General features: G+C 41.8%; 3 protein-coding genes and 1 pseudogene across 4 annotated transcripts; 2 read left to right on the top strand and 2 right to left on the bottom strand.

The window, feature by feature from the left end:
* Nucleotides 1-8800: 8800 nt before the first annotated feature.
* LOC146685755 (interferon-inducible GTPase 5-like) lies at nt 8801-14674 on the bottom strand (annotated as a pseudogene). Its single transcript, XR_014916940.1, has 5 exons — nt 14524-14674; nt 13829-13839; nt 11077-11162; nt 9984-10511; nt 8801-9879 (listed from the first exon to the last, which is right to left on the bottom strand). The product of XR_014916940.1 is annotated as an interferon-inducible GTPase 5-like (transcript).
* On the top strand, nt 14545-18405 carry LOC146685754 (interferon-gamma-inducible GTPase 10-like). The gene is made up of 3 exons (XM_085442228.1): nt 14545-14861; nt 16258-16811; nt 17354-18405. Exons 2-3 carry the CDS (start codon nt 16265-16267, stop codon nt 17965-17967), a joined length of 1161 nt encoding a protein of 386 aa, XP_085298354.1. The 5' UTR covers nt 14545-14861; nt 16258-16264; the 3' UTR covers nt 17968-18405.
* A 19850-nt stretch (nt 18406-38255) lies between these two features.
* On the bottom strand, nt 38256-41150 carry LOC146685753 (ladderlectin-like). The gene is made up of 8 exons (XM_085442235.1): nt 41088-41150; nt 40945-41002; nt 40793-40822; nt 40157-40189; nt 39650-39741; nt 39271-39396; nt 39016-39115; nt 38256-38546 (listed from the first exon to the last, which is right to left on the bottom strand). Exons 2-8 carry the CDS (start codon nt 40991-40993, stop codon nt 38476-38478), a joined length of 501 nt encoding a protein of 166 aa, XP_085298361.1. The 5' UTR covers nt 40994-41002; nt 41088-41150; the 3' UTR covers nt 38256-38475.
* Nucleotides 41151-52498: 11348 nt separating this feature from the next.
* Nucleotides 52499-55411, top strand: LOC146685752 (interferon-gamma-inducible GTPase 10-like). Its single transcript, XM_085442234.1, has 2 exons — nt 52499-53412; nt 53864-55411. Exons 1-2 carry the CDS (start codon nt 52878-52880, stop codon nt 53929-53931), a joined length of 603 nt encoding a protein of 200 aa, XP_085298360.1. The 5' UTR covers nt 52499-52877; the 3' UTR covers nt 53932-55411.
* Nucleotides 55412-59198: the final 3787 nt, after the last annotated feature.

The raw sequence follows: 59198 nt of genomic DNA, 5'->3' as shown, positions 1-59198 counted from the left end.
GATAGGAAAGGGAGAAAGAAAGAGGAAGGAAAGGAAAAACAGAAGGGGAGAGGGACAGTGAGAAAGGGGGGGAGAAAAAAAATAAAAATCTCCTGGATCACCTGTTGAGAGAAGAATAGAAGACAAGCAAACAACAACAACAACAAAGCATCATACTAAACACAACACCATCGCATTAATCTAGCTAAGTGTAAACAGCAGTAAATACTAAATATTCAATGTTGTTGTGCAGCACGCAGGACAGATGTGCTTCGAAGTAGCAGCCAAGAAAGGTGTAATTTAAGTCTACGAGCAGTGAACACCCGTGTGCATACCTGTGTGGATCAGCGTGCTTGTATTCCAAAGGTTTCTCCATGTAACGATCTGCTAGGGAGTGTGGGGGGGGGCCACAGCCCCGTCCTCCAGGGTATGAAGCAGGTATGGAGGAGATCAAAACTCCAGACATCCAGAGGCCCCCAGAACGCAAGAGACCATGGAAAACCAACAGAGGGGCAGCCGCGCCACTGTCCCAGCAAGAGCTGAGGAGGTTACTGATTTTGTTTGAAGGACACTGTTTTTATTGGCTGTGTGTTGGTTATGGTATCACACTGTATTTTTGAGAAATGTTAGATGTTACACGGAGGAAAATGTGTATTCAATGTGAAAATATACTGTGTTGAAACGAGTGTCACTCCTTTCACAGCAGCAGGTTGCTGACGACATGATTTATAGCAGCACCTCTGGAATCTGTTTGATCCAGGCCCGACCTGCGAGGATACTCGACTGGCTAATGTTTGTTTTCATCTAATGGTCTCTGTGGAGGATTTAGCATCACACAGATAGACATGAGTGAAAATAAAGTAGGATGTGCAGTGATCGCAGGAAACTTTAGTGTGGAGCTCATAGAGTGAAAACAAGGGAGTGACTTATTTAAAGAACTAACTCAAACCCAGCAAACTCAAAGATCAGGAAAGGAGTAAGGGAATAAAGGTCAGACACAAATACTTTTAATCACCTTTCTTCACTGTGAGTACTGAAAACTGTTCCAGTCATTCTGTGAGATGTACTGTAATACTATACTGTAGGTACTTGTTCTTTTGTGTTTAACAAAGCCATCGGTTGACAACTGATATTTTAAAGAGGATGTTAGTTCATGCAACATGATCTGTTCTGCTTTTTCAGGCAGCAACGCCCACTGTTTTATGAAAACACCTGTGCTTCAGTACATCTTCTTTGCAAACAATGTAGGAACTGTGTGCTCTCCCACACAACACAGAGACCAAAGACCAGGAAACACAACACGCAAATAAGATGAGTGAGAAAAAACTGGTTCCACATCTCTGAGGCTGTTTGTTTAGCTGGGTTTGGTTTTCTATCTGTCTGGGTTCAGATTCAGACCTGCATGGTCAGAGGACTGGAATGGACAGATTTTAACTGGGAAATATGAAAAGAGTTGTGGGTATTTGTATGCCTGGGTAGCCTTAGGTCGACAGTCACATAGCTGATTATTGTTTCGATTTCAAATGGACCAGTAGAGTTGGGAGACGTGTTGACACATGCTCAATCATAATGCTTAGCAATTGGCAGAAAGCAGATGCTGTTTATCTGCACATTGAGTGTTTCTTCCTCAGTCACTATGTGTCATAGACCTCTCTGAACTAAATATTTGTTATAAATCTCTGGCTCTCATCCACAGCATGTCTTTTATCCCCTCTTCTTTCCCTCATCAACCGGTCGTAGCACATTCAATTCAATTCAATCCAAATTTATTTACACAGCGCCAAATCACAACAACAGTCACCTCAAGATGCTTCATATTGTAAGGTCGACCCTACAATAATACATACAGAGAAAAACCCAAAGACTGTGACCAAAGACTATATTACCCATGGCTCTATGAAGGTCCTTCCACAGGAATTATGTCCATTTATTCTTTAATTCTTCTCACAGATTTATTACTTTTATCAGCTTACTGGATCTGAAATGATCGTAGTCAGTAGATCAGATGAAAAATGAAATTATTCGACTGAAACAGCAGTTTAATTACCTTTAACATTAGAGTTGTAAGTCTGAGTGTTAAGAGAGCTTCAGGCTCACATTTCCATGACTTATATCACTGATATAATGAATAATAGTTGAGTATGAGAGTGTTTTGCCATGTCAGGGACATCTTCTCAGACACTATATTACAGTATTACTGGATACTAACAGATACCAAAAGAAAACTTCTCACACAATTATTCACTTACTTGAACAGGTTTTCTAATTACAGAATCCTCATAGAACTTCCTGATTTCCCAGCAGTATTTACTACTAGGATATATTGAGTTTCAGCCTTTTTAAGCTTCGTTCCTGCTTTGATTTCATCACTGTTCCTGCTTGTGTTTCTAGGATTGTGACCCACTACCATACGTTAGCATTTGGCTTTTGTCTGGTTGGTTCTGCAGCACCTGCTTGTCTGTATGGAACAAGAAGTCCCATAGCTGCTCAACTCTGTTGTCCTCATCAACCTTTGGTAGAGTCTCCCATCAGGATGTAACGTTGGGTTGTGTTCAGTGGTTGAGAGGAGGCGGTAGAAACCTTAGCAGGATAGTAGGAAGAATACACGATCACACTGGTACTGGGAATTCCACAACATGTCCTTTAATGCACATTCTCTTCATCAACCATACGAGGCCCGGTTGAACGGCTGCTGCTTATCAAACATGACATACAGTGTTCATAACGTTACAAAGGTTTCTGGAGAGGTAAATCATATAAAGTCTGTCTCTCTCCATGTATTCGCGTGCAAGTACATTGCTCCCATAACTCACAGAGAGGGCAGTGGCCAGTGTTGGTCAACTTACTTGAAAAAAGTAATCAGTAACTAATTACTGATTACTTATTTTCAAAAGTAATTAATTACTCAGTTACTTAGTTACTTTTTAAAAACATGATTTACAACCTGAATATGTGATAAAGCGATAGATCTTTCAGCCCAATTCTACTTTTTCTGCATAATCCATCATAAAAATGCAATCAAATGGAAACGTTTAACATTTAAACCTATTTTCTGCATATTCCAGCACATAAAATAAAATTGTTTTTTGTGTTTACACTCACTCTTTTAAATAGATGCAAGTAAAACACAGCAGAAAATAAATAAAATCAAAGACTCAGCGGTCCTGTTGCTCTATTTTCACCTGTAAAGCAGGAGTGGGGCAGGCGGAGGTTTGCCCTGGTGCAGGTGTGCTGCAGTGGTGGAAGAATCCGCAAGTTTCTCTGTGAATTTCCCATTACGTGGTAGCAGACTCGGAGGTTTAGGGGTTTTGTCGCTGTAAAAAGAAGTTTTCGTCCCACGCAGTGAACAACGGACACAAATGTTTTTGTCACTTTTTAACGGAATCAAACTCAAAGTAAGGTCAGTACTTCCACGCTTTAAAAGCTGCACGGGCATACTCTCTCCGCACTCGATATACTGTATTATCCAGTGTTGAAGTAACGTGTTACTGCCCATCTCTGGCAGTGGCACACACTAATGACATCATAAACCCTCGACTTATGTTACATTAAAGAGACACCATTGTGAGTGTTACAAGGACTTGTATGGAAGCCCGTTTCCACCACTTAGAAAAAAGAAAAAGGATCCATAACTAGAAATTTCAAGTTATTTTCTCAAAATTTTGAGAAAAGCAACGAGTTAGTGCTGCCAATCAATAATGTATGTGAATGACGTCATTTCCTTGTTACCCGGAAGCTGAAGCCCTCAGCTACAAACGCTACAGCTAAGCTACCGGTATTATATCCAGTCATGAATGCACAGATTGCTGAGTATTTTCAGCGTGGCTTCAAAACTGATGAAATCCTTGTCTTATTAGCTGAATCACATGGTGTTACTATCAGAAACGTACTCACGAAAGCGCCAATTTGTTGCGATACGGTTTTGAGTGCACGTTACTCTGCGCCATATGCTTCCAGGTAACAAGAAAGTGACCTAATTCACGTAGATTACTGATTGGCAGAGCTAACTCGAAATTTGGTGAAAAGTAACTCGAAATTTCGAGTTATGTTTCTCCAAATTTCGAGTTATTAACTTGGAATTTGGAGAAACATAAGTCGAAATTTCAAGAAAATAACTCGAAATTTCGAGTCATGGAAACAGGCTTCCATAGACGTGGGTGCTTCCAGTCCATATGTGACACAGATGTTCCTCTACACTATCCCAGCCACTTGGTGGTGCCTCTCACTGTACGCTGTCCTAGCTTGCATCTGACATCCTGTGTATTTGTCCTGGATAGTCTCCAGAGCACCTTTGCATCTTCGGTCCTGTTGGCCTCTTGGCGTCTTGGCTCTGTGGATCAGAACATCTGTGCGGTCTTTTTTCATGAGGTTAGTCACATCTTCCATCCTCCATCCTTTTTGGAGCCTGGTCTTCCATGATAGTTCCTCCTCCAGAAGTCAAACCTGTCAAACTCAACATATTCCAGGTACTTATGAGCCAGAAACTTTAGGGTGCTACCTCCAGGAAAATTCCATACAGTGACATTGGAATACTCTGGATGGGTGGATGGTATAGGTATCTCTGAGGATTCTACAGCATCAGTAGGAGCAACTCCCTCATCTCCATCACCTGTTCCTCTGAAGGCATTAAGAAATTTCGATTTCCCAGAACCAGATTCTCCTGTGATGGCAATATTTAGTGGAATATCATGTGGTTTTTCTAAAACTCTTAAATATCTTCAAATCCTTGCTACTGCTGCAGTAGTGTCATTGTTCTTCAGATTATTTTTAACTGAAGCAGATAAAGCCTCCATGAGGACTCTTAAATAGAAGAAAAAGCTGTTCACTGTGTGAGATGAGGGAGAATCTCCCGTGCAGTATGTTCTGTTCTCTTTGTAATCAGAAAAGCAAGGCCATGATTCTCTGCAAACACTATTTCTGTATAAATCAGCAGAATAATGCATCACAAAACACTGTAATATTCCATTCCTGTTTTTTCTCAAAATAAACAATCAATTAATTTTATTACATGTACATGGGGATTTTAACAGCTTAGCATCCAACATCAAAATCCGCTGGGGCAGTCCCAGAAGCACATATTGATACATAGAAATCAACAACCTTTGTCTCTCAAAACTAGATGCCTGCTAATTCAATTCAATTCAATTCAATTTTATTTATATAGCGCCAAATCACAACAAAAGTCGCCTCAAGGCGCTTCATAGATACAGAGAAAAACCCAACAATCATATGACCCCCTATGAGCAAGCACTTTGGCGACAGTGGGAAGGAAAAACTCCCTTTTAACAGGAAGAAACCTCCGGCAGAACCAGGCTCAGGGAGGGGCGGCCATCTGCTGCGACCGGTTGGGGTGAGAGAAGGAAGACAGGATAAAGACATGCTGTGGAAGAGAGACAGAGATTAATAACAGATATGATTCAATGCAGAGAGGTCTATTAATACATAGTGAGTGAGAAAGGTGACTGGAAAGGAAAAACTCAATGCATCATGGGAATCCCCCGGCAGCCTACGTCTATTGCAGCATAACAAAGGGAGGATTCAGGGTCACCTGGTCCAGCCCTAACTATATGCTTTAGAAAAAAGGAAAGTTTTAAGCCTAATCTTAAAAGTAGAGATAGTGTCTGTCTCCCGAATCCAAACTGGAAGCTGGTTCCACAGAAGATGCCCTCTCTATCTCCTGCCTCCCTATCTCGTGTCCTTTCTGCCCACTTCTTCGCACACTATGTTCTCCTTGCTTTGGCTTACCAACTCCTTATCCCACTAACGGCAGCTCTGTCGTCTCTGCTTCTCACATGCACCTCTGACCTATTCTCCCAGTTCTATGTGCTCTATGTGTGAATGTTTAGCAACTTGACCTATGACCTACTTAACTGAATAATGAATATAATGCCTTAAAATCATTAATACAACTAAATAGCTAATACTACGATAATGTAGTCATACATGACTTATTTTATTTATTTGTTTTTCTATATTTTACTCCATCTTTGTTGTGCATTTTATTTATTTTAGTGGCATTTTACATTGTTAAGCACTTTGTGCGGCATGGACAGTTTGGAAATATATATGAATAAGCTTGACCTTGAACTAGTTTTTCAGCGTCACTCTGAGACAGGATATTTCTAACTTTAGAGATGTTGCACAAATGGAAGAAAGCAGTCTTACATATTTGTTTAATATGTGCATTGAAGGACATGTCCTGGTCAAAAATGACTCCAAGGTTCCTCACAGCGTTACTGGAGGCCAAGGTAATGCCATCCAGAGGAAGAATCTGCTTAGATACCATATTTTTAAGATTTTCAGGGCCGAGTACAATAACCTCAGTTTGATCTGAATTAAGAAGCAGAAAGTTAGCGACCATCCAGGTCTTTATGTCTTTAAGACATTCCTGCAGTTTAACTCATTGGTGTCTGTTATCTGGCTTCATGGACAGATAGAGCTGGGTGTCATCTGCATAATACTACAAATGCCCTGTGAGCCTTCCAATAATACTGCCTAAAGGAAGCATGTAAAACTAACTGTTTGTGATGTCAGTGAAGAGCATCAGTTGTAGCCGCAAACAGCAGCAGAATAAGAGAAATGATGAGAAAGAAAAGAGGAGAAGATGGATGTTAGGTCTGCACTTGTAGGCCCTGCTGATTCAGAGACTTATCCCCATGAGCGATACAAGACAGAGCTCGATCGGTTTCAAACTTGGAGGGAAGCCGGTTGGATCAGCATCTTGGCGCTGAAAGCTCTTCACCTGATCCCAGCCAACTTCAAAAAAACAGTGTCCCCTTGCAGCTTGTGTGTGTGTGTGTGTGTGTGTGTGTGTGTGTGTGTGTTTATGTGACTTCCTGCTGATCACAAAGGGGTCATCTCCCCTCACCCACGTATATGGCTCAACTTCTTTAACGGTCCACCTTATACAAGCGCAGGTGAGCCCATAAATGGCAGGAATTACATTCTTTACCAAATAAGGAAACCAGAACCTTACATAGAATGTGCCTGCACTTAAACACTATAACTAATTGCATGCCCCACCATCCTAGATGTGGGGGATGGACAGAAAAATATCTGAATATGCAGTTCAGGACAAGGTTTACAGTTTTAAGTACAACAATGACAACAATTTTTATCACAATCAATCTACCAATGGACTGCAAGGTGGATTTACGCAGTGAACAGGAGAAAATACTGAAGGACAACTGAAACACGAACATAAAGTCATAGGGTCATGTATTGTGCCTTGTAATATTTATGTATATACAACACGTGCTCACTCAGGCACATGAAGTGGAAATATTGTTTGTGTAATGTGGGTAGTGAGGGGTATGACATCTCTGTGCTTCCTGTAACTGGTACTCTGAGAATAAACACTTTGTTTCTACCACAAACTGGACTGCAGTGAGCCAAATAAACTTATGATATTTTAAATACACAAACCTGAATATTTTCAGATACTACCAACTGAGTTTGGAACACCTGTAGGAATTCGTAGCACCTGCTGGTATAGGTGCCTTTCCCTTTACCCATACCAGTGCCTCAGGTTCAATTCAATTCAATTCAATTCACTTTTATTTATATAGTGCCAAATTACATCAACAGTCGCCTCAAGGTGCTTTATATTGCACAGTAGATTGTTAATACAAACAGAGAAAAACCCAACAATCATATGACCCCTATGAGCAGCACTTTGGCGACAGTGGGAAGGAAAAACTCCCTTTTAACAGGAAGAAACCTCCGGCAGAACCAGGCTCAGGGAGGGGCGGGGCCATCTGCTGTGATTGGTTGGGGTGAGAGAAGGAAGACAGGATGAACAAACCGGAGCCATCAGATCTGTTTTGATTTCTTTGAGGCCAGCCACAACAGCTGTGATGAAGATAGGAAGGATCATTTTCATGTGTTATTCTTTCTCAAATATTTGGTTTACATCACATCAAAAATCAGCAGCACAATCTTTTATATTTTTCATCCATTTAACATTTTTCCCTAATAATTTCAAGCTGCAGACCTGACAATGTGTCACCAAAGTGTCTCTCTTTGCATCTGGCTAAATCTCCATAGTAATAATGTTGCATACCTGGTTGGGAGCCAGCTAACACAAAGGACGTGCGGCTGTGTTGAACTTCATAGTCACACCCTTCAGGACTCCTTGTGTCCAACAATCTCAGACCAAACTGAAAACATGATATTTAATGCAAACCTGCTCTGTGAGCGAGTTCAATAAAGCCAGGATCTCTTTAAATAATCTGGATTCACTCAACATCGACTATCAGGATAAGCTGTCACCAAAACGGCTCATCAACTGGCCAAGGTCAGATTTCATACCTGTTGAGCTCTAATCTGGAACCTAATCTGCTCCACCTTTCCCTCCAGGTGTGCTGCTCTCCATGTTGGAACCATTCCAGAGAGTGCCACACCTGGCCTGTAACTACTGATCATGTGACAGTGAAACGAGGAAGTTGGTCATGTCTGTTGTCCAGATATTGGCAGTTAATCATGTCACATCCTGCTAACAAGCCTTTTAATTCAGCCATTGTGCATTTGCAGAACTAATATTAAGCCATAAGAAATGATGGGGAACATTTTTTCACAGAATACTTATTTGTACTTTTGACACTTTATGTCCAGTTTTCCAGTAATACAGTTTTGTGTGTATGGAGGTGTTTTCATGGTTTTACTGCTTCTGTTCCTGAATGGTTTGTAAATTCACTCCACCACCATTGGTTGTTTAATTATTCTCACACATTTATTACCTTTATCAGTTTACTGGATTTGAAATGATCATAGTCAGTAGATGACATTAAAAATTAAATGATTAAACAGAACAGCAGTTAAATAACCTTTAACATTAGAGTTTTATTAGAGTCTAAATTACAGTATTTTGGACACTAACAGAAACCACAAGAAAACTTCTCACACAAGTAGCTTCACTCACTGTAGCAGGTTTTCTAATTACAGCATCGTCATTTTAAGGAGAAAGAAAGAGAAAGTAAAGGAAGGATCCACAGGGTGGAACGTGTCTACAATTCCTTTAGTTTGGATTTCCATTTTGATTTCTTTACAATTCTGATATAGTGGGTTGGAACTAGAGGTCTTATATATAACCCTGTTGTCCTCAACCACCCATCTGTGTCTCCCTTTGGGTACTTGGGGGTTTCCAGTCCCTCTGTGGCACAGATGAGGAGGAAAGTTTGAGAGCATGAAGCTGTGAAGAATTACTCTGTTCTTGTTGCTTTGACCAGAGAAAATGAGATCTGCTGTAGACTGAACACAGGATCACATTATCATTTACTTACTAGTTCAGACCCAGAGCCTTTTCAAAAACCCTCTGAGCATCATCGGCAAGTGTGTTGAGGAAAGAATTCAGAGCTTTGTAGGTTACAACAAAAGACAGACCAGCTGATGCTACAAGTCCGACTACTGGAATCCATCTAACACTTTCTTCTGCTGTCATACATGCAGCTAGTTGGGTCGACACCCTCGTGAGGAGCTCTGGAGTTGTTTCTACTCCAGCCAGTGGTGACCTGACAACAGCGCAAAGATCAGCATGCTGCACATTTGTTCTCTCAGCAAGTTTTTCCAGTGATGACTTATCAATACTGAAATCAGTTACATAACCTTTGACAACTCTAACCATCAACCCAATATCAACAGCAACAGAAAGGCCAGGAACTGGAACAGCTGCTACAGTTCCAGACAAACCAGCCCAGTATTTTATTCTGGACTGAAAAGCTTTTTTCTTCTTGATGATGATCTCTGGGTTGATGTTGGGCATGATGAACAGCAGAGTGTCCCTCTTGTTTTTAGGAAGGTCTCTGTCTAAGGTCTGCTGTAAGAGAGAGAAGTCGTAAAGGTTTGGCTCAAAGCTGGACACCAGGAAGACCTGTGGACACACGATGCCTTGGTCTCGAAGACCTGTGTGATAAAGAAATATAAAGAAACCATATCTTTCACAGTTAAAGTAAATAAGTCCCAACTTTGAGATAATAAAGTGTTTACTTAACAAAACAGAAACTCACCTTGAACACAGTTTTCCCTCATTTCTCTAAGACTCCTCTCTGCACTGAAGTCTTCATTTCTTCTCTCATCACGCATAAAGTGGTCAATCTTTAAGCGAACAAAGTAGCACTTTTTGTTTATCTTCTGAATCTCCTGAGCGAGTTTCACATCATTTTCTCTGCAACCAGTGTCTGAGACGATGATGAAGAAGTCAAACCTGTCAAATTTAACAAGTTCCAAGTACTTATGAGCCGGATACTTCATGGTGCCAACACCAGGAAGATCCCATAAAGTGACATTGGGATAGCCTGGATGGAAGTATGGCATAGGTTCCTTTGAGTGTTCTACAGCACCAGTAGGAGCGGCCCCTTCATCTCCATTACGTAGTCCTCTGACAGCGTTAACAAATGTCGATTTACCAGAACCAGATTCTCCTGTGATGGCAATATGTAGTGAAATATCACATGTTTCTTCTCGCTGCTGCTGCAGAAGTATCATTGTTCATCAGATCCTTTCTAACTGAAGCAGATAAAGGCTCTATGTGGACTCTTAAATAAAAGGAAAAGTTGTTATAATCACTGCACTCTCATCTCTGAATACAGACTATAAAAATCCAGCATCATCAAATAATCTTGAAAGTTTTTTCACATTGTCAGACTCAAGACAAAGAAATTATCAAACCGATCAAACATAAAACTCAGAATTTAAGCAGCTAATCTTTGATTTCTTTGGCATTAAGGAGAATCAGTAAGTGTTTAAATTAGCTATGAATAAGGATTCAATAATGACTGTGCTTAGAAAATGATCTAAAAAGAACAAACAATTTTTGAGTCTTTGGCTCTGTGCTCTGATTCACCTGCTGCTTGCAAAAACTAAAGTCTTGAAAACACATACATTTCCACTTGGCTCACTCACAGAACATAAACAAGTCTTTACAGAGAGAAGTATGACTGGAGAGCTGCTGCTCGAAAGACAGAAAGGGCAAAACTAAGAAACACCAACAACGTAACACCAGCATGCAAAAGGTAAAGAACAGGTGACTGAAGAGGTTCACTGGTTGGAATTTGAGTGAATTGAACTTTATAGACAGAACTCATTTAATCAAAGGTTTACCTGCGTGCTGAGCTGTTGGAGTGATGAAAAGTTCTGCATGAAGCAGTTAGTCTGATGATAGATGAGCTGGTGGAGGGTAAATATCTCTAACCACGCCCTCTGAAAACAGCGGTGAAACTGGTTTGACCACAGAGCTGTGGTCATTTGTTTGAGCAGGGATCAGCTGATCATTGCTCAAACAAATGACCTTCTCATTTGTTTGTGTTTCTCTACACGCTGCTGAGTAAAGAAATGTTTATGTTTTTCATATTCTAGATTATGACCTGAACCAGGCAATGTGTCTTTGTGTGGGTCACAGCACTGACTGTAAACCAGCTGATTTAAGTATAGATCACACTTGTATTCACAGCAGAGCACAAAGTCTTTACACACTGCTCCTTCTGCAGGAGAGAACTGTAAAGGAACTTTTAAATAAGTGCACGTATCGTATAATGTTTGTATCCCATGACAATAATATTTCATTAAGGCAAAAAATATTTGGACGGATCTTTTACTGCATATGTGCTCTGATCCGTCACTCTTTCATATCTGCTCACATATATTAATGCCTCTCAGGACAATAATGCGTGTAAATCTATGAGAGCTACACTCTCTGATGACATCAGTATTTAATAGAATATTATTCTATAACCATGAACGTCTTTTTCCATATGGCTTCTGTCCATTGATTCTTTAATTCTTCTCACAGATTTATTACTTTTATCAGCTGGATTTGAAATGATCGTAGTCATTAGATGATATGACAAATGAAATGATTCGACTGAAACAGCAGTTAAATAACCTTTAACATTAGAGTTGTAAGTCTGAGTGTTGAGAGAGCTTCAGGCTCACATTTCCATGGCTTATCTCACTGATATAATGAATGAATACGTGAGTGTTTGCTGTATCAGGCACATCTTCTCAGACACTATATTGCAGTATTATTGGACACTAACAGATACCCGAAGAAAACACAATTAGAAAATCTGTTTCAGCAGGTGAAAATAATTACAGCATCCTCATTTTAAGGACTTTGTTATTTCTGATAGAACTTCCTGATTTCCCAGCAGGCCTCTACAGTTCTGTTTGTATTTACTATTAGGATATAATGAGTTTTAGCCTTTTTGAGCTTCATTCCTGCTTTGATTTCCCTGCTTGTGTTTCTAGGACTCACAGCCACTGCCGTTTGTTAGCATTTGCCTTTTGTCTGGTTGGTTCTGCAGCACCTGCTTGTTTGTGTGGAACTAGAAGCCCCATAGGTGCTCAGCCCTGTTGTCCTCATCCACCTTTGTTGAGTCTCCCATCAGCACTTGGGTGCTCCCAGTCCATATGTGACACAGATGTTCTTCTACACTATCCCAGCCACTTGGTGGTGCCTCTCAGTGTATGCTGTCCTAGCTTGCATTTTACATCCTGTTTATTTGTCCTGGATAGTCTCCAGGGCACCTTTGCATCTTTGGTCCTGGTGCCTTGGTAGACTCCTGCCTCTGTGGATCAGAAAATCTGTGCTGTCTTTTTACTTGACGTTAGCCACTTCTTCTATTTTCCATCCATTTTGGAGCCTGGTCTTCCATGATAGTTCCTCCTGCAGTTCCTTATCACCATCTGTCTGCAGTGGACTGAGGCATTTTAGGAGCAGTAGATCTAAGTTAAGGTTAATGAGGGAGTCAGTTAATTAGGTTAACTCATAAAATTTTATGAGTTAAAAAGGGGGAGCTGTTAAAGAATAAATATATATTCTTAGTGCTTATTTTCTGATTATATTGTTTTATGTACTTTAATAATAAAGGCCTGTATAAAGAAAGGCCAGCTTTGACTCATAAACCAAGTGCTCAGCCAGACTAATATACAGGAAGTGCAGAGCTGCAGAGGCAATATATTAAGAACAGGAAACCAGACAGAAAAAGCAGAACTACGTCACACACACACACACACACACACACACACACACACACACACACACACACACACACCAAGTCAGGTCAGGAGGAGTTGTGTAAAGGACCAAAATAACACCTATATGATACACATTTTGGCTTCTAATGCTAGAGATCTACAACTGGCATTTGAGCTGTGCAGGGGTCTCTCTCTTCCGGAAGATGATTGAATAAAAAGAAATATAAATGTTTTAACACACTATGAGTCGGTTTTCTCTGTTCTATCATGGGGACAAAAGAATCGGGGTTAATATTTGGTGTTTCCGCCCGGTTCTTCGTGTGACAGAAAGAACAAATGTGGCTGAAGGTTGGATCTGATATGAGGCGAACAGAAGACCGGTCTAAAGAGATTTAAAGGTAGGCACAAACCTGTTCAAAAAGCAAATTTGTGCAGATTGGCTGAATTTTAAATTATCTGTTTGCTGAGTGGATGATCTTAACTATCAAATTGGATTAAGATTAAGGAACTGACCTCACAGCCCATTGTTCCTTCAGTGGGCTGGTTTCAGTCATTATGCAAATGTACTGTTTATAAGATTGAAACCTGCAGTCAGCTGAGACTGAAGACGTCACCTGGATGATGATGAAACGTTTCTCCCACAAAACGCTACGTCCAGAATCAACTTTTGGAGATAAGTGCTTAAAGTTTTAAAAACATGTTGCGTGTTATCCTGTCCCTGTCAGTGGGGCAGACCGAGTGGAGGTGGACGCAGGAGCAGACAGAGGCGAGGAGACGGAACTTGAGTCGCAAACCAAAAGCGAGCCTTTATTGTGGCTGAAACATAAATACAACTCAAACGAAGGCAAACATGGGAGAGAGCTAACTGAAAACCTACACTGGGAAAAACTGAGAAAAGTGAGCCAACAGAGACAATACAGAGGAACTATGATAACTATGAATGCATGAAAGGAGGAAACACAGATGACACAACGCTGAACACAGGAAGACTGAGGACTTAAATACACACGAGGTGATCAGGAGAAGTGGCGACACATGAGGACACAGCTGACTCAAATGAAACATAATGACAACACAGGGGAGAGTAACACTGGACACAATAATATGAGACACGGACCTTCAAAGTAAAACAGGAAGTATAACCACCACAGACTAGACACTGAACTAAACCTAAGAACAAACTATTAACCAGGAAAACACAGGATTTTTGCTTCAGCACCCCCAAAATGATTCAAAGCACCCCCAAAATGGGCTAAAATCGCCCCTTGTGAAGACAAGAAAATATGGTTGAAATATGCTGTCTCTTTATAGTCCCTGTCATGACTCTCTCAGCAGCATTTTTGATCCATTAATATTAAACAATTATTGATGCAGCGGATTGAGATGAAACTTGGCACAGAGGTACAGTAGGTGTCCAGGAGGAGGATTGTGTTGAAAGTTGGACATCAACTACCAAGACTGATTTTTAATGAATTTTTGAATATGCAACCAGACTTTCCCGATGGCTGTATTGGGCTGTCCCAAAGCGTTGTACGCGAGGGCGTGCATGTGTGAGTGCGCGCGCGCGTGTACTTGTGCGCGGGTCTATGCTTTTGATCGGGAAATAAGGAGAAAAGGCGCTGCCGTAAAGGGCGGTGTGGAAGCGCAAAAAACTTAATGCGGCTGAAAAGAGGCGGCTGGCTTGACTGCGGTCCTGCTTGAGAGGAGGCGTTTCCACAGGCATGCTTCCGGGAGCAAAGAAGTGAGTTTACAGGAGATAAACAGTCCTATCGTGTTACTATCGATCCGATACCAATACGAGCGTTGGCACTGGTACGATCGACGTTTGGATGACTCCGCCCACCACGAATACAAGGCTGCACTACTGCTGCATTCTGCACTCATCATCGCTCCAACATCGTCACACGCAGGTAAACCTCCACCACTGTATCAAACTTTCTGTCTGCAAAATTAAATTCACTCAAATTTCAGCCTGTGGTGTTTTTTTCCACCTTTCCTTAATCTGAACACATCGGTGCTACAGTTTTTGTTGGGTTTCTTTGTTTTGGTTTTTGAGTTTGTGAGCTGTGAATCTCTGCAGTCATACTCGACTCTACATGGACGACTTCCGCGATCGGTCAAAGAAAACACCTGCACACCTGTTACGGATCTAGATGCACCTGAAGGATGAATATGAAGCTTTTCACACAACAATGAGAGTGACGCTAACCATGGGGCTCTTATTACTGTAGCAAAATCTTGCGCGTTTGTAGTAATGTTTATAAATGTGTAGAGAAACACAAGTAATAAGCACTAACTGATTGTCCTTGGACTGACCCTGCACACATAGGATTTCCAACTGTTAAATTATTAAATAAGGGACACACTGGCATACCAGAAGCACAATGCACAACCAGCTCAGCATAGTGTAAATATGCACTGTGACATTGCAGGTAACGGTCAATATGTGACAATTGGTCACATATATGACGAACCAGTTTTGCTCATTTTACAGGATGTCCCGGTTAAAACGACGGGACAGTTGGAAACCCTAGTGTCATATCAAACATTGTTTCTTTTGAAATAACTTGAAACTATTTATTAATCAAGTGAAAATCTTCAGATTTCTGGTCAGCTCCCGGGGGGGGGGTCACAGTACGCATAAAGTACCTTTCCATCACATCAGGAGGCTCACCTGTATGGAGGGCCAGGAGTGGTGTATTAAATTAAATAGTTAATTAAATGTGTCAGTAATTAATTAAAATGTGAAAAAATAAATAATTAAATGTTTCAATAATTAATCATTATAAAATTAAATGTATATAATTAAATTCATTAAATAACATTGGAAATAAATAATTTAAATGTTTTAAATGACATGAATGAGCATTTAATTCATTAAATAAATTTAAATAATGAATTAATTCCAAATTTAATATGTTAATGAAACATAAAGGCGTATTTAATTAATTTTGTCACTCCTTGCAATCCATACACACTGGGGTAACCACATGTATCAGGTCAAACGCACAGATTCATGGTCCCATGCTCTCTGGTCTCCATTTAAATATAAAGTCTGAGTTAGGACTGAGTTTCTGCTCCACTGATCAGTTTCTGGAAGAAATCAAAGATCAGCTGTTTAAATTCAGAGTGTCATGTTTGATTTGTTTCATACTTTCTTTGCCTGTGAGTCTGAAAATGTGACAGAGCAGCTGGAAACAAAGACGAAGAAATTTTCAAGATTATATGGTGATGAAGGATTTATGATATCATCTGTATTCAGAGATGAGAGTGCAGTGATTCTAACTGCTTTTTCTTTTATTTAAGGGTCCACATGGAGGCTGTACTTGCTTCAGTTAAAAATGATCTGATGAACAATGACACTGCTGCAGCAGTAGAAACGATTCAAAGATATTCAAAAGAACCAAATAATATTCCACTAAAAATCGCCAACACAGGAGAATCTAAATCTGGTAAATCCACCTTTGTTAGTGCCTTAAGAGGCATAAAGAGCATTGGTGATGAAGATGAGGGCGCTGCACCCACTGGTGTTGTGGAAACCACCTCAGAGGTCACAGAGTACCTCCATCCAAACTATCCCAATGTTACTTTATGGGATCTTCCTGGAATCGGCACCACCAAGTTTCCAGCTAAGAAGTACCTGGAGCTTGTTGGATTTGAGAACTTTGACGTCTTCATCATCGTCTCAGCTGATCGCTTCAGAGAAAATGACGTGAAACTTGCAAAGGAGATTCAGAAGATGAAGAAAAAGTTCTACTTTGTTCGCTCAAAGATCGACAACAACGTACGTGATGAGGAAAGAAAGAGAGACTTCAGTAAAGAGGGGACTCTTAGAAAAATCAGAGACGACTCTGTTCAAGGTGAGTTTCTTATCTAATCATTTTTACCAAAGTAATATCACTTTGTGAATTTACTATTTAAAAATATTCAGAACTTAGTTTGATTTTTTTCCCCCTCATGTTAGCATGTATTTTCTGTAAAACAGGACTCAGATGTAGACATCAAGTCTTCACATGTTTTCCTGGTGTGCAGCTTTGAGCCTCACTATTATGAATTCTCTAAATTAGTGGGTCAGCGACCCTCTTAGGGACATTCCCAATAAGGCATAACAATCTGGGACTCTCCATCAATTTGCCCTGAAAAGGCTTCTCAGATGAAACATCTTCAAGAAACCTAAAGAAGTCCATACCCTTTTCTTACCAAGCTCCTTAGAGTACCATGACCTGGATGACTGAGAGCCTTCACAGAACTCTGTCTTACCTTGTATTTGTTTAAATAATTTTTTTTTTCATTCTCTCTTCTTTATACCTCAGTGCAAACAAGTGTGAACATCATTCTTTGTTTATTAAGTTAGTAAAGTTAAACTCTGAGCCTTTTTTGTTTTTTATCTTTTATAACACAGGTCTTCAGAAAGAAGGTTTTGAGTCTCCACAGGTCTTCCTGGTGTCCAGCTTTGAGCCTCACATTTATGAATTCTCTGAATTACAACAGACCTTAGAGAGAGAACTTCCTGCACACCAGAGTGATGCTCTGCTGCGTGCCATGTCCAACATCAACCAGGAGATTATCAACAAGAAGAAAGATTTTCAGTCCAGAATAAAATACTACTCTACTCTGTCTGCAGCTGGAGCAGCTGTTCCAGTTCCTGAGCTGTCTGTTAATGTTGATGACAGCATGATGCTTTCAGTTGTCACAGATTATGTAACTGGGTTTGGTCTTGATAAGCAGTCTCTGAAGAAACTTGCTGCCAGCTCAGGTGTGTCATATGATGATTTGTGTGCTGTCATCAAGTCAGAACTGGCTAAAATACCTGCAGAGTTCTTCATGAAAACGTTTATCTCAGTTCAAGGTAAAGCTGGGAAAGTATCCAGAAATTCTTTCCTATTTGTAACTGCAGCATCAATGGGCATCTCTTTTACAACAACCTACTTCACTCTGAGTTATTTCCTTAACCAGCTTGCTGATGATGCTCAGAGGGTGTTTAACAGAGCTCTGGGTGTGAACATATCAGTGTGATTACTATAAAATAAAGTAGCTACTAGTTACATTTTAAGCTGCAGTGTGCAAACAAGCTTTGATATTTTTTTTTAAACAATTACAGAATCATTCACTGATTTCAATTTGACTGATTTCAGTGAACAGCATCCTGGTACAGCTGATCTGTGTACCAGATGCCTCAGCAAGACTCATTTCCTCTCATCAGAGCAGAAACAACATAGTAACTGTTTTCCCCTCATCACATTAATACAGAAACAAGTGTGATCTTATTTTTCATAAACTGTGTACTGTGGAGAAGAGCTACTGGATTGATGCTATGATGCTTTTTAATTATTTGGTTAATTTTTAATGTCAACATTTTGTGCAAATCAGATCAAATAATGAAATTGGTTTTGCTATATTATATCACCATGCCGTATCTTCCACCATAATAAATACTGAGTTATGCAGAATGTATGATGTCATGTGATAAGCAGAGAAACTGCTCTGTGGTGTTTGTGTTGACTGTATATTGTGTTCACTGCCCTCCAGTGGTCGAAGTGAGGAGCTACAACAATAATAATACAGTTATGAACTCTGTTTATCACCATCATTCTGTTATTATTAATAAAATGCAGCATTAGCATTATTTATGACCCTTAAAAAACAGATTCCAATGTACTAAACAACACATTATAACACCGGGTGAGTTATTCTAGTCTCTGTATATGTGTAGTAGACAAAATATTAGAAACACTGGTGAGCACCTAAACACTGAGCTTCATCATGATTGGGTTAAAAGTAAAACACAAAAGTCCCCACACCAATTTCTTAATTTGTCAGAATGCATGTGGCTAATACAAATCTATAACAACTGAAAACTAAACTGAATGACTTTAAGAGCTTGTTCAGAAAATGATTTAAGTCATTTTTCACTGTTAAAAATTTGTCACCCTGCAGAGCCAGCACCCCTATACAGGAACCAATGTGGGTGAGAGGACTCGCCCAGCTCAAACTGCTGCAAGGCCATCCAGGTGTCTTTCCTGCCTCTGATATGGAAATGGTGGTCCTGAGAGCAGGTGCAGTTTATGTCTGCCACACCTGTTCCCTTCTAGATAATTTACCAGTTTAGCTGTTAATTACAGGGTTCATTTTAGTGGCCTGGACAGTCGGCCCCAAGAGGCTTATATTTTAAAATGCTGGAGTAACATCTAAGAGCTATTTACACTACAACTAATACTATTAAGTTAAAAACTGAATGTTCACAATTTAGACCTTAATAGCAGGATATTTTATTAAAGCAGTTTAGCAAACCAGAATAAAAAATGATAATAAAGCAAAATGATTATAATAAACTTGAATTATACTTAACTAACCTACTCTGAGCTAATGCTGATTTTATTCACATCGTTGGAGAGAAAAGGCACACTAGATCTGAAACTGTCAACAGTGAAACTCTTAGAGCCATTCTTCAGTGTTTTTTTATTTAACCAGGAAGATCCCATTGATCCCCTTTTTCAAGGGATATCTGGTCAAGATAGGCAGCAGCACGGTTACAAAAATTATACAATTAAACACAGGCAGCAACAGAACACATGCAAAATAAAAAAATAAAAATAAAATTCAATTAAAATGACAATCTATTTGAAACTGTCACGGTTTGCGATGCAAGCCGTGTGGGAATTATTGAAGGACCCAAGATGCAGACACTTCTGGTGTGAGTGAGCTTTATTGAGGAGAATGACATACAACAAAAGGCGAGGGTGGCAAGAACAGAACTGACAAAACCTAAACAGGGAAATCTAAGCATAAAACATATCTGAAACCTTAAGATACGAACGGAGATGCAGGGGAACCACACAGACGAAACAACAACGAACAGTAGAAAATAGAGGGCTTAAATACACACAGGGCAATCAGGGACTGGGAGACAGGAGGGAGACACAGCTGGGGGAAATCAGAGCTGACGATACTGAGGGAAGTAAAACAGAATACAATAACCTGAGACACTGACCTTCAAAATAAAACAGGGACTGACACATGCAAAGACACAGACTGAGAAACTCAGACTTTACACAGAGGAACACATATGCAGGAATGACTAAACACCAAACTGAGGAAGAACAGAACCAAAGAGCTTGAAAACCACAACCAACATCACAATAATAGAAAACACAAAACACTGGGTCAAAAGACAGTTGCATGTTATGGACTTGGCCTAGTTTTGAATTAAAATCACTTAATGAAATGAATTCAGTCATTTTCCAGTTGTTCTGCAGTTCTCTCCAAGCCAAGGGTACAGTGGGGCAAAAAAGTATTTAGTCAGCCACCGATTGTGCAAGTTCCCCCACTTAAAATGATGACAGAGGTCAGTAATTTGCACCAGAGGTACACGTCAACTGTGAGAGACAGAATGTGAAAAAAAAATCCATGAATTCACATGGTAGGATTTGTAAAGAATTTATCCGTAAATCAGGGTGGCAAATAAGTATTTGGTCACCTCAAACATGGAAAATCTCTGGCTCTCACAGACCTGTAACGTCTTCTGTAAGACGCTTTTCTGTCCCCCACTCGTTACCTGTATGAATGGCACCTGTTTGAACTCATCATCTGTATAAAAGACACCTGTCCACAGCCTCAAACAGTCAGACTCCAAACTCCGCCATGGCCAAGACCAAAGAGCTCTCGAAGGACACCAGGAAAAGTATTGTAGACCTGCACCAGACTGGGAAGAGTGAATCTACAATAGGCAAGCAGCTTGGTGTGAAGAAATCAACTGTGGGAGCAATCATCAGAAAATGGAAGACATACAAGACCACTGATAATCTCCCTCGATCTGGGGCTCCACGCAAGATCTCATCCCGTGGGGTCAAAATGATCATGAGAACGGTGAGCAAAGATCCCAGAACCACACGGGGGGACCTGGTGAATGACCTGCAGAGAGCTGGGACCAAAGTAACAAAGGTCACCATCAGTAACACACTACAACGGCAGGGAATCAAATCCCGCAGTGCCAGACGTGTTCCGCTGCTAAAGCCAGTGCATGTCCAGGCCCGTCTGAAGTTTGCCAGAGAGCACATGGATGATACAGCAGAGGATTGGGAGAATGTCATGTGGTCAGATGAAACCAAAGTAGAACTTTTTGGTATAAACTCAACTCGTCGTGTTTGGAGGACGAAGAATACTGAGTTGCATCCCAAGAACACCATACCTACTGTGAAGCATGGGGGTGGAAACATCATGCTATGGGGCTGTTTTTCTGCCAAGGGGACAGGACGACTGATCCGTGTTAAGGACAGAATGAATGGGGCCATGTATCGTGAGATTTTGAGCCAAAACCTCCTTCCATCAGTGAGAACTTTGAAGATGAAACGCGGCTGGGTCTTCCAACATGACAATGATCCAAAACACACCGCCCGGGCAACAAAGGAGTGGCTCCGTAAGAAGCATTTGAAAGTCCTGGAGTGGCCTAGCCAGTCTCCAGACCTCAACCCCATAGAAAATCTGTGGCGGGAGTTGAAAGTCTGTGTTGCTCGGCAACAGCCCCAAAACATCACTGCTCTCGAGAAGATCTGCATGGAGGAATGGGCCAAAATACCAGCTACTGTGTGTGCAAACCTGGTAAAGACCTATAGTAAACGTTTGACCTCTGTTATTGCCAACAAAGGTTATGTTACAAAGTATTGAGTTGTATTTTTGTTATTGACCAAATACTTATTTTCCACCCTGATTTACGAATAAATTCTTTACAAATCCTACCATGTGGATTCATGGATTTTTTTTTTTCACATTCTGTCTCTCACAGTTGACGTGTACCTCTGGTGCAAATTACTGACCTCTGTCATCATTTTAGGTGGGGGAACTTGCACAATCGGTGGCTGACTAAATACTTTTTTGCCCCACTGTACTAAACCTGTAATGCTGCACATGTTTCATGCTGTACATGCTCATACCTTTTTTTTTACCATCACATGTAAAAATGTTGTAGCAACAACTTCTTTGTATTAAAAGAAAAACAGAACTTATTTTGAAAATAAAATCTCAGTTTTAACTTCAGTTTCTTCATGAGTTTCTTTACATGTGGTTTGAAGGTGAGCGAGTCATCAATCAAGATACTCAGATATTTATATGTGTAAACCAATGATTCTACGATTATTACCCTCAAGAGGGGTTACTGAAGGAATGTGTGTTCATCTCGCAGGAGACAACAGAGAAGAAACCTGAAACTCTTTGTCATGGTCCTGAGGCTGAGGACTCAGTGTTTTGTGTTTCTTTATGCTTTTGTTCATTCCGAGTGTGTATTTTGTTGTGATTTTGCCATTTGTTAGGTTTCTGTTCTTTGCCTGCCTGCTCCCACTTCTCTGTGTTCCCTCTGTCTGTCCATGGTGTTATTGAGTCTGCCTGTCAAGTTCAGTGTCCTGTCTGGTTCTCTGTGTCTGTTAGTTTCCTGTTTTATTCTGAAAGTTAATGTCTTATGTCAGTGTGTTCAGTTTTACCTCTCCCCTGTTTCGTTAGCCTAATTGCTCCCAGCTGTGTCTCCCCTCTGTGCTCTGTTCAGGTCCCTGCGTTTTTGTTGCAAAACAGTCTGTGTGTTTCTGGTTTTACTTTGTAGGTCTGCTTCTCATCATGTCCATTAGTGTCAGCTGTGTCCACCCCTGCATGTCATCTCCTCATTACCTAGCGTGTATTTATAGTGTGTGTTGGCTTCTGTTCATCGTTGGATCGTCTGTGTTTCTCGGTGTATCGACGTCTCTCTGCATTCTCAGCTCTTGGTTCATGCTTAGGTTTGTCATTTAGTTTTTCCAGTCTAGGTTTTTTTCAGTCATTTGTCTTTTCTCACTGCCTGTTCGGTCGCTCCTCTTCTGTAAATAAATCATCGCTCTCATCACAAGTCCACTGCCTGCATTTTGGGTCCCTTTTCTCCTACACCACACGGCTCACCCCGCCAGCCGTGACAGTACGATCCGACCACTATGGACCCAGCAGCAGTCAACCCGCTCCTCGGGCGGGTTGACTCCTCGGGCGAGGACATTATTTACTCGGTAGACAAATTAATTAACTTATGGCTGGAGCATGAGGGGAGAGAATTCCGCCAAGGCATAGCTGTTCGGCTACAGCGCTTAGTTTCTGGTCTCCCCTGGTTGCTCAGCTCACTTCACCCGCTCACACAGAATTTTGTTCTGAACGAGCTTCATCTTCTCCCCCTTGCTACCACCCACCCTGCAACTCATGCTTCACTTCCTGACCCGACGGAGAGTGTTCTGCCCGGCCCGTCGGTCCAGCCTTCGAATAGGAAACGGCACTCACGCCGTCGACGCCCCTCGCCACAGTCGGACCCCGGGACATCAGAGCGGCCGACTGTGGTGAGTAAAAAGGATAACAGCTCCGATTTGAACTTTGAGACTTTTTCTTCTGGGGTTGTTCGGGGTGTGTCAGTGGGAGCTAATTCGCAAAGCTTACCTACCTTTGTGGTAACCGATCTCTCCCAGGTTGGCATTTTTAAGACTTCAGCGAAAGCAAAGGGCTGTTGTTCTTCTGTTTCTTCTGAACCTGTTAAACCCATGTCAGCTAACCCAGGGTCTGCTAAAACTGTGGCATATATCCCAGAGACAATTAACACCAGCTCTGATAATACCAGGACTGTTTATTCTTTTGAACTGCAGCCTCAAGCTCAGTTAGCCGCCCGGCCTCAAGCTCAGTTAGCCGCCCGGCCTCAAGCTCAGTCTCCAATTCCACCACCGTCGTCATCCCAACCATTGTTTCAGTCACCCTCAGTTCAGCCTCCTGTTCAGCAGCCACTAGCCCTGCATCCCGTGTCACTTGCTACTCCGGTACAACAAGCTCAGTCAAATCGATCTGTAAGGAACTGTGTTTCATCCATTTGTTCTAAGCAGAGAGACAAACCTAATGATAAATTAAATGATAAACTCTTTTCTTGCTGCGTCACGACTGACTTTTTAGCTAACGTAAGCTAAAGTGGCAGTTTCTGTTTTTGTTTTTGACGCTGTCGCCAGTACGAGATTCCGGAATGGCACCACTTACCTCAACATCCAGCTGTGAAAGCTGCATCAACCTGAGCCAAAAAGTGATCGAGCTGGAACAAAGGATATCCACGCTATACCAAATCCAGGGGGCTGAATGCGAACTTGACACGATCCTCCTTGGCAAAGCTCAAACCACCGCTACTAGCGCTGAGCTAGCCGACACAGTGCACCATCCAGCTGCTGTGTCCCAAGATCCCGCCAACAGTCAACACAGGCTCTCAACTTGCGTCGCTGGTGCTTCTGCCAAGGACGAGAACTCCTGGTTTCAGCTAGGGGCCAGACCCAAGGCTCTGGTCAGCTCCACTCCACCATGGACCACGGTTGAGACGCATGGTGGCTGCAGAGGGGGCAGGAGGATCCGTCTCTCGCACCCTCACCCCTCCGGTGCGGTAGTATTGGAGAATAAATTCAATGTCCTGGATCCTGTGGACTTTCCTCCTCTGACTGCTAGCCCTCGCCATCCCGCTGTGTCGCTGAGGTCTGCGCCATCTCCACCACTACGCCCCCGGAGCCGCGGCGGGCAACCCGACGCTGTGGTGCAAACTCACCGCGGAGAGCTGTGCTTTACCCCGGCTCCTCGGAGAAGAGGACCCACGGCGCGGCCACCTGGGAGTCACTCACGCAGTCCGCCTGGCGCATCTCCATCTGAACACCCCCGGTGTCGCGGCGCGGGCGTCTCAGATGGCCAACAGCCCCCGGTGGCACCTCCTCTCTCCACGCTGGTCCTCGGGGATTCCATCGTCAGGAACGTGCGGATGAGGGGGGCGCTCACGCTGTCGTTCCCGGGAGCCACTGTTGTTGACATAGTGGACAGAATTCCCAACATTCTGGCATCCCATCCACAGGTTAACCGGCTCATCATCCACATCGGCACCAATGACATCCCCAAACAGCAATCTGAGCTGCTGAAGCTGGACTTCCTCCAACTCTTCAGCCTCCTTGGTCAGTTGCAGGTGAGTGCTTTTATCTCTGGGCCCACCCCCACCTGTGGCAGAGGGATAGGCCGTTTCAGCCGGCTGCTCAGTCTTAACACCTGGCTTTCCTCCGCCTGTGTCTCCCACGGCTTGGGTTTTATTAACAACTTTGATGCCTTCTGGGAGAGGAGGCATCTTTTTGGGGCAGACGGGCTCCACCTCAACGCCTGGGGACGCCGTTTGCTGTCCGCCAATTTGGCATTTGGCGTACAGCACTCCCACACATCGCCCTGTCACTACCCCAAACCGACATTACCTGCTGATCTGTCTGCCACTGACTGATGTTCCCCTGGTCCCAGCTCCTATATTTGTTCCACTTTTAACAGTAATACACAAAACTCTGGACTAGGACCTCTCTCCCACAGTCAACACAATACCCGTCATAATCACAAACAGAGAGCAACAGAATTATCATAAATCCAGTAACTCCAAAAACATTAATAACCTCCGGCCTCTTCAAAAATATCAACATCCATTCAACTCTATTGTCAAAAATCCACCAGTCTCAATCAGTATGGCACTTTTAAATGTACGCTCTCTGTCGAACAAGTCTTTTATTATTAATGATTTAATTTTAGATAATAAACTTGACTGTTTATTTTTAACTGAAACATGGCTGGGTTCGGATGCACCAGTTGTTCTCACTGAGGCCTCCCCCACCAAATTTTAATTTCTCTTTTTCTATTAGAAGTGGTAAGAGAGGTGGTGGGACTGCATCTTTAGCCAACAACACACTCACCACCAAACACATTTTATTTGATCATTTTACCACTTTTGAATTCCATGCTATTGTTTTCAGCAGCCCTCCAGTTTTATCTGTCACAGTTTACAGACCACCTAAAGACAGCGCTGCTTTTATCAAGGAATTCACAGAATTTTTAACAAACATACATTCAAACTATAATATGATAATTTTAACCGGTGATTTTAACCTGCACATAGATAATCCTTCTGACCCTGCAGCAAAAGAATTCTTAAACATTCTTCACTGTTTGGATTTTACCCAGCACGTCACACAGCCGACTCACAACAGAGGACACACTCTGGACCTGGTCATCACCCATGGGCTGTCCACCAGCGTGTCCTCTGTTGTTGACTTGGCTGTCTCTGACCACCACTACTGTGTGTTTTTTAACATCACCGGTTTTATTCAGCGGGAGACCTCGGTGCGAACTGTGAGGAGGCGCTATCTAACCTCTGAAGTGGCTGCAAATTTTACCAGGGTTTTAGACGAATGCCCCCCTGTGATTTTACCTGCACCCTGCGATTTGATTTTTAATTATTTCAACAGCAAACTGAAGAAAAGCCTTGACTCCATTGCTCCACTCACCACCAAAAAGATTAACGTAAAACATGCATCACCCTGGAGAAACGAAGAAGTCAAAAAACTCAAAAGAAATTGCAGGGCAGCAGAAAGGAGATGGAGGAAAAATAAAAATACTATCAACCATCAAATATTTTGCGAGCAACTTAAAATGTACAATAATACATTAAGGAAGTCAAGAAATTCATACTTCGCCAAAATAATCAGTATTAACAAAAATAATCCCAAGGTCCTCTTTTCCACCATAGATCAATTATTTAACCCTGATTTTAAAAGCTCCAAAAGAACCCCCACAGACTCGCTCTGTGAGCAGTTTGCAGACCACTTCAGGGGAAAAGTCAGCACCATCAGATCTGATATTTTATCTTCTCACGATATGATTGTAAACACATCTGAGGGCTCGATTGTACCTGAGGAGACACTGGACAGCTTTGTCCTGGTTAATGCTGAGAACCTTCAGAAAGTTTTCTCCACAGTGAGACCCACCACATGTCTTTTAGATCCAATCCCTTCTTCACTCTTTAAAACACTTTATGGATTCTTTGAGGCTGAGCTTTTATACATGATGAATTGCTCTCTTCAGTTGGGTGTCTTCCCTGCTGCCTTTAAAACGGCGGTGGTGAGGCCCCTTCTGAAGAAGAGCAATTTGGATTGTAATGATTTTAATAACTACAGACCTGTATCCAACTTACCATTTTTAAGTAAAGTCTTAGAAAAACTTGTTTTTACTCAGATTACTGATTTTCTCAATGATAGACAGATCCTGGAGATATTCCAGTCTGGATTTAGGGTGAACCACAGCACAGAGACGGCTCTCCTAAAGGTTTTAAATGATCTTAGATGTAACTGGGACTCCCAAAAGCTCTCAGTCCTGGTGCTGCTGGATCTAAGCGCAGCCTTTGATACAGTAGACCACGCTATTCTTTTAAACAGATTGAAACACATGGTGGGCCTCTCTGGTGCTGTACACAACTGGTTCACTTCCTATCTCTCTGACAGATCTTTTATGGTGAGTATGGATACATGCTCCTCTAAGATCCATAAAATGACATGTGGTGTGCCTCAAGGGTCGGTTCTAGGCCCTGTACTTTTTAATTTGTATATGCTCCCTCTCGGCAGTGTCATCAGGAGGCATGGAGTGAACTTCCACAGTTACGCTGATGACACGCAGCTGTACATCTCCGTGTCTCCTGATGACACCAGACCAATGGATGCCCTTTTTAACTGTATCTTAGATATACGATCTTGGATGGCAGAAAACTTTTTACAGCTTAACCAGGACAAGACTGAAGTTTTAATCGTCGGTCCTGAGGCTCAGAGAGAGAAACTCTTGTTTAAATTAGAGGCATTTTCACTATGTCCTTCGCTACAAGTGAAAAACCTGGGTGTTATTTTCGACTCTGAGCTTGGTTTTATCCCACATATTAAACATGTAACCAAAATTGGATTTTTTCATCTAAAGAATATAGCCAGAGTCCGCCCTATTCTCTCTCGGGCCAACACGGAGATGCTGATGCATGCTTTTATTACCAGTCGCATTGATTACTGTAATGCCCTGCTCTCTGGTCTTCCTAAGAAGAATATTTCAACTTTACAACTTTTGCAAAACTCGGCAGCTCGTGTGCTGACGAAGACCAGAGGGCGGGCCCACATTACACCGGTTTTAGAATCGCTGCACTGGCTCCCCGTGTGTTTCAGGATCGATTTTAAAGTTCTTTTATTGGTTTTTAAATGTCTTAATGGTCTTGGGCCTTCTTATCTCTCAGATCTGCTTTTACCATATGAACCCTCGCGGACCCTGAGGTCCTCTGGTACTGGCCTTTTGATTGTCCCTAAAGTCAGGACACATACTCACGGAGAGGCAGCTTTTCAGTGGTATGGTCCTCGTCTGTGGAACAGCCTGCCGGAGGAGCTCAGGGCCGCAGAGAACGTACATGTTTTTAAGAACAGGCTCAAGACCCACCTTTTTAATTTAGCTTTTACTTAGCGTTTATTTATTTTATGCTTATTTATTCTATCCTGTTATTCTATTATTAATTTAGGATTTACCTAATATTTTTGATTTTATTCTTATTCATTTTTTATCTTCTTACTCTATTTATATTTATATTGTATCCTGTTCTTATTTATTTTATCATTTTACCCTGTATATATCGTATTGTGTCATATCTCCAGTGTTTCCTCAGAGGGCGCTCTCTGCACCGGGGCTGTGATTGACCGTGGCTGCTGGGTCTCTGGGGGTTCTCTCAGCCTGGCTGGGGGGCTCCTTTGCCTCCCTCCTGCTGTGTGCCCAGCCTGGAGGCTGCGGTCTGTGACCGGCTCTCGGTGCAGACGGCTCCCTGTTATAGTGTTTCCTCACTTGGCTCATGCAAGCCCAGCCCAATTTTTACTCTTTAAGTGTGCGCGTGTGTGTATGTGTGTGTGTGTGTGTGGGGGGGGGGGGATATATGTGTATTGAGAGTGTGGGGAGTGAGTTCGAGGGTGGGGTGGGCTGCTTTTAACTATGTAAAGCACTTTGTGCTACATTTTTTTTGTATGAAAAGTGCTTTATAAATAAAGATTGATTGATTGATTGATTGATTGATTGATAATGTAATCAGTCCTAAAAAACTGGCTAGTTCAGAGACTGGGACAGGGCCTCCCCAGAGGCTGAGTTTCAGCCCTCAGCACACTCTGGACCCCTGGAGGCTGGGAACCCAGCTGAGGACTGCACCCGGCTGTCACTGCCTGAGCAGAGTCAATGCTCTGGGCAGCTGCAGCCTGCTATGTGTTTGCCAGGGGCCACTGTGCCTGCTGGTTCTGCTCTGTCCCTGCCAGAGGTGCCCGCGCCTGCTGGTTCTGCTCTGTCCCTGCCAGAGATCCCCGCACCTGCTGGTTCTGCTCTGTGTGTGCCAGGGGCTCCAGTGCCCACTGGTTCTGAGACTGTTTTCGCTGGGGGGCCCGAGGGGTCCGTCCAGCCTCCTGCCTCGTCAGCTGGAGGGCCCGAGGAGCCCGTCCAGCCCCAAGACTCATCAGCTGGAGGTTCAGGAGAACCTAGCCAGCTTCCTGCCTCATCAGCTGGAGAGCCCGAGGAGCCCGTCCAGCTTCCTGCCTCGTCAGCTGGAGGGCCCGAGGAGCCCGTCCAGCCCCAAGACTCGTCAGCTGGAGGTTCAGGAGAACCAAGCCAGCTTCCTGCTTTGGCAGCTGGAGGGCCCGAGGAGCCCGTCCAGTCGCGAGCTGCAGCCTCGTTATCCTCGCCTGCAGCAGCCTCCTCATCAGCTTCAGCTTCACCCACGCCGTCGCCTGGTCCAGCTTCACCTTCACCCACGCCGTCGCCTGGTCCAGCTTCAGCGTCACCATCAGCTTCATCCTCGCCTGGTCCAGCTTCAGCGTCCTCATCAGCGTCGCCTGGTCCAGCCTCCGCATCTTCATCATCTTTGTCTGGTCCAGCCTCCGCAGCTTCATCAGCGTCGCCTGGTCCAGCCTCCGCATCTTCATCATCTTCGTCTGGTCCAGCCTCCGCAGCTTCATCAGCGTCGCCTGGCCCAGCCTCCGCAGCTTCATCATCTTCTGCCTCGCCTGGCCCAGCCTCCGCCTCAGCTTCATCATCTTCTGCCTCGCCTGGTCCAGCCTCCGCCTCAGCTTCATCATCTTCTGCCTCGCCTGGTCCAGCCTCCGCCTCGCCTGGTGCCACAGGGATCACGCCACCTTCAGGTCCCAAACTACCGCCGCAACATCTTCGAGCATTTGTCAGGCCGCTTGTTGGGCATCATCACCACCGTGGCCGCCCTCCGGACTTTTGTTGCCACCCCCGCCTTCTGCGTGGACGACCTCCTGCACGCCGCCACTGCCTTCCGCATTGCCGGCCTCCAGGACTGCATTCGCACCGCTGTTGCCGTCCGCACGGTCGGCCCCCGGACCTGCTTCCTCGTTGCCGTCCGCACGGTCGGCCCCCGGAACTGTTTCCTCGCTGTTGCTGCCATCCGCACGGTTGGCCCCCGGAACTGTTTCCTCGCCGTTGCTGTCGGCCTCCGGGTCGGCCCCCTGAACTTGTCCATCTGGGCCTTTTTGGACTATGTCCCTCCATCCTGGACCCCCACCGCCCGCCCTGGTCGGGTCGTTTTCTGTTTTTTGGTTTTTTGGGGGGGTTTTTTTGGGCGGTTTTTGTGTTTCTGTTGGGCTGTCTGGAGCCAGCCCTTGAGGGGGGGGGGGGGGTACTGTCATGGTCCTGAGTCTGAGGACTCAGTTTTGTGTTTCCTTATGCTTTTGTTCATTCCGAGTGTGTATTCTGTTGTGATTTTGCCATTTGTTAGGTTTCTGTTCTTTGCCTGCCTGCTCCCACTTCTGTGTTCCCTCTGTCTGTCCATGGTGTTATTGAGTCTGCCTGTCAAGTTCAGTGTCCTGTCTGGTTCTCTGTGTCTGTTAGTTTCCTGTTTTATTCTGAAAGTTAATGTCTTATGTCAGTGTGTTCAGTTTTACCTCTCCCCTGTTTCGTTAGCCTAATTGCTCCCAGCTGTGTCTCCCCTCTGTGCTCTGTTCAGGTCCCTGCGTTTTTGTCCATTAGTGTCAACTGTGTCCACCCCTGCATGTCATCTCCTCATTACCTAGCGTGTATTTATAGTGTGTGTTGGCTTCTGTTCATCGTTGGATCGTCTGTGTTTCTCGGTGTATCTACGTCTCTCTGCATTCTCAGCCCTCGGTTCATGCTTAGGTTTGTCATTTAGTTTTTCCAGTCTAGGTTTTTTTTCAGTCATTTGTCTTTTCTCACTGCCTGTTCGGTCGCTCCTCTTCTGTAAATAAATCATCGCTCTCATCACCAGTCCACCGCCTGCATTTTGGGTCCTTTTTCTCCTACACCACACGGCTCACCCCGCCAGCCGTGACACTCTTCACCTCACTCTCATACCTGTTCAATCGTTCTTCTTCTTGGTAAATGGTAAATGTCCTGTATTTGTATAGCGCTTTACTAAGGACCCCAAAGCGCTTTACACATCCAGTCATCCACACATTCACACACACATTCACACATTGGTGATGAAGCTACATTGTAGCCACAGCTGCCCTGGGGCGCACTGACAGAGGCGAGGCTGCTGGACACTGGCGCCGCCGGGCCCTCTGACCACCACCAGTAAGCAACGGGTGAAGTGTCTTGCCCAAGGACACAACGACCGAGACTGTCCGAGCCGGGGCTCGAACCGGCAACCTTCCGAACTCTTGAGCCACAATCACCCCGGCTTTATCTACTGAACGCTGCATCTACATATTTTGGCCATCCAATCGAGTTGTTTGTAAGCACACAATGTCCACCCACACCTTATCTCTCTCTGTCTTTCTTTCTGACTTACAGAAAGAAAGACAGAGAGAGCTTCCTGTAAGCCGTTGCTTACAGGAAGCAACGGCTGTTCTTCGCTGGATCGTTGTGAGAATCGTGTCAGTGAAAGTCGAGCGTCCCAGCAAGTATTTTCCCGTGCAGTGTGTGTTTAGAATCTAACAAGCGTTTCTTTGTGTACAGATTCCCTGGACTGTTTACCTGGTGTGCGAGTGGATTCGTGTTTGGATTGTGTGGAGAGAGACGAGCGTGTTCCCCTGGATTTTCCACGGAGCCCTGCCCCCCTCACCTTTTGTACATAGCACTGCCCCGCATCTGTGTATATACACTCGTTGGACATTGTTCTTTAATAAATTCTCTTGTGTGCATCATCCCCGGAGTCCAGCGTGTGAGTCCACCTTGTACTTCGTGACATCTACTTCCTCTATTTCATTAGTTATATTTACCCCAGGTGTATATCCTCATTAGCCTGTCTATTTAAGCCCTCAGTTTCTCCCAGTTCCTTGTTTCATTGTCGTCAACTCCTCATGTGTGTTTCCTGTTCATTCAGTCATGTGCAGTCCTCTTAGTTCAGTCATTAACCCTTTAGAGCCGGTCGGAGCGGGCACGCCTTGTTTTACGTAACTATTTTTAAATCCCGGTAGCTCTGCAACCACGTAAGCTAGCGCAATAATTTTTTTTGCATATGAAACCGGAGGAGTTGTACTTACATCTTATGCCATCAGCTTGTCCTAGGTCACGGTTTCCTTCCACATATAGCTTTGCAAAAACTGCATAAAAAGCACTTGCAGCAACAAAAACATAATATTCCAGAAACACGCTTTGCCGATCCGATCAGCTGTTCATAACACTTCCTATGTTGGAATAGACGTCAGCGCGAACTTTTGCATGTCCGCCATTACCTGCCCGAAACCGGAAGTGACGTCATTTTGCGGAAATGTAGTCTTTTTTACCATCAGGGCCTCAGGGCCTATACTGCTCTTTTTAAAAGTTATGTTTGACTTCATGACTTTCTGTGTCGTTTCTGGGATGCTTAGGACTCATATTGCACTGCTGGAAATAGTTTATTTTGATGCATATGCTGCTTTTTTGCAAATTTGCAGTATAATATTTATTTTCGTTTTTCCTGCAGTGTATAAAAATTGGTGTATTTCAAAAATAAAACTATGAAGACACTCAAAATAAATTTCCTGTGGTGGGAAACTATTTTGTGCAACTTTTTTGTATTTACAGTTTTGAGGGATAAGCCTCTTAAATTTCTCTAACTAGAAATATATGTTAAAAAAGCAAAAACGATTTTCAATTTTTTTGTAGTTTATTGCACTTTTTTGCAATTTATGTAATTATTATGCACTTAATGAATACATATTATTAAAATCTGGGCTATAATTGTTGTATTGATGTATAGCAACTTGAAATGCTCCCAAAAATGGCACCACAGCATGTAAAAATATAATATAAGCTCTGGCGGACTTGGTTCTATGGTAGGTCTTAAAGGGTTAAACAGTGTGCATATTCTAAATCAGCTGGCGAGTCCTGCGTTTGGGTCCTTTCTCTCCTTATTCCACACACTGAACGTGACACAAATTTAACACTGTGGAGACAAGCATCAATATTCTGGTTAGATAAGAGAAGCTTGGAAAGAAAACAACTGGACTTCTTTAAGATGCTTGAAGACATTTCACTTCTCAGCTGAGAAGCTTCTTCAGTTCTAAAACCAAATGGTGGAGAGTCCCAGGGATTGAAATCCTAGCGGGGGTTGTCCCTTACGCTCTGAACGACCATCCTCAAACAGAGGCTGTGACAACAGCTTTCTGCCACCTTCAATGCAGTTTTGACATCCTTCCCAGGTCCCAAAACCCCCACTCACATTTTGTGTCAAATGATCTCAATGGATCATATGATAGGGTGAGGCAAGGTTTCGCAATGGTTTAACCCCAAACTTCTATCGAAAATGAACTACTCCTTTTTTCACACCTTGTGATAAGGCACATAATCAACAGTGGGTCAGCAACCCTCTTAAGGGACAACTCCCACTAGGGCTTAAATACCTGGGACATTACCTGCCAGGTATTACATACCTAGGACCGCTCGCCCCTGCGGGCGGTCAGTCCTCCAAGCTCGGGTCCTCTACGAGAGGCTCGGGAGCTTGAGGGTCCTGTGCAGTATCTTAGCTGTTCCCAAGACTGCACTCTTCTGGACAGAGATCTAAATAATAATAATAATGGATTGCATTTATATAGCACTATTCATTCACTCTCACATTCACACACTGGTGGAGGTAGCTACAGTTGTAGCCACAGCTGCCCTGGGGCAGACTGACAGAGGCGAGGCTGCCATATCGCACCATCGGCCCCTCTGGCCATCACCAGTAGGCGGTAGGTGAAGTGTCTGGCCCAAGGACACAACGACCGAGACTGTCCGAGCCGGGGCTCGAACCGGCAACCTTCCGATTACAAGACTCTCTAGACTGACTCTCTCTCTCTCTCTCTCTCTCTCTCTCTCTCTATATATATATATATATATATATTATGAGCTGGAATGTGCAGAAAATAGGTTTAAATATTAAACAAATTTCTTCCAGTCAGAGAATGTTGCATATAATTACATTTTTGCTTGATGCATAAAGTTAAAAGATTAAAACTAATAAAACAAGTTTTAAAAAGATACTTTTCCATTTGATTACATTTTGTATGATGGATTATGCAGAAAAAGTAGAATTGGGCTGAAAGATCTATCGCTTTATCACCTATTCAGGTTGTAAATCGTGTTTTTAAAAAGTAACTAAGTAACTAATAAGTAATTAATTACTTTCGAAAATAAGTAATCAGTAAAGTAACGGGATTACTTTTTTGGGGAAGTAATCAGTAATTAGCTACTGATTACTTTTTTCAAGTAACTTGACCAACACTGTTAATTAGTCATTGTCAATTGTTGATTTCTCCTGTTCTCATTGTATGACGTATTTTGATAGCTGTTTTGTAGCCGTTTGCATACAATGCATACTCTCTCTCTCTCTCTTCATATGTGTGTGTGTTTCTCTGGTGAAATTCAGTATGGTTCCGACAACAGTTTTAGCTTTATGTTAATGTACAATCCTTAATATGTTTTATGTGTGTGTCTGTGTGTGCACCAGAGGGAGTGTTCGCCCAGGGCGCCAAACAGGCTAGGACCACCACTGGTTATCCAAATAACTGTAATTCATTTGTGTAACATCACACTTTGAATATCTTCACATTGGACTACAACCCTTTATAATCAACCTGTCTACTAATCAGTCAGAAATAGACTATGGCTTCATTTTTGAAATATTTCAAAATTTTACCTGTGTATCAAGTTGAGCCCAGACCTAAACAAAATGCCCTTATTGATCTTTGATCCACTGCTGAAAAAAACTAAGACTAACATAGGGAAGCGAGGGAAGTAAAATCTGATCCGTGACAAAGTAAATCTTAAAAAAAATAATGATATCCCTAAAGATTAACTATGTATCCATTACACAGCATACCTGATTGTATACTAAAACAATACCACAATCTCATTAAAGAATTTCTCTGGGCAGGGAGGAAGCCTAAAGTGGGCCACCATAGAAAAGATTCTTGTCACATCCTTTCACCCTATACAGATGTCATCACAACAATCCAGTGGTAAAGAGACACAATTACTGAACACTCTCAGGAGGTTTGGGCAAAGGCTACAAAATGTACAAACTCTCCGATTACAAACAGCAATATGGGTCACTTTGGTATAGCCCAGCATTAAAAATAGAGAAACAAATATTATTTTGAAAAAGAACTCTTGGTAATGGAATTCATACAATTAGTGACTTCTATAAAGATGGTATTCTTAAATCTTTTGTTGAGTTAGTTCAAGAGTACAACCTATGAGATAGGGGTGACTTCTGGAAGTATTTTGTGGGATTATAATATTATTTTATGCCATGTTAGACCCCTAATTAAAGATTGTGAATTATTATGTAGTTTTAGTTTGCATTATTCTCCTGAATTAGAAGAAGGTGATAGCTATTGCATTTGTTAAACTGATTTGCATTACATTAGTCTGCTGATTTATTGTGAATGAATGATATTGTTTTATGATGCATTATACTGCTGAGTTGTAAGAAATACTGTTTGCAGAAAGTCATCGCCTTATTTGTCTGATTAGAAGAGAACAGAACATACTGGAGTTTTCTGCCCCATCTCAGCAGGAGCAGATAAACAGGGAGCCAAGGTCGTAGCTTAGGCGCCGTGTGAGAGAAAGAAGGTGAATGTTTAGGCTTTTGTGATAAGGTGGGGGCCACTAGAGGTTATAAGAGTTTGATCAATGCTCCACCATTTTGAGATCTGAGGCTGTCTGTGTACGGTGTCCATCTCCCACGCGCGTGATCATTAAAATCATTGTTTGACTCAACCCGGCAGGACCAGTGTTGTTATTGTGGTTTTTCCTCTTGTCTCCATCCCCAATTTTTGAACCCGTAACAATTTGCAGATTAGACATTGCATAGAAAATTGTCAGCCAAACAAAGCAGATAATTCAGTAGTTAACCCAACCCCATCTAATCACAAGGCATTACTATTCCACAGTAACTCAATTCACATGACCACCAGCACATGTGACAATCTAAGAATTATCTAGTAGAGAGAAATAGAATTGTGAAATAGATACCTGGGAATATATCTTGGCTGATAATGGTAAAAGTAACAGACATGTTAGACATAACATCATGGACATCATGCAGGCTTTTTAGAACAGGATTTATAAATAAAAATGTCTGTTGTAAATGTGAAAAGGAAACTGCCACCTTTCTGTATTTGTGACAGGTTGAAGGACTACTGCATATAAAACTGTTCAGTTAATACTAATTCATATCAGTTGATATAAGGACGAAAATAATGTAAATATGGTAAGAAAATGGTTAAGAGTTTATTATTTTTCATGTTATATTAATGGCTTTCATGTTACTTAAGAGAACTACAATCTATACATCTCTGATTGGCTAGTAAGCCTTTTTTGGGATTGATTAGTAGTGTCTCTATTCTCCACTAGGGGGCTTTCGCGCGTTCTCCTCACTGCAATAAACGACTGCATGAGAGACGCAAGTCATAATCACTCTCGTGATTCTTTTCTCCCTGTTTTGAGGGGTGTAACACATTTCATATTGGAATGTGCCAATGTTAAGCTATTTTGGCATAGAATATAAAGCTCCAAGAGAAATGAGTAAGACTAAGCCACTGTCCCTATGTTTAGGTCTTCTACGAGATAAAACAGTAATTCCACCACTGCAAAAATGGTGCACAGTTAGGTTTGTCTCTGCAGCCAGAATTATACTCAGACATTGCCCACAAACCCAACATTCCAAGAGTGGAAAGTTCTAATATGTGAGACTGTCATATCAGGCTATTCTGACTGGATTGAGGGGCAAAGGGCCTGTGGTACTAGAGAGTTGGGATTGCTTTGCATGGTACCTCACCCCTACTAGTGTCTGACTGTGATCTCTACTAGAAAAACTTTAAGGAACACATTAAGGAACACAGGGGAGATAAAATAAACAGAAAATTCAAGGACCTAAATATAGCCTATGATGAAAACTCAAAAGTTCATGGAAAATACAATACTCAAACAACCATAAATTTTACAGAACTCAAAAAAACTGGGTCAGAGGGCCCGGTGGCGCCAGTGTCCGGCAGCCTCGCCTCTGTCAGTGCGCCCCAGGGCAGCTGTGGGTACAATGTAGCTTGCTATCGCCAGTGTGTGAATGTGTGTGTGAATGGGTGAATGACTGAATGTAGTGTAAAGCGCTTTGGGGTCCTTAAGGACTAGAAAAGCGCTATACAAATGCAGGCCATTTACCATTTTACCATAAACAATTCTTGACCTAGTAGGGGTGCTAAAAGATGTTCTTAGAGTGACTGCACATTTCTGTTTTTTGGGGGGTTTGTTTTCTTTTTTGTTGTTGTTATTTGTTTGGTTTTTTTTAACAATTATTTTATTACGCAATGATTCAATTTTCACAGGCCAAAACATGTGCTGTAATCAAAATGCTGATAGGACAGATATCACATTGGAAAAACATTTGGAGTAATTTTGGCCCACGTGTCTTTGGGGGGTTTTTGAGCATGAATCGCTTTCATGAGTTCATGCCACAGCATCTTAAACGAATTCAGGTCAGGACTTTGACTAGACCACTCCAAAGGTTTCATTTTGTTTTTGTTAATGTGATTTTGCACAAAGTAAATAAACTTGAAAACTGAAATGAATTACCATCTTATAATCTGATTGTCTTTTATGCACACCAATGTCATGCTGCCTAGCTGTTGTTCTGGATTTCTGCTCTGGTTCATGGTCATTTGTGTTTCCTCTGTATTTTAGACTTTAAATAAACCTAAACAGTTCCTGCCTGCCTGGGTATTTCAACCCAGATCCTCTTTCCTGTTATCAGTGAACATCCCTGATGGTGTTTCTGCACTTGCATGCATGTGTTCATCTATTAATTTAACCAAATCTCTCACACAAAACAACCTAGATTCATAAGGAGCATTACAGACCAGAGGCAAATCACATAAATCTAATTTTGGGATGTATGGCTTTACTGCCCCTTTAATTTCTGGTATTGGTATTGTTTATTGTTATTTGGGTTTGAAAGAATTTTAAGGAGACTTACAAGAGGTACAAGAAAGGAAATTACACATTGTCTTTATTATAGAAAAGAAATTGTTACACTGACCAACAAAGTTTAAAATTTACTAGCACTTCATTATTTAAGTCTTTGAAGAATACATTTTTAGAAATTAAAAAAAAATCTCCCATTCAATAACACATACAACAGAGTTTATGCTTTTAAACAGAAAAAAAATACAATGTGGTCCACCCACAGGCCTCAGATGTTTAGCATAAATGTTAACAACCAAATGGATTCTTAGAGCAGATGAAAGAATAACTGGAAGTACACAGAGTGTTACCCCAACCATCTGGAATTAGAAAGAGACAAATCAAAATTAACACTAAATTAATCAAGGCAGTGGTTTTTATCAGCAATTAACAGCATTTAAATAGAGGTCAGCACCTATTGATTCTTATTTAAAAATATATTCATTTCATCCAAGTTGAAATATTTCACCTAGATTAACACCCCACCTGCAGTTACCCTGTGCCCCAGCAGTTTGGCATTCTCTGCAGCAGACTGACAAATTCTGCACCGTTATTCCCAGTAAACAAACCCTTATGTGTTTGGGCACAATAATACACTTTACTGACACACTGTATATCAGATTTAACAAAATGGCATACATTTAAACACAGGGTGTGTCAGTCTCATAGCTTGAAAGAAGCCATGTATCAAATTTGATCTGAACTGACATATCAAGGTTAACTCTACAGGCAATGCTCTATGTAAGAAAATAAAATAATATAACATTTTCAGATGCTGATATTACTCACAGGTGGATCGTAGGAAGAGGCAAGGGTAGCTGCTGGAAGAGGACTGGCTGTACCAGTTGGTGTAATAGAAACCCTCACGGTCAATCCAAAGCCACTGGTTCTGAGATGCAAAGAACATATGTGTGAGGGAGTGTTGACTTAGTCTCTTCATTTATTCTCATATCCATTCTGTGTAAGTCTAGACCCACTTCCGACCAGGACCAAAGTTTGATCTGGACTGACTGAGGTGGTGTTTCTTTTTTTCTAAAACTCTACCTGCAGTCTGAAACCTCCCAGCCAAGCAGTAGTCTGACCCGCTGTCTGTGTCATCTGTTGGAGGAAGCTGTACTCTCTGAGGTTGGTAACTGAGGCCAGATTGCCACCCAGACTATTGCAGTACTCCTATTGGATAGATGAACATAAAGAGATGTATCATTAAGCTGCAGTGTGAACTTAAAGCTCTGTGAGTCATGTGGGAGACTGACTGTCCTACAAATATATACAATCACCAAAGCTTTAGATCAGGTGAAGCAGAGACCGCCATTTCTATGATTTCCATGAAAGGGTGTTTCTAAAAATTTGCTCAGCTAATTCAAAAACCATGGAACATCTCATTGTTCAGGTGTAAATGTATAGTTGAGCTCAATGACAGTACCTCAGCAGAGAACCAGGACCTGGGACTATTGATGAACTTGAAGCAGCGAGGACCATAGCTGAACCAGCCATCTGGACAGAAGCTAAAACGAGCTGCAGGCAGACAGTGATGAATACTTTATTATTGTGTCTACTTTTGTTTCTTTACTTTTGATCATGCTTTTATAGCATGTTTAACAGCCTCAAAAACCACATTAAAATGACATTTTAATGGGAGAGAAAATGTATTTAAAGTAAAGTAAAGTAAGTAAAGACATTTGACAAAAGGTAAAATTCCTATTGCTCATCAGTTTCACCACAGCATTCTTTCCAATCAATCCTTAGTTGGGGTGCCAAAAATATGGGCACTATATTTAATAAGCTTACACATTCATACATATCCAAACTTCTCTACTGTGGCCTGCAGAGAGAGGTGTTTGAATTTGATTTGACTATTTGTTGCTGTTAATTAAAAGCTTATTTACCAGTGAACTAAACAAGGTCAAAAAGGGAAGTGAAAGAGTCTTACCTTGAGGTTTGGCTGCTCCTTCAAACTCCTGGGCTGCACAAAAACAAATTAACACAATCAGTGATAAAAAGGAAGATATATATCATTTTAAGAATGTTCTCATTGGTTCCTACACACAACATGTGAAGCACTTTACAATGTGACTGACTCTAAACTAGATATGTTAGCTGACTGTGAGCACGTGTGACTTCAAAGACTACGTCAGGCACCATCACCTTATTTATTGTGAATGTTTTCAGCTGCCTTCATGAGAAACTGAAATTGCATACAGGTCATTTATGTGCCTTGTAATGAGGCCAAGTTAAATATGTGTGAGTTGGTTAAGGATGCACATTGCTAACCTTCAAACTGTGTAACAGTGAAATTCAAAGCAACATTCAAGTTGTAACTGTACTGAAGATACTACACTTGAAATTTGAGATCATATTGAAGTCTAAGGTTGTGGTGCTGAAACGCTGGTTGAACTGTAGACAGACTGTTTTGATTATTTATTGTGTGTTCTCTTGTCTGTCACAGTGCAGGCTAAGTATGACACAAAAGCCAACAGCGAAGGGGACACTGACCACACGTGTGTTGGTGTTAGATTCTGTTCTCACTGTCTTTGTACGTCTTAAAAGAAACACTTTCAACACTCACCTGAAGTCTGCTGATTGTCTTCAGCTGGAACTGCAGAGAAAAATGACACAGTCAGTAAAAATGGTGCATTAGTGAGTCTCCCATCACTTCTTCAGGGTTGGCTGATTGACTGATGAGCAGGTTTGTTTGAGTCTGTGTGTGCTGAATATTACCTGCCAGTGCAGCATAGAGGAGAGCGGAGAGGAGCAGGACAGTCTTCATGTTGATCCTCTGTTATGAAATAAACAAAAACAGCCAATGAATATCCAGAAAGAGCACAGGCATGAAGTCAGTGAATGAAAAGTAGGATTCTTACCTGTCAGGTAAAGATGTTGTTCAAGTATCAGCTGAGTGATGCAGTAATGACGGGGAACTTCTCTGGTCTTTATATACGTAAACTGAGTCACATCAGGTCACGTTCCTGTGGGCGTATGCAGGCCAGGAAGATATTTGCAGAGTGTACATAAAGGTATGTACTTGAACTCTGATCTGTTTGGTAAACAGGAAGTTATTGATGTGTAAATTGTATCTGGCACATGTATTGTGATACATGACCTCATGTTGTTTTGACTTTGTGCAATACAAAAGCAGTGAACTGAAATCTATTGAACATTAACAGTGGTCGTCAAAAAATGACACACTTCATGGTCTTGAAAATGTATTTCCACCTGTTAGTTTGTACATGATAGGCATGTAACAATACTTGATTCAAACAAGCAAGTAAATGAAAACAAGGACAAAACAATGAATGACGGTTCTTGTGATATATTCAAAATATACACAAGCTATGACATATGAACAGGACTGACTACCAAATAAAAAAATAACATTAGCCAAATAATATTAGCAGAGCAATCACAAGGCAAGTGGTATAAATTTAAAAGTTGTCTTTAAAGTTTTAAAACTTGTCTGAGTGTTAATGCTGAACTCCTCCTCCTGCTGTTTAGATGTCCTGCCAACAAGTTTTTTCAAAAAGGTCTCAAAGACTTTAGAGTCAGACCTGTTACAGATCGTCAACTTTTCTTTATTATCAGGTGTGTTTCCAGAATCACTAAAAACTGCTGTAATCAAACCTATACTGAAAAAGGACAATCTTGACAAGACACAAATGAACAACTACAGGCCGATCTCAAATCTCCCGTTTTTAAGTAAGATCATTGAAAAAGCAGTTTCTCAACAGCTCAGTTACTTCTTAAAACAGAATAATTGCTACGATGCCTTCCAGTCAGGTTTTAGACAGAACCACAGCACTGAAACTGCTCTGACCAAAGTGTTTAATGACATATGTCTGAATACAGACAGTGGAAAAATGTCAGTCCTAGTTTTACTGGATCTCAGTGCAGCATTTGATACAGTTGACCACAACATATTACTCAAACGACTGGAGAACTGGACAGGTCTTTCAGGAACTGTACTAAACTGGTTCAAAACATACTTAGAAAACAGGAAATACTTTGTATCAATAGGTAACTTCACATCTGAGCAGACAAGTATCACATGTGGAGTTCCCCAAGGTTCCATCTTGGGACCCCTTCTGTTTAACATCTACATGCTCCCACTGGCACAGATTATAAAGAACAACAAAATAAACTATCACAGCTATGCAGATGACACACAAATATATATCACAATGTCACCAGGAGACCGAGGCCCTGTACAGGCTCTTGGTAAATGCATTGAGGAAATCAATGACTGGTTGTGCCACAATTTTCTCCAGCTAAACAAAAACAAAACTGAGGTAATAGTCTTTGGCGCCAAAGAAAAACGATTACAGGTCACCAGAGAACTTCAATCTATACATCTAAAAACCACAAACCAGGCGAGAAATTTGGGTGTAGTGATGGATGCAGACCTAAACTTAGAAAAACACATTAAGACAATAACAAAGTCAGCTTACTATCACCTCAAGAATATATCAAGGATAAAAGATCTGATGTCTCAACAGGACCTGGAAAAACTAGTCCATGCATTCATCTTTAGTAGGCTTGATTACTGTAACAGCATCTTTACAGGTCTACCTAAAAAATCAGTCAGACAACTACAGCTCATTCAGAACTCTGCTGCTCGAGTCCTCACTAAGACCAAAAAAGTGGACCACATCAGTCCAGCTCTGAGGTCCTTACACTGGCTGCCTGTCCGTCAGAGGATAGACTTTAAAGTTCTGATGCTGGTCTATAAAGCTCTGAATGGTTTAGGACCAAAATACATCAATGACCTCCTGACCCAGTATGAACCTTCCAGATCCCTCAGGTCATCTGGATCCGGTCTTTTATCAGTTCCCAGAGTCAGAACCAGACACGGAGAAGCTGCATTCAGCTTTTATGCTCCTTATATCTGGAACAAACTCCCAGAAAGCCTCAGATCAGCTGAAACACTCAGTTTATTTAAATCCAGGTTGAAGACTCACCTGTTCTCAGCTGCATTTGAATAAAGCACCAAATCCACACTTTAAGCTTAAATTTCAAAACTTACATTTAACTACTGATTTTATCTACTGTTCTGATTTTATCTGTTTTGATTTTATATACTGTTTTGTTTGTTTGTTTGTTTGTTTGTTAATTAGTTAGTTAGTTTATTTGCTTGTTTTAATCAATTTTAAATCATGCTTTTTATTTGTTCTTGTTTCTAATATCTCTGTAAAGCACTTTGAATCACCTTGTTGTTGAATTGTGCTATACAAATAAACTTGCCTTGCCTTGCCTTGCCTAAAGTTTAGACATGATACTCAAACATCATGTTTTCTTGAAGCACAATGATTCATTTATGAAACACTGTTAACGGACATTTAAGCAGTAAAACCAGATAAATAAACCGTCTTATTTCCTTATGACTGTATTTAACTGAAGTCCTTGCTGATGCAATACTTCAGTTAGGAAATCCGTTAATGATTTATTGGAACCATAAAGAGACCTGATGAATGTAAAAACAAAGAACTATTGTTTTACCTGATCTTGCTCTGTGAGGGCCTGATATACACATATGAGGACATTCGTTTCAAATTTTGATAGAACAGTGGCAGTATAATGTCCTTGTAAGTGGATATCAGGCCCTCACAGAGCAAAATTTAGTAATGTGGTCTAGACAACCCAAAATGTGGTCTCCACATATGTGGACGCCAGGTCCTAGGAGGTTAAAGGACAATTTTTGGCAAGCTGATTTACACAAATTCAACTTGACAATAACATGAAAATATAATCTCATATTAACTGTTTAACTGTTAATATGAGATTAACAATTAATATATCATGTTAACTGTTCTGCTGGGATTTGGTTTCAAATAATGAAACCAAATCCCAGCAGAACAGGAATAGAAATCATTAAGAAACTCTAAGAATTCAGCTCCTTGACTGGCAACAAGCAAAATGGCAGCAGAAAAGTGGCTCAGAAAGTTAAAAGTAGCTACCAATTTGTAGTGATCTAGCCTAAATTAGTTAACATTTTTGACACAGTCTCCACACTATAGGAACAGTTTACACTTGTGCTATATTTCAGGTAAATTTTTAAATCTGCACCACTAATTTAATGACAAATAAGTCATGAAATGACTCTGCCGTCTTCTTTCTGGTCCAGTAGCAAAAATTGTGCTTGAAGTAAACAAAATTGACCTGAGATGAACTGAACATTAATAGTGGTCGCTAGTTAATGACACCCTAAACCTTTTTGCAAACTTCATTGTCTCGAAAATGTATTTTTACTTATCAATTTACTCTCAGTAAGCATGATGACATTAATTAATGACATGAATCTCATATTCAACAAAAGTACCATTTAATGGAGTGTAAAGAGCAGACATTTGTAGATATTGTAGTAGAAAAGGCATCCAGAACGGTTGCTTCTACGTTATTCTGGTACTGCCATAAAACTGTATTAAAACTGTATTAAAACATAAAACTGTACATGAACCACTACTACATCTTAAATACTACAGCTGTTCTGTTACTCAACATAGTTACCAAGACAAACCACACCATTTCCTCATATTCTGACTTGGATGTTATTCTTTCCTATCACTATTACAGTTAAAAAAGAAATACGTGTCCTTGAGGGCTAGCATTATTTGAGTATCGTAATTCCTGATGCTGCTCACCTCTGCAGCAAATCAGGAATTTAAACAGGGTGTTTGTGTATTAAAAGTAAAGTTTTAACTGTTAACAGCATGTACCAGAGATAGTGACATTAATAAAACATTCAGTATTGCTTTCTGGATCTGATTTAGGGTTAATTTTAACTCAAACGGTTTGGAGTGTGTGGAAATGCAGTGCACCATACTGCCCTTTCTGACTAAAGAAAAGGAAGATCACAAGGTATGAAATGATCAGAGCAGAGTAAAAGGTCCAAATCAGAAACAAAAGCACAGACTGAGCATTTTTCTAAAGTCTAGACATGTTTAAATGAAAATCAATGTAATAAAGTGTCACAGAATTTGATTTTATTTAAGCAATTGGGAAAAGAAACGTCTTAACCGTTTCGCGCATAATGGTCACTACAGTGGACGGCTACTCGAAGGCTGTTTGCTTGTATTTGTGTCAGTATTGATGGTATACTTAACATAAACCACTACATTGGACACTGATGTGTAACTCCATACCCTGCCACCCACTGGTCGTTTAATGTTACCACAGATGTATGACGTGTTTCATTGTAATTATTGTTACCCTGTCATGCATGAATTATGACGACCTCAGTCAGGATAGAAGTATTTTTATTCATGTTTTCATGCCTAAAGATGAATAAAAATCCTGACTGAGGTTGTCATAATTCATGCATGAAAGGGTAAAAATGCTTCCAGATTGTAAAATTCAGAAAGCTATTTCATCATGTTAGCTCTTAGATCTGAGATATCTACCAGGCTGATATATTTTGAGCCTACATCACAGTAAGCTTTTAGATTATGTGTATTTTATTTATTAATCATTATTTGCATAGACTTCCAACACACCAAATACACAGACAGCAAAAGTAAACAAAATAAGTCTACCAATGTGTCTGAAACAAAGAGCAAAACACAAAAACAACTATGATGTATGAACTTCCACACTAATGAAGCTAAAAAAGGTCATTATCTCAGGCAAAAAAACAACAACAAAAAAAACCCACAGGGGCAGTAATAGTCAGGCAAAACATTTGCAGCTGGGTATAACTGCATACATATAAAAACTACCTGAAATCCTTTTAGTGAAAGCACTTCCTTTAGATTTAGTTCATTTTGCATCGGAACACCCTTGTTCCTAATTTAGTGTCAGCTTTCAGGACAAAAACAAGTCTTGGGGCAGAAAAGAATAACTTCCAACACTGTTCTGATCAACGTGGGTCATTAAGCAAGATCGACACAAAGTCAGATTAGACTTAATAAGTTCATATCAGTCTTACTAAACAATGACATTAAAGACACGTTCATGTTATTACAATATAGCATAGGACTTTTTCACACTAAGATCAGAGATCTGTCAAAACAAAAACAAACAGAGAACAACAATGAATTATGGTTCTTCAAAATATACACAAGCTATGACATATGAAGAGGACTAGTTACCAAATAACATTAGTGGAACAGTTGCAAAACCAGTGGTCTAAATCTGAAGCTAAACCTGGTCTTAGTGCTAACTCTAAACTTTAGACATGATACTCAAACATCAAATTTACTTGGAGCACAATGATCTGTTTATGAAAAACATAATCTGTTTCTGGGTTCATGGACATTTAAGCAGTAAAACCAGTCAAATAAACTGTGTGTTATTTCCTTTTGACTGGATTTCGCAGAAGTCATTTTTTCCTTGGCAGTGATGCAATGTTTCAGTTAGGAAATCCATTGCTGATTGACTGGAACTATAAAGACATTCTATCATAGAATGATTAATCATAACCAACGGCAAAGAATAACATCACCTGAAACAATAACTTTTATTACTGTCAGGGCTCTGTGTGCGGGCAGGCGGAGAGGAGGATCCAAACGCAGGACTCGAACACAGAATTGTAAATCAGAATCTCAGCTTTATTGCTGACATGAAAACCAAACGTGAAGTGACGTGACGCGACTACAAAAACCAAAGAAACACACAGGCATAATCTGAGGGTACGACGCGACACCGAGCACAGGAAAACACAGGGCTAATATACACAGGGTGGTAATCAGCGAATGGGCAACAGGAGGGAGACACAGCTGGGAGAGATCAGGGTTAACGAGACGGGGGAGCTAAGCTGCACACACTAACCTAAGACAAAGACTTTCACAATAAAACAGGAAACAAGAATTACTAAACCGGATGCAGACATGACACTGAGAGACAGACTAGACACTGAACAGAAACTGTAATACACATGAGAACCCAAAACCTAAGAACTGATCCCTCACCAAGAATAGAAACAGATGTATAATGATAAACAAAGCACCAGAACATCAGAAAACAATCCATAATGCAAAAACCAAAACATAATAAACTCAAAATACTGGGTCCAACGGACCCAGAACCGTGACAATTACCAAAAGAACTGGTATTATGGGGAACAGTCAATACTGTACCGTCTAAACAAACCCCAAATCACATATAATGTTTAAATAAACAAATTTAAGGAGTCAAAAAAGCCTCACAAATGCTGGGTAAACGTTCCCAGGACCAGGACAGCACCACAGTGCATCCCAGAAGTCAAACACTCGAGATTTGTGTTGTAACAATCTGTTTCTAATGCGTCATGTTTTGGAATTCAGCAAGTTGGAATACTCTGGTTTAGAGTGATCTCCATGAACCAGGAAAAGGCTTTTTATTTGAAAGGATCATGGAGATTTACGTTATCTGGTTTTGTACACTTTTAGATTAATATTATTCATTAACTGTATTAAGATTATTTGCATCTACAGCTGTTTAAACCAGCTGTTCTGCTTGCTTATGCAGATGACTTAAATGTTTTTATTAGGAAGGATGCAGATATAAGGGCATTAGAGTCATGTCTTCGTAGGAGAAATGTTTAAGGGCCGAAAATGTCATGGTCTCCGTGTCTCTCTGGCTGGCTCACGTTGGGCTACAGTATTGTTTTTTGTTTTTTTCTGTCACTCCCTCTCTCCCTCGCTGTCCCCTGTCTACCTGGGCGGAGCTCATCTTTGGGCTCCTGCTTTTGGGCCCGCCCACCTGTCCTGATGATCTGCACCTGCCACTGATTAGTTCCTGCTTCCTCCTGGCCGCTATTTAAGGTTGCGGCTCAGAACAGCTCATGACTGGAATGTTGAATGCCTTGAGTTCGTAAAGCCCCAGCTAAATCTAAAAGTGCTTTAGTGATTGTTTAGCATAATATTAATACTCGCTTCTGTGTGCAGATTCCCTGGATCTGTTTGAGCCCTCTTTTTGTTAATTCAGGGCAGTGATCTTAAACATCTTTTTGAGTCTCTGCATCAGAGAGTCCGAATAAGATATCCTGAACCAGAACTCAGAATCAGTGGAAGAACAATGGATAATAACATTAGATTAGCAAGGCTAGGCAGAGAGGTGTTTCCCTGTGTGCCTCTTACAGAGGAGGGAGCAGGTACCAGACGAGGTTGGACATGGACGGGGAGGATTTGCAGGGAGACAGCAAGACTGCCATGATAATCTTTGTTTTTGTCTCACTATATAAAGTTGTACAGCCCGTTTGAGGGTTATCCTTTTTGTGAACCAGATGCTTGATTTCACACAGAGGTCCACAGCGCTGTGTAAACTTGTAATTTCAACTACCAACACAAATTAAATCTTTTTAAATGACAACTTTCTCCTGAAATTCCTCCTAAAAAATTTGAACACGACAAGTGACAACAGACAAGGGACTGTATTATGTATACACACACGTGTTAATAGTGTAGTTTAACACAAACTAATAAGGCTAGAACCGAACAATGACAGAAGACAATAACAGTTGCACTAATCCCCCAAAACTGCTTTCATGCTATCTAATATCAGTATGAATGTACTGATTGGAGTCATGACACATTCTTAAAAACTGTGAAAAGTAGTACATACTGATGTCCCCTTATGTTTCATGGATTACAGGGATCATCTCTGAGGTTGTCGACTTTGTTCTGCCAGCAGTACGCCAATTTTGAGATGCCTTGCCCGTAGCTATTTATGTTTGATGCTTTCATATATATACAGTGGCTTGCAAAAGTATTCGGCCCCCTTGAACTTTCCCACATTTTGTCACATGACAGCCACAAACATGAATCAATTTTATTGGAATTCCACATGAAAGACCAACACAAAGTGGTGTACACGTGAGAAGTGGGAGGAAAATCATACATGATTCCAAACATTTTTTTTTTTTACAAATAAGTAACTCCAAAGTGGGGTGTGCGTAATTATTCAGCCTCCTGAGTCAATACTTTGTAGAACCACCTTTTGCTGCAATTACAGCTGCCAGTCTTTTAGGGTCTGTCTCTACCAGCTATCTAAGGACTACGAATATGAATACTTTTGCAAGCCACTGTATGAAAGCTGCAGGGACCAAGTCTCCAGGCAGACATGATATAGGAATTAAGTCAGGAAGAAAAAAAAAAAGCAATGCTTTAACATAGATTCCAAAGAAGGTTTAGTTTTGCAGGTCACGGTGAAACTTTAACTTTTAAAGCATCTCTGGGGAGACAAGTGACTAACAGCACAGATTTAGAATTACTACCAGAAATCATACCGTGTGAATTCTTTCCTCTTCTCAGGCTGACCCCGTTTCTTTATTTACCATACTAAAAGAGTCTCCTTATGTATATCCTCTAACTACTAGCTATATCATGTGCATGCTGAAATGACTGCTAAACCCAAAGCTGTAGCATGGTGATGTTTAACGAGTAACGACTAAAACAAAAAATGTTTGGTTGGGTGCTGTCACTGTGGAAAAAGAAGAAATGCTAAACCCAGACAGTGAAACTGGTAGCCGACAACGACGCCTTGAGAGGCCCTTGAATTTTTGACAAAGTGTAACAAATATGCAAAACATAACAAAATCAGAAAGGAGGAAAATTGTTTTACACAGCACTGTATATGCTTTTTTTTATTTTTTTATTTTACAAGTGTTAATAATAATAATGTATTCTGATATATCACCATCTGTTTTCAGGTGCAGTTCTGGACAAGCTACTTCAAACTGTGGACCAGTGCTCCCCAAATCCTTGCCAGAACCAGGCAATATGTTAAACCGCTGTGGGGCATTGAGTCATAGGCCTTCTTGTAATCAATCCAGGCAGTGCACAGGTTGGTCAGTCTGGTCTTGCAGTCTCGGCTGACTGTTCTGTCTACCAGTAGCCGGTGTTTTGCGCCTCTGGTATTCTTGCCAATCCCTTTCTGTGCCCCACTCATGTATTGACCCATGTGCCTGTTCATCTTAGCCGATATGATGCCTGACAGGAGCTTCCATTTAGTACTGAGGCAGGTTATTGGGAGAAGAGAGGGTGAGAAGGGGGGGAAGAAAGAAAAAACAAAAAAACAAAAAAAAACAAACAAAGCACCTGGGTCACCTGTATGGAGAAAAAAAACAGAAGAGAAAGCAAACAGCAAAGAGCAACATAATAAAAAAAACAGCACCATCACAATAAACTAGCTAGCAGTAGATAACAGTAGATACTAAATAATAAACGATATTGTGCAGCACGCAAGATAGACAGCGCACAATGTCCTTTGAGGCAGCAGCCAAGAAAGCTGTAGTCCGCGTCTGTGAATACCCGTGTGTACACCTGTGTGCATACCTGTGTGGATCAGCATGCTTGTATTCCAAAGGTTTCTCCATGTAACGATCTGCTAGGGAGTGTGGGGGGGCCACAGCCCCGTCCTCCAGGGTATGAAGCAGGTATGGAGGAGATCAAAACTCCAGACATCCAGAGGCCCCCAGAACACAAGAGACCATGGAAGACCAACAGAGGGGCAGCCGCGCCACTGTCCCAGTAAGAGCTGAGGAGAGTCCCAGATGAGGGCTCACTCAGCAGCCGCGGAGCAGAAGCCAGGGGGAGTTGCAGTGACGCGCCCGTGAGCTCCGCCGGCAGCCAGCTGTGCCTGAGTGACCGAGCCCCAGGCCGAGAGGCCGGGGGCACCCCACCTCCGAAGTGGTCCGAGCGAGCCCCAGGTTCCAGGCCCCGATAAGCGGCCGCCAAGGAGTGAGCCGGTGTGTACCTGGACGCCCACCCCCAGACACAAAGAACCACCAACGCACCGATACCTGAGGGAGTCCGCCACTGGCAGGGGAAGTCGGTAGTTGGAAGGGACCGGTCCCTTCTGGGGGTCCTTGAGGATCAGGACCGTCCGACCTTCGGTTAGCCATTCTGGGTGTCTCTCGTTAACGAGCAGCTGGTTCATTTGTGCTGCCAGGCGCTCGTGGAGTGCAGTCAGCTTCTTCAGCCAGTAGGCGTGAACTATGTAGGGCCCTGGTGCTGTCCAACTCTTCATACTGGAGACCCTTTCTTGGATATCTGCCACTGTGATGGTTACTGGACCCTGTTCAGGGAGGTTGCTATGGTCTGCCCTCAGATCCACTAGCCACTGTGCATTGCCGTTATGGGTTGCGTCCTTCTCCCATATGCTCTTCCAGTATTGTTCCGTCTCCAGCCTTGGTGGTGCTGTTCTCATATTGTTCCCCATATTGTTCCCTTGCCACTGAGAGTACACCTTGGCTGGTTCCGTGGAGAACAGCTGGTTTATTCTCCTGCCTTCTATCTCTCTGGTGTACCTCCTCAAGTAGCTGGCCAAGGCTGTGAGTCGTTGCTTGGCAGTTTCCAAGGCCTCAGGTATGGACAGCTTCCTGTACTTCTTATGCACCTTCTTCATCGCGCCTTTCTGCAACTCCGATAGTTGGCTAACCTCCCTCCGTGCTACCTTGATCTTAGCCTCTAGCCTCCTTCTCCATGGAGGGTACTGCTCCTTGTGGCTGTTCAACTTGTAGCCAAGCATCTCACTGATCACTGCTGCCGTATTGTAGATCAGCTTGTTAGTGTCGGTAATCGTGGCTGTAGGTATAGTCCGTAGTGCTGCATTAACATCATCTAGCAGACCTTCTGAGGGTACTTCACGTAATCTTGGTAACCGGCTACGGGGGGTCCAGGTTTCAAGCTTGCTCAGCATGGATGAGGCCCCCACCTTTTCTGCTCTCAGTGCAATTATGGTAAAAATGTAACCTTTAACATCTACTGAAATCAGGTGACCAGAAACCCAGATACCTGGGCAACAGATAGCAGTTTTTATTTATACTAGGACTACATAAAGCAACTGGCTACCAACTAGTAATCAGCAATGCTTTATTAAACCAAAGACTTATTCTGCTACACAATAGAGTAATATCCTCATGTTACAGTTTCCTAAATATGAAAAGCATTTCTTCTTGTTCTTCCTGCAAATCTAGCAAAAAGCAACAGATTAGATTTTAGACTACAGCTGCAGATGGATGGAGGTCCAGCAGTGTGAAGAAAGAGGCTTCACAGTTCTGCTCCTCTGTATCTGCAGCACTTTGTGCTCCCGCTGTAGCTGCTGCTCCAACTGGTCCATCAAACTCAGAGTTGACACTGAGCGCAGAAGTGTGAGCTTGATGGAACAGACTGTCCTCATCTACAGATAAGGATGCAGTTGTGACTGATGCGCTGAGCGTTGTACAAGCAGAGAGATCACGTGGCTGTAGCCATGTTTGGTGGGTGTTCGAGATCCTACCACCTACACCATAGCGCATTTCTGAGCATCCCAGCCGCAGCGCTCCACTCTGCATCACATCATCTGCATCACAGCATCTATTTTTTATGAAAGCCACATGAAGCACAGAGTTGGTGAGGAGGGCAGGAAGTCGGCCACGTGCAGGCGACATGCAAATGCTCTGAAATGCTGCCAGTTTGATTTGTGGCTTTCAGCAGAAACTCTGATGAATGCCACTGTTAATCTGCACTCAGCATGCACAGCATGGATGATGCAACTGAAGCCTCCTCCTTTCTTGCTCTGAGTGCAGGTATCTGTAAAATGTGACTTTATATGGTAAAAATTATCTCCCACCCGAGACCGTAGACAGAAGCTTCCTGTTTTAGCTCAGGGCGGTCTTCTATTACTGCACACTGCTGTCTGCTCAGATTTATATCTTCAGAAACTGTTACCATAACACCTTCTGTCTCTAATCAAAGGCGAGCATGAATGATCCAATTGGAGTTAAATCGGTTACAGAAAACTACGACACTGCTGCAGCGGCTGCAAAGATAAAGAAAAAATATCTAAAAAAGACAAGAAATATTCCACTAAATATCGCCGTCACAGGAGAAAGCGGTGCTGGTAAATCCACCTTTGTAAATGCCTTCAGAGGTTTAACAGATGAAGATGATGAAGCTGCACCTGCAAATGGAGACTCCACCTCAGAGGTCGCAGCCTACAAACATCCAGACTATCCCAATGTCACTTTATGGGATCTTCCTGGAATCGGAACGCCAATGTTTCCAGCTGAGAAGTACCTGAAGCGTGTTGAATTTAGGATGTTTTACTTCTTTATCATCGTCTCAGAGACTCACATCACAGAAAATGATGTGAAACTCGCTCTGAAGATTCAGGAGATGGGGAAAAAGTTCTACTTTGTTCGTTCAAAGATTGACAAAGATTTAGGAGCCGAGAGAAGAAAGAGAAACTTCAGCAAAGAGAGGACTCTTACAAAGATCAAGGAAGACTGTGCTCAAGGTGAGTGTGTGATTATTTATACCAGAGAGAGAGAAATGTTCACTGCACTGTTTTCTCTTCTAGAGGTCTTTCAAAGTTTGCATTGGACATTGGCTGCTTTTTCACTCATACTGATCGTCCTGTTCTTAATGACAGTCATGCACTTAGTGCAGAGGTCAGACCATTGTTGAGCTTTGTCCTGAAAAATGCCTGTTAGACTGGAAAATAATAAACAAATAAGGAGAGAAGGTGGCTGTGCCCCGTCAGTTTGATATCATACTTTAGGCTGATGTTTGTTTTATTCATTTGTTTGTCCAGTAAAAACCATTTTTGGTCTCCACCAACATAAAGGTGTTTCTTTTCCTCTGCTATGTTACAAGCTCATCTCTCTATCTCACAAGAACATTTTCTTAAAATAAATTAATAAACTCCATCTTAATAATCTGTCACATGGATTCCTTCTGTATTACAGGTCTTCAGGCACATGGCATCAAGTGTTCAAAGGTGTTCCTGGTGTCCAGCTTTAAGCCTCGGAAGTAGGATTTCTCTCTCCTACATGAGACCTTAGAGAGACAACTTCCTAAACTCAAGAGGAATGCTTTTGTGCTGGCCATGCCCAACATCAGCCTGGAGATCATCAAGAAGAAGAAACAAGCTATGGATCTACGATTACCTAATGTGGCCTGCTTTGGTAGACCAAATGTTTCTGTTCCTGGGCTAACTGTTTCTGTTAATCTACCTTGGCTGCACATTATTATTGCAATGGTGGTAGATGCGTTTGGTCTTGATATCCCATCTCTGTGGAAACTTGCTGCCAGCACAGGTCTGTCATACAGCGATTTGTGTGCCGTTATCAAGTCACCCCTGGCTGCAGCTGAAATAACTGAGAAGCTCCCGCTGAAGGTGTTGAACCAGGTTGGAGTAACATCTGAATTACGTTTTGCATTGAGCATGATAAACTTCGTTGAATCGGTTGTGGGCTCAATCCCAAGGGGCAGATGTTATCGGGTAATGGAGAAAGCTATGCCTATTATCCTCAGAGAACTTGCTGATGATGCTCAGAGGGTCTTTCAAAGAGTTCTGGCTTGAACATGTCGATTTTGTAAAGTAGTGACACTTTTGAAACTAGCATAGATCTACAAATAAGCTTTTAACTTGTTCTAATTAGACAGTGTTTGTTTCAAAATAATAAAATTCATAATCTCACTGCATCCTCACAGCTGATCAGTCTGTCCGAGGCCTCAGCAGGTCTCATCTCCTCTGATCAGAGCAGAAACAGCATTGTAACTTCTCCCAGCATCACACACTAATATGTAATCTTAAGGCAGCTATTAATAGCATTGTTATTAGCATCAGCAGTTATTATTATTGAACATATATTGTCTTTTCAGTGTTTTAATAAACTGTGATTACATTTGTCGTTTTGTTTTATATTTAAATGAGATTTCCGATAAATATACAAAACCTTTTAATGAATAAATATAAATTTGATTAAAAGAAATCATTAATATTATTGTGTGAATGTGAGAGTGAATGAATAGTGGTATTGTATAGCGCTTTGGGTGCCTTGAAAAGCGCTACATAAATCCAATCCATTATTATTGTTACGCAGAGTTATTATAATAGAGGTTGAACATTTTATCTTTCAGCATAATAAATACTTTAATACGTTTTAAACCCTTGCTCTGTGGTGCTTGTGTGCTGTTGACTGTGATGAGTGTTCACTGCCCTCCAGTGGTCGCAATGAGGAACTACAACACAATACAAACATGAACTGTAATATATTGTTTTTGTCTATGCGTGCATTATATTATTGTTTTTCAGCATTCCAGTTATTGATAAAATATTACTGATGAAAAATGTTGGCATTGTTACTTATAACAATAAGATGATTTTCTGACCTAATGTTGGTAAAATGTAACAGAAGCCGTCACAACAATGTCTCCATTTGTTGGAAATATCAAATTACTCCCTGTGACATGTTCATTTGATCCGTGCATGTGCAGAATAAAATTCTATATCAGTCTAACATCTTTGGATTATTGTCCTCTGTGGGGAATCAAAAGCATCTGACAGAACTCGTGCAGGAGGTGAAGGTGTCCTCGTGTCTTTGAATGATGGAGCAGGATGCAGGTGTGGGTATGTCTGAAATGACAGCTCTGACTCTGAGCACGCTCTTTATACCCTGTCAATAAAACATCCAGCCTCAAAGTGAGCACATAATGCATCCTGCCTACACAAGTTATTTATGGACAAATGATTCTTATTGTGATTTTAACAAAGCAGCTGAAATCCCAGAGATGCTCTCCTATGAACAGTGTTAAAAAAGTTTCAGTCTAACCACGTACAGAGGAAGGCTCTCCTGAAGAAGATAGAACAGTTCAGTTACGCAGGAAAAATAGGTGAGTGTGATGATTTGAGCGGGTTTTACCCAGTCACCTCGCCATCAGTGATTTTGTTAAAGCGTCTTTAAAAGTGCAGCACCTGTGGGGCTTTGTCAGTCTGCAGTGGTCAGTATCTTTCAAAGGTGGTCCGGGGAAGGAACAGCGGTGAACCAGTGACAGGGTGATGGGCAGTCAGGGCCCACTGATGTACATGGGGAGCAAAGGCTGGTCCTGTGGTCTGATCCAACAGACGAGCTGCTGTAGTTCAAAGGTCAGAATACACAGAGCACCACAGGTGCACAAGGAATAATTTACTTGACAGCGAATTCAGGTTCCTCAGATTTTAACACATCATTATATGACTATCATCATATGTGTAAAAACTGTGTAGTGTACAAATCTTCTGGCTCAGTGGACACTGGCTCCACTGGTTTTGGTGTAATTATTTTAATTCTTCGCAGACTTATTTTTATTAATTATTACTCAGCTTAGCGTCTCTTTGTCTACGTAGCAGTGGTTTTATTAAAGGATTCAAGGAGCTTTATTGTTATTCGCATCATATGTTTATATGTGGTGGAACGAAATTACGTACACACGGTCCCGGACCGAAAAGAAACAGAATAACAAAGAAGTAGAATTTAAGAAAATACTTACACTCCATCGATGCCCACCGGAGTTTTGTTTTTTCCGCCTTCTCTCTGTTGCTGTTGCTCTGCCTTCCTGAACTGGAAGCGTCTATGTGATGAGAATTGGCAGCTTGCTCATCTGGATTCAACTGGTTTCCATCTTCCACCCAGTAACTCAGAACACAGCAGCTGAGCTTCTTCAACTTATTTACTCTGACCACTGGTGTTTCTGATTATTTGGTGTTTCAGATTATCTGGCGTTTCAAATGAGTCATGAACTTACTTTTTAGCCGCTGCTACTGACAAACCACAAAATCATTATTGGGTCTTTAAAGATGCATTTCTGTGCTTGTTGTTTTTAACACAACTGTTGTTACTTTGTTTTAGAAAAACACGAACATGTGAGGTTACCTGGTGACCCAAACAGCGCTGAAGAGAGAGTCCGCACTGATCAGCGCTCCAAAGTACGTCGGTAAATGTTATTCTTCACACATACTTTTTTTTCTGTGACATGAGGATGGAAAAAATATTAGTCTGTAGGCTGTAAATGATTCAGTCCGATCCTATCATTTAGAGAATGTAAGTGCCATTTATAGTTATTTCATGTTTTATTTTATTATTTTTTAACTTCTTACAAAATAAGACAACAAGAGTGTTTTGGACTTAAGAAAGATGACATGTTTATACCATTTATAAGAGCTTTTGACCATACTATTCATGACAAGACTGACAGTGACAGGTTATATTACCGTGAACCCAGACATTCGGTAAGAAGTTGTCAGCACATGAGTCCTTGGTGAGTGTATCACCAACTGTCAGGTTGGCACACAGCAAAGCCCTACAACATGCTAATGCTAAATACCCAATAGACAGTGTGGGTTAAAGACATTCTCCATCCCCGGAAGGACCCGCGTTTCTTCACAGGATCATGGATTTACAGGAACTCTACCAAAGTTTGTCATAGTTGGTTTTGTCAGTGAGGGATTTACAGCAAGCTATACATGCGAACCTTTTAATTTTGAAAACTGCGGCATTGAGTTCATGTGTCTGCATGTCGACGGCCACTCTTACCCCACTAAACTGTTCCAGGAACATTTTCATAGGCGTCAATATGTTAGAGAGTATAACCAGCACGGGGCGTCACCTAAAGGACAGACCTCTGGCTACAACCCGTGAGGATTTTGGTGTTGGTCACTCATTGTTCTGCTTTAACCTGGAAGCCGATGAAGGTCATTCAGGTAATGTCAGTAACCTGTGGACAACATTGTGTGTTTTTTTTTAATATCATATACAAAAAGGGATCTCTTATTCAAGACTAATTAATATGTACGGCGACGATCTTGTCTGTACTGATGCAATGGTTTGTCATTTTGTTTAAAAAAATAAAAAAGACCCATTTCTGTATGTTTTGGAATAACTTGTGCTGTGTGGATACTGATTTTATGTAACAAATGATAATAAAAGATGACAAAAGAGAACATTATTTAGAAACATCCACAGTAACAAACTTTTCTTTAAAAACATCATCATGATTGAGAAGTAAATAAAAGGGAAAAACAATATGCACAGCAGTTCAAGTAGTAAGTAATGAATGGTAAATGGTAAATGGCCTGCATTTGTATAGCGCTTTACACTACATTCACTCATCCACCCATTCACACACTGGCAATGGCAAGCTACGTTGTAACCACAGCTGCCCTGGGGTGCACTGACAGAGGCGAGGCTGTCGGACACTGGCGCCACCGGGCCCTCTGACCACCACCAGTAGGCAAAAAAACTACTTTATCTTGCCCAAGGATATTTGGCATGCAGCCAGGAGGAAGCCTGGGATCGAACCACCGACCTTCTGATTAGGGGCTGACCTGCTCTGCCACCTGAGCTACAGTATAACCATGGTTCTCTGAGTAGCATGAATGAGTGTCTCACTATGGGGAACGCCTCCCGCGTGACCTCATCAGAAGCTCAAAAAAGGCAGAGCATGCAGCTGCACACACCTGGATAGAAACTCCCCTAAAGAGAGCCCATGAGGTTGCCAGACCTCTAGTGGAATGCGCACGCAAGCCAGCAGGAGGCTGAAGGCCCCTGCTAGTATAGGCCAGGGCAATTGCTCCTACTATCCCAATGGGAGAAGCGCTGTTTAGACACAGGCTTTCCCATATCTGGTTTAGCCCAGGACACAAACAGCTGGTCACTTTTCCTGACACTCTGGGTTCTGTCCATATAAATGCGTGGAGCACGGACGGGACACAAGGTATGCAGCTGCTTTTGCTCCTCTGAGGAGAAAGGCGGTGGGCAAAAGGCCGGCAGTTCTATAGGGGAACATGTGCAGACAACCTTTGGGATGAAGTCGGGGTTGAGTTGCATACTGACCCTCGCATTATCCGAGGAGAACTGAATGCATGACTGATTCACTGAGAGAGCGTGGATCTCTCCTACACGCTTAGCCGAAGCTAAAGCAATTAATAGAGCCGTCTTCAAGGACAGAAATTTTAACTCAACCTGTTCCAGGGGTTCAAACGGGCAACAGGAGAGCGCAGCTAATACTGTGGGAAGGTCCCACGATGGAGCCAGTGGCCTAGATGTGGGCAATTTACGCCATGAAACGGAATATTAAGGGATGCTGGCCAACAGTCTTCCCCTCAAAACCAATATGGCAGGTGTTTTTATAAGTCATGTTTGACTTTATGCTTTTCTGAATAGTTTCTGTGATGCTTAGAACTCAAATTGCACTGCTTAAAATAATTTATTTTGATGCACATGCTGTTTTCTTTTCAAATTTGCATCATAAGATTGTTTT

This window comes from Copadichromis virginalis, linkage group LG19, assembly GCF_057382275.1.
Source record: "Copadichromis virginalis isolate Kocher_CV1m ecotype Utaka linkage group LG19, C_Virginalis_male_GT1.1, whole genome shotgun sequence".
NCBI classification, from domain to species: Eukaryota; Metazoa; Chordata; class Actinopteri; order Cichliformes; family Cichlidae; genus Copadichromis; species Copadichromis virginalis.
This window is presented reverse-complemented; position numbering and strand designations above follow the sequence as displayed.

Coding starts and splice junctions, on each gene's coding strand:
- LOC146685753 (XM_085442235.1), bottom strand. CDS start 40,993: ATGAAGACTGTCCTGCTCCTCTCCGCTCTCCTCTATGCTGCACTGGCA. Junction 40,190..40,792: donor AGACAATCAGCAGACTTCAG/GTGAGTGTTGAA, acceptor GTTTTTGTGCAG/CCCAGGAGTTTGAAGGAGCA. Junction 38,547..39,015: donor CCTCTTCCTACGATCCACCT/GTGAGTAATATC, acceptor TTCTAATTCCAG/ATGGTTGGGGTAACACTCTG.
- LOC146685754 (XM_085442228.1), top strand. CDS start 16,265: ATGGAGGCTGTACTTGCTTCAGTTAAAAATGATCTGATGAACAATGAC. Junction 16,812..17,353: donor CAGAGACGACTCTGTTCAAG/GTGAGTTTCTTA, acceptor TTTATAACACAG/GTCTTCAGAAAGAAGGTTTT.
- LOC146685752 (XM_085442234.1), top strand. CDS start 52,878: ATGAATGATCCAATTGGAGTTAAATCGGTTACAGAAAACTACGACACT. Junction 53,413..53,863: donor CAAGGAAGACTGTGCTCAAG/GTGAGTGTGTGA, acceptor TCTGTATTACAG/GTCTTCAGGCACATGGCATC.